Below are 54,910 nucleotides of genomic sequence, written 5' to 3'. Positions count from 1 at the left end.
TTTAAAAATATTTTCTTTTTTGTGTTTTTGTGGTCGCTTTTGGAAAAGTCAGTGACTTTTATAGTAAATAAATCACATTTAGGGAATTTTTGCTGCTTTCAAATGTCAAAATGGGGAATATTTGGCTCACACAGTATGTGAGGTTTCAGATATAGCAAATGCTTTGAGTGCTGCTGCACTGAAACTCTTATTTAGTTTTACCTTGAGAGTCATACTGAATAAATGTATTTCTTTTCATCATGAAAAAAAAATGCTGTTGCTGATGAATCAGGAAGGGTTAATCAAGCCTCGCTCTACTGTCTCAGTGCGTCTCGGCTGGAGAATGGAACAAGCCACAAAAATAAACACATATATTTATAACGAAATAAACACTGGACCCACGGGGTACATTTGTGGGAGTTTTGTTGGCAGCGGTACTGAAAACCACTGCCATTCCTCATTTAAAACAATATTACTCACTTGCATGTTGTGAAAGTTATGGAGACACAGGGTTATTTTTTTTTTTACTGCGATGTCAAAACAAGTAGAAATGGAAAACACTATGGTCTTCTATTTAGGTGACTGTGTAGCCATTTAGCTGCTTCTTCTTCAGGGTGATTTACAATATGTGAGTTCACCGCTGTGTCATTAATTTCTCCAGAGAAATGCATACTATACCCCTACTGAATATATTACCCTGAAGGCCTGGTGAAAAATTTAACCCTTTGTGTCACGAGATGTATTCTGTGTGGTAACCAGGGCATTTATGAGTTTACTAAACAATTAACTAAAGGCTAATGAGAAAGATTAAAGAAATATTTCAGGTAGAGTGCAGACAGGGATTCCACTGGTTTTAGATTTTTTTTAAAAGAAGAAGAAGAAGAGGGAGAAATAGTCAGTAATAATGGTAGTGATGCATCAAAATCCTAATTTGATAGTGCCTAAACATCCTTTACTTAACTAAAAGTAGTAGTGGTGGTTCCAACCATAGACTCTGTGTATGGTTATATATACTTAGACCCGTGACTCACTCACTGTTTGGTGAACTCCTGTTTGGATAGTTTTATTTTAGCCCTTTGGCCACTGCCAGTGTTTAGGAACCAGTGGTGTGTAAAGTTATCAGCTAACTAAGAAGCTTGGTTAACAAGCCGTTTCCATAGACCCTGTGTACAGACAGGGGAGTGTGGTGTGTAAAAGTGTATATTATTACCGAAATAAATCATAAAGCTATTCATCACCTGCTCAAGTGTAGCAGAAGTAAAAACAATGTTTTTTGTCAGCTGAATGGGAATAAATAAAAACACTCAAATCTGTACTTAAGCTACTTTCTGCAGTTCCAGTATTTCACTCTTTTCAAGCACATGCTCAAAAAGCACAAAAACAAAAAACAACAAATGGATCTACTCTGCGGAAACAAGGTGAAAAATATTCCTTAGAAGCCATCACAAACCATGAATGGTCCCGTCCTCCGAGATGGACTTATGTGAATGACTGAGAGTCTGGTGCGAAGTGGCTCTTGAGATGACTGGTTCTGAAAAAACCTCAGCACTGAAAGCAGTAATGCATGACAGAAAAAGACTTAGTTGCCAGTATTTTGATGCTGCGGTAGACAACGCTGGATGTTATATACTCACTTTGGTCAACGTCCCCGTGGAAGATGGCCATATATTTAAAAACAGGAAGGGGTGCAGCTAGAAATCCTTCGATCGTTTATTTCACACTATGACAGTCATCTTGGTCCTGAAACAGTAAATATTTATGACTCTTTTCTTCTTAATTCTGCTTCCCTTTTTTCTCTTCCTCTATCTTTGTAACTATGAGTGAATTTCTGATGGGAAATTGAGTATGCGAGCAGAAAAGGGGAGGTCTGAATCAGACATGAGCTGTTTCACATAAGCAGAAGTGGCTCCAGTGTTTAATTTAATTGTTCTGTGGCTTGTATTGAGCTGGAACTGATTATATCATATTTTCAGCACTTAAAGGGGGACAGGCATCTAAATCAATTAGTGTTTATAGTTTCATAACCACAGATATGCATGGGGCACCACTATTGGAACTACTGGTGCTACTGACTGAGAAAATCATTTCACTCTGTAAACTTTAGCAGGTTTTTTTCTTCTTTTTTGCTTTTTGATGCAGAAAACTAGTTTCCTTAAGCGCTATTAGTATATTGCTGTATGATGTTAATTATGACAATTACCATTTTTCCCCTCCAGTATTGATTCTGAGGTGTTACAGAGAGCAGCTTTTGTTACTTTCTCATGCTGGAAGCCAGTGGAGACATTTTTAGCTTGGCTCTGTATTCTAGCAATTAAAATGCCTCCAGAAATGAGCAGCTAGTCTCTGTTGTTTTTCTCTTCCTATTATAGACAGCAGCTAGTCCTTTCATCATCGCTAAAAGCTATGCTTCTGCAAAGAGACACATTAATTGAGCCCACTCTGTTCCTCATATAAAAGGACATTCTCAAACATACATTATTTATGCAGGATCATCAACCAGTAGGTTAAAGTAGAATTGGCTCTCAGGTTTTAGTCTGAAGAATAATTTGGATTTTTGATCCTTTTGTATTTTTTATGGTTAGAGTTTTAGTAGTTAGTCTTTTTTTTTTTTTTTTTAGGTCCTATGTGTTACACAGACACAGCTGTTCTGTGGGTCAGCTCATACCAGCCTAACAGTAACTATGATGCAGATACTACAACAGGCTTTAAATTTTATGAATGAAAAGATGGTTTAACCTCCGGCAGAACCAGGCTCAGGGAGGGGCGGCCATCTGCCATGACCAGTTGGTATGAGAAAAGGAAGACAGGATACAAGACATGCTGTGGAACAGAGCCAGAGGTTAATAACAGAGAGGTCTATTAACACATGGTGAGTGAGAAAGGTAACTGAAGAAGAAATACTCAGTGCATCATGGGTGTCCCCCAGTAGCCTACGTCTATTGCAGCATAACTAAGGGAGGATTTGGGTCACCTGGTCCAGCCCTAACTATATGCTTTAGCAAAAAGGAAAGTTTGAAGCCTAATCTTGAAAGTAGAGATAGTGTCTGTCTCCCGAATCCAAACTGGAAGCTGGTTCCACAGAAGAGGGGCCTGAAAACTGAAGGCTCTGCCTCCCATTCTACTTTTAAATACTCTAGGAACAACAAGTAAGACTGCAGTGTGAGAGCGAAGTGCTCTAATAGGGAGATATGGTACTAAAAGGTCATTAAGATAAGATGGGGCCTGATTATTTAAGACCTTGTATGTGAGGAGCAGGATTTTGAATTCAACATGATGAAAGCAGGAATCCATTCTGCTTTGTATCAGGGTCACCTTGGTATCGATGTAATGGGTACCTTACAGAACACTAATCATGTCCATTCCTTTTCGGCTCCAGTATACCCATCTTCTCATGGCTTCTTCCAGCAGGGTGTAACTATGAAGATTTACTTATTTTTGTGTATTTTGCCAGGTGTGTTCTTGTGGGTGTTGCTACTTTATGTACCCACTTCCAGTTGAGCTACTGCCTCTCTTGTCCAGGACACAATGGATATCGTTTAATCTCAAGAGTCTTGTTTGTCTGTCTTTATATCTCTTTGTCAGGTTCATCATGCTTCTGTCTGGTTGTTTGTGCTTATTGTCTTCCTGCACAATGACACAAAGACCAAACATATGTTTAAAGAATTTAAACATCTACAGTTCTTAAAACATTTGCCTAGCTATTTATAAAGAGGTATCATTATCTTTCAAAGTAAAATGTATTTCTTATACATTTAGCTCAGCCAGAAAATTTGTTCTTAACATGCTGTTAATATCCTATTTTTCTTTTTATGTGCATTTAAATGGTTTATTTCCAGCCTACAAACCTGTTGCTTGTCTTTGGTACATCCATATATTCACCCAAACTGAATGCATTTTTAAATTTTATTCAGAAGACAGGATGGTTGATTGTTCTTACATGTCTTTCTATTTGAAATACCAGAATAATTCTGTTACTAATTGGCAGTTGTTGGTAAATTATAATTATACTAGTAGACGATGGGGAGTGAATAAAATGTTGGTGAGTGCAACAACCACAACACTACAAAAGGATACTAACTTCTGACCTTGATAAGCTTGACTGAATTGCTGTGCAGCAAAAGTTTTGGTGTGTAACTGTAGCCAGAGCCCGACAACACTACAACCCCAGCTACGCCTGTAATATAAAGTTTACAAGTAGGCTTTCCCTGTATTTAATTCACTGATGGTCAGCTATGGACATTTTCTAGGGAGGAAAGCCACAGCTTCTTGAACATCAACAGTGCCTGGTGCATGTTAACTATATCAAGACTCTATTTTATGAGAAGCTACCACTATAATAATAACTCCTTTTTAAAAATGTTATTTATTTTATTTGCAATGTTTTTCTCGAGAAGTAAAGGTCATAATCTGTAGTTACCAGGCCCCTTAAGCTCTATGACACTGTATTAACAAACAACACAGACGTGGCTGCCAACAAAGTGGAAGAGATAAGCTGATCTCAAAATCTTCACTTTCACTGCACAGTTTACTGCAGCACATTAGCAAAGAAGGAACTAGACCTAAAGCACACATATACATATAGTGGTATTTTATGTTTCTTATTTGATGCACTGCTCTGTAACGAACAGTTGCCCATTGTCCAAGGACAGGACTCTAAAGCCATTGTTGTGCTAATGATTAAATGAACTTTTTGACCTCTTGTCAAATATTTGCATGTGAAGCACATATGGCTGCGATCGGACTTTGACCAGTATCGTATTCTGGCTCCAAGCAGCACTTGGAAAGCCCACTGACTCTCTCAGCTAAAGACCATAGAATGGATCAAAGAATGAGCATCCGTATAGAGCCGAACAGCATGCTTTTAGTCATCACCTTTTTTTTTTCCATCAAAGCTCTTGAAACAAAGTGTCCAAGAGAAATAAGTGAGTAAAAGAATTACTGAGGCCTGTCTTACTGCTTAACGGTCAGATGAACATAGAGTAGGCAAGAAAATTTAATGCATTATTTGTGACTCTTGCAATCTTAGCTCCAGTCTGGACAGCTGAGTGAGACTTCTGGTTTGAGAAAAGCCTCTAAAGTCTCTGGACTAATTTTAATTTTCTGGAGATCAGCCTCACACTGGCTGAGGAAAGCCTGCATAGCTTCACTGAAAACCGCTTCATTCTAACTAGCAGTGGCCTGCTGGAAAGAAAAAAGTAGTAAAGAGAGGGTAGTGAGGCAGGAGGAACTTTTGGCTGTAGCAGAGGTGGTCGTAAACAGTCTGAGGAGGTATCTAAAGCTCTCTCCCATGCAGCTTCCAGTCTCCAGTGCCTTGGCATTTGCATGTTGCTTTGGACACTAGTTCTGAGCTCAGGGGCCCGGCTGCAGGGGCCTCGCTGGATAATGGCACATTTCTTTCAGGCAGCTCAGAGAGAGTCAGAAGGAGAGAGAGCAGAAGCAGCTTATCTGGCTGCTGGCCATCCTCGCCACTACCACCAGTGACCCTGATGAGGGATTTATATATTTAAACACACGCACTGCTTTACTTGCTTTGACCATGGGCTTCATGTCACTCCACCTCAACTCTGCAAGTCATGCAAGACTTTGTAGATTTATGGTTGAGGGGAAAACGTGTCCCACTGTGGAATAGTAGTGACACAGAGAGGTAAACAAACCTTGCCATGTGTGACACGGCCTACGTTGGGAAACAGCCCAAGGTCCTGTTTCAGACTCAAATGATGTCATTGCAAATGGAAGTGCACCGTGTAGTCGAGGCCACATATATTCATCTCTTAGTATTAATGCACAAGAAGGTTAATCCGGAAAGGTGTAGTTCTGTTTCTGTCACATGTTTACACAGGGAAAATGGTATGCGAATATACAGTAACAGACTGTAAAAGACTCTACAGAGACCACCCATCTGATCAGCCAAGAGCCATGAGTCTGTTTTATAGTTTTGTTATGCCGTGCCTGAGTTTCCAGATTTAGATTCCAGAGAGATGTGCACTATCTTTTGGAAACTTAGAGCAGATACAGGCCTCAGTGCACTGTATTTGTGGATTGAACCCCACAGTAAGGCCAAGACATACAGTTCAAACTCTCTAACTCAGCATTTGCACAGTGCAGAGATGGTAATTCACAAGTCTCGTATTTCTTAAATTACACTTTAACAGCGTTTTTTTGGAATGAAAACTAAACGTTCTGACCAGTTGTTAAATCAGTCATGCCGAGTACACAGACAGTCACCCCAATGGGGTTGGAAGGTGTTGTATATCACGCAGAGCTTGTCATTTAATACTGCGACTCTAACTTGGGTTTGTCATGAAGAGCCAAATATGAAATCAACAGCTTTGCAAGATATTTTTTCCCTCTTTCTATTGGATTGTGTTCAAGATTACATGATCTATTCAAACAGCAGGACCAGAAGGAGAAAGCAGAATGAGGATGTACTACATATACACGAGTATTTGACTTCTGACTCTTGAAAAAGATTTCACTCTCGCTATGAATAACATTAAGTCAGTTTTTCCTCTCTGTAGACTGTCAGAAAGATGATCTTTAATCTTTCCAACTGTCTTTTCTCTTCTAGTGTAGCCGCAGTGCACGTAGCTGTAGAACAGAGAAAAGGACCACAAGGGGAAACTGGGGGCTCGGGTCTGCTTAACTATACAAGTTGCCTTCCTGTGCCAGAAATCTGCAGATCAAGAACAAACAGTGAATAAAAGAAGGGAAAATGTTAGTGTAGTTAATGCCAGCCAAGACAGGGAAGGAAAGACTGGTTCATATTCTTAAATTCAACAATCCTCTGAATAAAGGAAAGTGCTGGCAGATATTACTAGAAGGGGTAAAGAAAGAAAGTTGCTTTTGCCTCAGGAAGTAAAACAGATAAAGAAAAACCTACAGTCTGGGCCTGAGACATTAAGGATTATGTTCTTTTAAAGATAGGGTGGGTAAAGTATGTAATACTGGAAGCTTTTTCTTTAAAGTGAGTTTGAAGTGCTGTTTTTCTTTTGTATGAATTAAAAAAATCCTCAATCAGCCCTTATGCTAAAGCATTTAATAACTGTTAAAAAAAATTATCTTTAATGTTTTTGTTTCTTTTCCTGGGAAGTTTTACTGTTGTTTGCATATTTCCATACTATTTACAAAATTCCCAATTTGTGCAGACTTCACACAAAAATTCAAAGAAAAAGACTATGCTTTTTGGTTACTAGTTACTATAATCTGAATTTACTTATTCTGATATGTAAAATGTACAAATAGCTTGCGGTATACAGCATGTAGAAGCCAAAATCCTTTAATGGTTAAAGCTTTCTTCTTATGATTCTTTCTTTATTACAGCTTTTAATTTCAGACCCATTTAGTTTCCACAACCTTCCTAATGCTTAAAAACTCCATCAGCTGCCTGATGGTGAAGCAAACAAGCAGGACAGAGTTCTCCTCCAGCATATCCAATCTATCGCCAGAGGTTTTCAGCACCAACCATGTGAAATTTGACATTTAACACACATTTAATCACAGAAGGTGCCAACAAAGGGTAACTGTTTCAACAACACTAAAATTAAAGTCTTTTTCCTTTTTAGCTTTCTGTATGTTTTGTGGCTCATGTTGACACAGGAACTTTTCCAGGAGGTCACTATTATGCTTTTGAAACATCAAAGTAAAAAACAAGACATAAGTTTGTTTCAAATTCAAAATTAATTGCAGTATGTAGCAACATAAGCAGTTGCAAAAGCAGCCTACATGGCTACAAGTGGTAATTACACAATTTTGGTGCATTAAATTCTGCCGGGGACCAAGTTTAGGCAGTGAAGGTCACTCAAACACATCCTGTCAGTTCCTCTTTCAGCAACCACAAAATCATCATCTTTAGTATATAGTAGTAATTTTAACTTCCACAGCATCAGGCAATTTAATAATATATGAACCTCAAGAAAAAAAAAAGTTTTGTTTTATATTATTTTACTTTGTAAAAAGTCCTTGAAAGAAACTGCCTCCTTCGGGCTGTGCGCAGTGACCGAGATCCTTGGTAGGAGACAACGACTGACCATCTTGGCCCCAGGTCACTCCACACTTGTCATAAATGGGAACTGTGAAAGAGAAGCAGGAGAATTGGTTATTATCATGGATCCTGAAAACAGCTGTGGGAAAAACAATGCAAGCAATTCCCTGCAAAGCTGAAAAAGCCCAGGCTGGGGCAGAACCATTACTGGTCAGTGATCTGTCAGTGCTGTGGTTAGACCTGATCCCAACAAACTAAATGTGGGACCAAGAGTATGTTTGTGTGGAACAGTATGGGAAATGTTGCTAATTCTGTAAGGTGGTCTGAAATTTTGACCAAAAATCTAAACAAACTATGGTTACGGTTCAGCATGTGAAGCACAAATATACAGCATTTTATGTGCAAGTAACTTTTCAGACAAGCATAAAAAGAAGCTGATGGTTGTTCAGTAATCTTCTCACACTCATGAATTTCCTTCTTTTTTGGTTTTTCTTTGTTTGCAATAACTGTTTAAAAAAAATTAAAGGTTATTTGTGCTGTTCAGTCTAGTTGTCACTTTTGCATTTCACTGTGGATGCATCTCCACACACACTTCTGTTTTTGAGGGTTTCTCATGAGAAGCACATAATTTGATGTTATTCTTCTTTCATGTGCAAAACTGAATTGTTAATAGTAATTAAGCCAAAGTACACTGAGAACTAATATCATTTTTTTTTAGTATTTATTGTAGCATTTTCTTTATTTGCAGTAGTTTCCATCATATTCTGTAAAAATCTGCACAGCTTGTAACTTTGTGGTGACTTGCAGTTTTCCCTGTTGAGTATAGAACACACAGCAAAATAAAGGAAGACATGTTAACCTGCACTTGACCCATGATGACAGTCTTCCCAGCCTCCTCCACACGGTTTTCTAAAGCCAGACTTTAGAAAAGTGTCTCCTCTGCAGCGCTGACTTTTCAGTTCTGCAGCCAATCAAAATGCGAGACATCATCTCAGTAGTAAGACAGAAACACAGAGGATCAACATGTCTGTTCCTTATTATCTGGTTCAATTGTTGCAACCTAATTACAAATTAGTTTGAAATTCAGCTTCAGTTTCAAATATGAATGGGCAGCTGCTCAAGAATCCCAAGCTTGTTCTGTAAGACCAGGAGTGGGCAGCATATCCACCAATCAGTGCAGATGGGAGGAGTTTAGTAATCAGGAGATTAAATAATGCTGGGTGTGTTCTGTTCAAAGCATTTTTAGGAGACCGTGCTACCATAGAAGTCAATTTGTTTTAAATGCGTCAGGCAATTTCTATATGTGACTTCTTGTTTATATTGTTTGTGTAGTCTTGATACTATGTGTGTTGTTGTGGAGCTGTTTGATCCCTACCTTAAAAAAGTTTATATAATAAACTCATCTTAAGATTATCCACTACATATGACTATGAGCTGGAATGTTTCCATAAGGTACCAGACATTCAAGTAGAAGATTTCTTACAAAAATAATGGCTTATGAGCTTATACTAGTGTCAACTAACTTTAAAAATCTCAAGAAACCATGATGATAATTAGGCGCTTAGTGCTAACTACAAAATACTCAGATCTCCATCAAGGTGGAATAATAGTTAAAATTGAATTCTCAAATGTACTTTCAGAAAGTACATTTAAGTACAACCAAGTACACCCTTATGTGTTCCATGAGAATTAAGAGAGGAAGTAGCAGCAAGGTGCTTCTAAAGGTCACAGTACCTCAAACACCCTTGATTTTGGCAGTTTGCTGGTCTGGAACAATCAGATGTTTGTTAATACAATGCAAAATTCATCCTGAAGTTCATCCATCCATCCATCAATCCTCCTCCGCTTATCCTTATCAGGGTCACGGGGGGGCTGGAGCCTATCCCTGCTACCATAGGGCGAGAGGCGGGGTACACCATGAACAGGTTGCCAGTCTGTAACACAGAGAAAGAGAGGACCATTTGCACTCACATTCACATCTATGGGCAATTTAGAATTACCAGTTAACTTAACCCCACTAACTACATATCTTTGGATTGCTGGAGGAAGCCAGAGTACCCAGAGAAAACCTATGCAAACTTCACAAAGAAAAGCCCCGGCCTGATGATCGAGTTGACCTTTTCGCTGTGAGGCAACAGTGCTAACCACCATGCCACGGTGCTGCCCCACCCCAAAGTCAGACCACGCACACACACAAAAAAAAGTTAAGAGCTCTGTCTCAGACACTACAGGTCTTAGATAGTATGTTGAATGTTAAACTTCATGACAGTATAATTAAATATGGATTAAACAAGTATTGCATGTTTGGAAGGGTTAACAGGAAAAAGCATCTTCACTCTAAAAAAAAACAAACAAACAGAAAAAATGGCAGCACAGTTTAAGTTTGCAAAGCTGCATCTAAACAAACCACAAGACTTCTGGAACTATGTCCTGTTTGACTGTAATGCACAGCACCACATTTGGAAAAAATCAACCAAAACAGCACAAACAGACCTCATACCATCCACCAAGCAGATCATGGAGCTGTTTGCATCCATCTGATAGCTAAAGCTATGCCAAATTGAAGATTGGCATGGGGTAGCACATGACCCCTTGAAATAATTTTTTCAAACAACTTGGCTGCTGATCACATCTTTCTTCATAGTTGGTTATAAAGCTCTAAAGCTGTGAACTGGGATGTTGTGTTTTTTTCTGTGTTGCAAAGTATACAGCCAAATACTGCTGTAATGCTTAGAATCACTTTTATAAGGGCAAATACTGATTTTAAAACATGTGGGTGTTATCTTATTTCATGTGACTGGCTTACTTCAGTTTGGATTTGTAGCTGCATAACTATTAATAGCTTAAATTTGTCTGTATTTTTAAGTAAAGCTTGTGGTTTGTAAGGGAACAAAACATGTAAGAGAATTTTAAAATCTATACAGCACAAGCTGAGAACATTGATTTGTTTGAGAGCAAATACACTGAAATGATTGTTACAAATACTTTAAAACTGATAATCTCGACTGTAAGCATTTAATATCTAAAAATGTTGATCATTGTTGTATTAATGTAAAAAATGTAATCAATATAATATTGGCTTCCTAGAATTCCTAGAATCACCCCTGGACCATCCAGCTGAAATGCTGTAGCAGGATCTTTGTAGAAAGCCCGCAAACCTCAACAACTGAAGCAATGACATAAAGAAAAATGGGCCAAAATTCTTCCACAATAAGGTTAATCACTTACATTTACAAAAATAAGTGTGAAGCAGCTGGCAGGCAAACATATACCTACACCAGCACACCTCAGTGCGAACTTCTGTTTGGCTCATTCCGGAGTGGAATAACAGTTACAGACAGCACGGGATTCACTATGTAATGGTGACACCGTGTGGTGAAAGTTCTTCACTGCAGTTTGGTACAGGATAATGGCGTCTTGGCACGCGACAGTATTTAGCATCAGTTTCCACTCAATGATGAAGGTTTTCAAGGTCTGAGACGGACAAGCGCAGCGAAACTGGCGATTAGAAACGCCCAGCAGAGCTTCTGATGGGTATGCAGTCTGTCAGCGTGTCTGTGTCCGCCTGGTGAGCTCCTGGATTTGGTGGAAAATGCTGCCCAGCGGGTAACCTTGACCTTACCCCTGGGGGGAAAAGCAGGTTGTACGAGGTCACAGGATTCAAAGTCCGCAGTGCTGCTATTACAAACCCCCAGTGAACATATAAAGCTATATGAGGTATGACACACAGCGTTGACAATGATTTATTCATTTATACCGTCCTGGAATGACACATAAATAAGATACAGTATATAATGTAGCCTATGGTACTGTATATGCCGCTGATTGCATTACTTATATGCAACAGCAGGTGGCAGCATAATGCAATGTGGTAGCTTGTTCGTTGCACGTCTAAGTACAAACTCACAAAACACAGATTAGGAGTTTGATATATTTGTGTTGTTGTTGTTGTTTGTTTGTTTTTTAAAAGAAAAGCTCTATGTTTAATCTTTTATTTAAATGAACCCTGATATCTACAGGACCACAGTTAAGCTGTAACTGTGTGCTTTTTCTTTTAAAAGCTTTTCATGCATAAATGTAAGGTACTCAAATTATTTATTAGTTTTTTTTATTTGATAAGGAGAGTCATGTTGTTATAGACACATTTTAGAGGCAAATTCTATCAACCCAGCAGGATATTTTTTGTAGTTTATGTAATTTTCCTTCCTGTGGGAAAAAAAAGTATAAATATACAAATTATGACCCCATCTGCACTCTCCACTTTCCCAGCACTCAGTTACAGTGGAAACCTGTGGCAGTGGCTGCATACTTCTCACAGGAGAGCATCCCACCGCTGTGTGAGATGAGTGACAGCGCACGCAGAGTGCTGTCAGTAGCATTTGCAAGTCAATGCTCAGATTTAACCTCTCCACTCTCTCCCTCCCTTCCTGCATTCAAAATCAAACTCTGAAAAGATGCTCTTTTCTCACTCGCTCCTTAAAAAAATGAAAAGAAAGAAAAAGAAAATGTGGGAATATGAACCATCACATTGACCTTGTCTCGAAATTTCTCTGGCACGTATGAAGTTATCTTTTTGCAATGGGAGTCTATGAGGAAACCCCTCTAAGACGTTTCCTTGCCTCATCATTAACTCTGAGTACATAATGCCATTTCAGATTTCATGGCCAAATTGTGCAAGCAGCTACACCGCCAGACATTTGGAAAGTCAAAAGGAGATCTTATTCCGCTTCACCGTGATACAAATCACTCCATTGTTCTGTTTTATAAAGAAAAAAAAATGCCAGTGAAAAGGAGAGGAGTGCATTCCATCTTCCCGAGGCTACAACAGGTCATGATGAAAATGGCGTCCTATTTACAAATGGAACAATTTAGCAAATATCAAAGGAAAAGATTGCTCTGTATTGATCTCGTCAGCATTATGGTATGTGGTCCAAAGACTGCGGGAGACTTTTGAGCAGGGAAACAATGTTACGCCGAAACACTGGAATTCCTCAGTTCTAAGATACACATGCCTGTGGGCATAAATGTGTCAGCGCCTGTTTTATGTGCGCATATGTGTGTGTGTGTGTGTGTGTGTGTGTGTGTGTGTGTGTGTCACGCAGGGTATTTATTTGTATCCGCCTGCAACGAGGAGAGAAGGTGTGTTGTGTGTGTGTGTGTGTGTGTGTGTGTGTGTGTGTGTGTGTGTGTGTGTGTGTGTGTGTGTGTGCTCGCGTATGTGAGTGAAGCTGCTGCTGATGTGGGTCATTACCCCCTTCTTTTCCCCAGGGGCTATACAGCAGGAGAGGACAGAAGGGGAGGAGTTGGATTGAGGGTTTGGGGGCAGGGGTGGGGGTGGGGATGGGAAACATGGAGGGTGTTGTGGAGGGGGTGAGGAGGAGGTAGGGGATGAGATTGTGTGTTGGGGAGGAGGGGTCCCAAAGGAGTAGAGACCAATAAATCACAGGGCCGTCTCTGCGCTGACACCCAGCTTGTCTGATGAGGGACAGAAAGAGGGGGTGGGGGGTGGGGGTCAAAGTAAGGCAGCGGGGAGGGGTAAGGGAGAGTTGGGGGGGGGGGGCATTGTGACAACACTGTGGCCTTGTCTTCCTGTCACTCAAGCCAATGCAAGGCAGGAGCCATTCTCTGTACCAAACTAAAGAAACTGATGAAATTAGGGAGAGGTGGTGAGGCTGGGAAACCTAAAGTTTGACCCACGCAGGGCACCTTAATCTAAGATCATCCATCTCCTTTGCTGCTGTGTTGGAGAAAGTTGAGATGAACAAACTCTTCTTATTTGCCTACATTCTTACAAGACAATGGTTTTTATCGAGGGGTTAAAAGCTGCTTTCGGCTACTGCCTGATTCATAAGAGGTCAGAGAGCGGGTAGCTCCACATGTTTGATTTGGCAGATTTTATTGATGCGCTTCCTGACACAACCCCAAAGGGATTTGTGTCTCCACCCAGGATCAAACTGGGGATCTTTTTCTGCTTAGGTGAATGTGTAAACCACTACATTATGGAGACTTGTTTAATGTTTGAATCAAGCAATTTCAGATCTCAGAACAATTAGAAGAAAGTGGCATTTAACTTGTTACACAGCGTCCGTGGTATGGATCGGCCTCAGTAAGTTACACTAATTCATACAATTTGCTCATGAAAACCATAAACAATCATACTGGCGATAAGTTATTGCATTTCAACCTCAGTTTAATTATTCGGTTCACAGCAGTTTAGTGCTTCTGCCACAACTGTTGTGCCCAGCATGACCAAAGAGGACATTAAGCAGATCGGCCTATGCAGGTCAGACTTTGGGAAGTACCCCTCATGAGTCTTTTCAAACTTAAAAAGAGATCGCACCTCAGCTTGTGCATTTAGTTTCAAAGCATGACCTTACTCGAAAACTGCAAAACACATGGGGGATATTGTGAGCTCACAGTCAACTTGCCCTAGTATGTGTGGTGAGTTCACTGATCCTAGGGAAATAGATAGATAGATAGATAGATAGATAGATAGATAGATAGATAGATAGATAGATAGATAGATAGATAGATAGATAGATAGATAGATAGATAGATAGATAGATAGATAGATAGATAGATAGACAGATAGATAGATAGATAGATAGATAGATAGATAGATAGATAGATAGATAGATAGACAGATAGATAGATAGACAGATAGATAGATAGACAGATAGATAGATAGATAGATAGATAGATAGATAGATAGATAGATAGATAGATAGATAGATAGATAGAGTAACAGGATAAACAATAAAAATAGTACAGTCTAATTAAAAAAACATAGTTAAAGTGTCACAAATGCATCGTGAGGGATTTATAGTGTATAGCAAAAATTTTAACCCCAAATGTGGGGGAAAAACAGAAAATACAAAATAAAAATGAGGTTAAGTTATAGACAAGTAAAAAGTAAGTAAGTAAGATGCAAATTGCATTGATAAATAATATTTCACTTCAAATTTAAAGCAAGACTATTGCAACATGTGTTTTTCCATGTTAAACTGCAGTTGCTGCTTTTAAAAAGTGTCCCCATGTAACAGAGACTGTTGTGCTACTCCAAAAAAAATGGTTTTCTGCTTTTCTCTTGTATTTTGAAGGCCTATCTCTAAAACCATCAATGCTTTACATAGTTGGCTATATTTTCTGTAGTAGCATGAGTGCTCTGAAGTGATGTCAGGTCATCTAGACTTTTTCCTTTCATCACTGCTATCCTTTCTTGACTTTCTGAGAACATCTAGCAACTTGCATTTTTATTTCTGGATGCAGTATTACTGTATAATAACACAAATGCTCATGTCTAGGGAGAAAACATCCAGACAAGTGAAGGTTATTGATCCAAACAAAGCAGCAATAACCACTCTCATCACGCTGCCCGCCGGAAACAAAAGATACAACGGTCCATCGTCTCAACAGGATGTCTGTTCGGTAGGCTTTGTCCCTTGTTATTGGGGCATCATTTAGTATGAATATCAGTCACAGTTTGACACTGATATTGCTGCTGGCAACCACAAAGGAATGAAGCTGTCTCTAAAGAAGAGTGAGAAGCGAACTTGTTTTCATCGCCACTCCCTCCTGATGTTTTGCTGCTCAGTGATACTTTATGCATAACCTGCGTCTTGGCCTTCGCTCCTGTTTTCTTTTCTTAGCAAAGCAGCCCTGCTCCCTTGGGAACTTTCCACCGTTTCCCCCCCTGAGACAGGTGTGTGCGGTCATTGTGTGTTTGCTTAGACTCGACACACATGAGTCTGATAGACCTCTCTTAACAACCTCACATAATTGAGGTAAAACCCAAAGGTCCCGTGACGTTGCGACCACGGCTTCCTCTCCTTTTTGTAGAGCTTTTTTTAATGTCTCTTTGCTCTGAGCGGTTGAGTATAAGGGCACTGTGGACGGAGTGTGTTTAATCACTGGAGCTCAGCCAACACACACACACACACACACCTAGAGCGCTCCTTCACCTGATCTGCCAATAGCAATAATATGTGTCCTTCACTTATCATTTTCTATCATCTATATTATTATGCCCCACCAGCACAACATAGCCTCATACATCCCATGAACCCTCCCACCTGCCTTCTTCCCTATGCCCCCAACACACACGCACACACACGTGCACACACAACAAGAAACATCTCCCTGTGCAGCAGCAGACTGCAAAGCACTGCATTCCTCATGACTTTTTTTTCTAATAAATGTGATCCCAGAATCCGGGAGGGAGACCAGTGCTGTGCATTAAAATTCATGGGAAAAAATGGCAATAAAATCTTTCTTTCTCTCTCTCTCTTCCCTTCTTTCTTTCCTTCCCTCTCTACTCTCCCTACTTGCTCCCCTTCGCCCTTCTCTCTTTTTTCATTCCCTTACTTGTCTGCTCAACACATGCACGCACACGCAAAACCCACATGCACAAGCGACACACACACACACTCACTTTTTTTCATCACCCGTGCTCTCCCTCTCTCTCTCTTGTTCAATCTCCTAACCCTCCTACTGGCTCGTCTTTCTCAGCATCCCCCCTGCTGTCCTTCATCCTTTATTCTCTTCCTCCTCCCTCCCTTCCTACCCCCCTCTGCCTTTTTCTCTCTGTCTCTTTCTCACACACATATATATTCTCACACAAACAGACACACGCACACACTCACACACACCCATCTATATTTTCCAGCTCCACCTCTGGCAGGTTGTGATTTCCACTGTCAGAAATTGCTTTTTCAATATCTCTCTCTCTAATTATGAGCCCAGCTAAAGGGGTCGTGCCACCAGAATACCAATTTTTCCACCATTTCTCCCTTCTCCTCCAGAATAATTCTCCTTTTCCAGGTAACAACAAAGTGCACGTCAAACGAATAGCCTTGTGAGTGTTGCACCATTATCACTGTTGCATTTATGTGGTTTTCAGATGCCTTACTTTTAATGTGTTTTGCCAGTTCTCTGTGGTCAAGCTTATTTTTTTCTCATCTACAAACGACTAAGATGATGCAAACATTAGTGCAAAGTCTATTTATTTCCACACTGACGAGGATGAAAGGCGGGGTGAGGGGTGTGTAAGTTTTTTTTTCTCGAATGCATTGCCGAGTTTGTGGGGAGAAAAAGGAAAACCACTGAGTCTTGATACAGCAACCACACAACTCCTCGCCTTCTCAATCACTAGACGAAGCCAGGAAAGAGTTAACCTGACTGAGCGGTTGTAGCCCCGCTTGATTGACGCGTGGAGCATTGTGCTAGCCATCCCATCCAATCGGCAAACGGTCGCCACACCCCACGTGGGTGTTCTCGATACTCATTGGCTCGTTTTACCAGTGTTTACCGTGCCGAGGCCGAGCCCCACGTGGAGATTTCATTCAATCACTGAACAATTCCTCAGAATCCCTTCTTTCTAAATACATTTTGGACGTTTTATAAAATTAAAAAATTCCCAATTGTGCGGATACGTCTTTGTTTCCGACGCTGGATGCGAGTAAAGCTGGTTACGGTGCATCACTAACAAGAGACATGCTAAGGTTTCTTGGCAAATATCATCAGGCTGTTTGAAGAACAGCATTGTGTAAATGCTCTGATTTGCCCTCTATTTATATCCTGCATAGGCTATATGTGCAATATTTCATTCTGTTAAAAGAACAATAGAAAATCTTAAGGCTGATAACTGTGAAGCAAACTGTGTCTTAAGGTCCCCCCAGCCCCCCCTTCCTCAAAGAAAGCTACTCATATGTAATGTCCCATTGAGGATCAGAGCAAGGGGGGAGTGAGAGAAGTGAGGGACTGGGAGTGTTGTGTGTGAAAAGAGTGCAGGCCAACGAGCGAGACAAAAGAGGCTGCGGCTGCATTCAGTGTGCTGGTGGTGTGTCCGTCTCCGAAGCCACAAGCGAACCACATTTCCCCCATTCCTTCTCTGGCGTTTTACGCTACAGACGGCGAATATATATATTTAAATATATATTTATCGAAGAGGAGGGAAACAATTTGCCTCAGCGTAATTGCTGGAAGCGTGAAGTTGAGGACTTGGAGGAGAGCTTCCTTGGACCGGGTGTTTCTCCCTCTCCTCCTCTCCCCGTCCTTACTACTCGTCGAGCGCGGTGCGGTGTGGGGTTGGAGATATAACCCAGAACAAAGGAGTCTTGAAGCGAGGAATGAGCGAGTCGAGGCTAGCTTCACTATTATCTTTGAAATCCGGCCAAATGCCTCTGTGAGCCCAACAATAGTACATCGACTGCTCGTATTTTTCGACGAAGCTTTCGGCACCGAAAAGGGGGGAAAAAGGACAAAAAAATAAACGCAAAGACTCACAAGTCGGCGGCTACAATGTTTCCCCAGAACCGACCACCGGTAAGTAAGCTAGCTACTATGTAACCACGCGCTTATTGAGATAATTGTATCAGACTGAGTAGCAGTTAAATTCAGTGTGATTGAAACATTTTTTTGACCCTTAACGAGAAAGTGCAAGTCAAAATTGCTTGTCTTTTGTCCTCAGTGTGTATTTCCGGGGACTCTCTTGTATGGAAAGTGTGATTCTCCTCAGGCTCTTCTCTAGAACATATATTATTTGCCTTCGTTACTAACGCTGGGTGTAGGCTTTGTCTTGTGAAGGTCAGGAAGATTGTTGTCAGTAAGGCAAAGCCCCACTCACACAACGTCCAACTTTACCCACTGCCTTTGTGTGTAAATCTCGTGTCCTTGGTGGCCACCACCAGAAACGCAGAGCCTCCCATCTCCATACTTGACCCAGATGATGAAGTGTGTGTGTTTGTTTCTGCTTTCCTCGTGAACCATGAGGGGGGGAAGTGAGTCAGCTTGGCATGTCACCTTCCCTTAATGGCCTGCCCTTCTCAAGTGCCACTCATTGTTTTTACAAATTCTGCTTTTGCTTTTTTTTCCCTCCCATCATATCAAGTGATTCATCGCCCTGATTTACTGATGTGATGCTGGAAACTATAAACCCTTTTCAAGAAGATAACCGCTAGTGCCAAACGATCTCAGTAACAGCACGTGGGCTAAAAAAAAATCAAATCAAATAAACGAAAAGAGAAAATGACAAGGTGTTTGTGTTTTGAGATAGATTTCTGCAAGGTTAGGACAGAAAATCTGTGCTGCATGGGTTTAATTTGCTTTAGTGGAGTTTATGTGGAGAGCTTTTGAGCAGGCTGAAATACATAAACACTGGTCCTCCAGCTGTGTGAAGTATCAATTAAGACCTGCTCATTTGCCTAACCCTCCTCTACATCCCTCAGTCATGCTACCCTGCACCCCACCCCTGACAGTGTTTTGACATTCACGTCCCTTGTATTGAAAAGTTCATGGGAATGTGTGTGTACGCCATTGTAATTATCGTTTCACAAATCCAGTCAAGCAGGTGGAGACTAGAAAGACATCGTTGGATTTTTGTGGGTTTGCCATCATGTCTATTTCAACATTTCAACCTATACTTCCTTGTAGGAAAGACTACATTATTGGAGCCCCCGTCCCAAACATACAGCACATGCAGAAAGATTACACACTAGCAGCAGCTGTGCTTGTAGTATAGCTGAGTGCAGGAAGGCAGGGCAGGAGGCAGACTGTGGGTCTGTGGTTTGCGCTGTAAACCCAATCCCTCTCATCCAGCCTCTCCTCACTGTGTTCCTGTGAGAGCTAAGAAACCACATCTTAATGTATGGGCAGGCGTCCCAGGGTGAGAGTAGCAGACTGCGGCGGGTCTGGGTGGGATGTTTAGGGCAGCGGTCCCTTTTGATTTGAACTCTCCACAGAGCTTAACGGTACCATGTGAGGCAGCCGTCATAAGGAAGTCTACGGCCATCAGCGGCTCTTGTTTGCACCTCGGAGTGAAGGGCCACTCAACCCAGCAAACTGTTTAATCTCTGAAATGCTAGGCTGGCAGTAACCTGTCATCACTGGATATTGGTGTGCTCTGAAGGAAGTGACCCATATAATATACAAACACGCAGTCATGTATTCCGACATGTATAGTTGCCAAATGGTGACTGTAAAATGCTGCATGTATTTTCACATTCTAAGAAAGAGACTTTGCGGTTGTATCTGCCAGTCAGCAGGTAAAATAACCTGAATCGTGAGAGCTTCTTACAACAGATCTTCTTTCCCGATTTCCTTCTTTCAAATAAAGAAGTAATCACGAGCTTCAAATATTCTACTAGAAATGACTCTTACCTTTCAAAAAAATATATGCACATACTGTTGTAAAGTGCAAGAGGCAAATCAGAAATTAACTTTTCAATCACACGTCTTGCACATCTTGGAAAATGAACCCTCTGCATGCCAGGGCTGAACTTTTCACCAGCTAATCAAAGTAAAATTATGTGCACAAATTAGATCCCTATGCCAAAATAGCATTAACACCACATGGAAGAATTCAGTGTCTGTTTTCAGATTATTTTAGGGTCCAAGCGGTGCCAAAAACAGAATAGGAAAGAAGTGCATAGGTCATGGCAGGCATGTCTGGCTGTCTTAGGGCATTAGTGTTCTTTCAGATCTGCCACAGCGGCATAAACACGCACAAACACAAAGAAGAAAAACATCAGAAACATAATATTAAAATATATTTAAATAGGAAACTTCCTCATGTTCTGGCCTGTACTGACCCTACCCATCTAATATACATTATTGACATGTAAGATAAATGTGATGATTATTGGATGGCTAATTAGATGTCAGGTATTCCTTGTCCATCTGTTTGGAGAAAACAGGAGTTTTACTGATTCTTTTATTATCAGAGTTTAGGGGCAATAACATAATTACCTACCTGCCATTTTATCCTAAGCAATGTCCTGGTCTAAGGGGAGGAGGGTTGGTTTCTATTAGTTTAAGTCATTATGTCTGATTAAAAATGTCTATTATCCATTTAGTATTGTCTAATGTTAGATGCACTGATAGAAAACTCACCTGAGGTCTCTCCGGAAACCACAGGCATCAGTTAGCAAATCTAACACAACATCCTAGATGGAAATATCTTAGACTTCTGTGAAGGTGACATTATTGCTGATTAATATAAAACATTTCTTTTTCAGCCTAACTCATTACCTCACTGATGACAATTCACCCCAGCACATTTAAGAGCAGGGACAACAGGAATTAGAGTTCTGGATCTCCTTTGGTCTCTCTTTTCACAGTTTGTTGAGTAAAGCTTGAGCCGCTAAGGACATTTGTTTTTTTAGGTCTGGTAGTTAGTCTAGAGTAGCATAACAGACAAACATAATGAAAAAAGATGTGCCTGATGGAAGCCTGGGGTTCAAATCCAGTGTGAGGCCAGAAATCAGCAGAAGTATTTTAGGGCTTATGCCCCAGCTTGTCTGGTAGGAGGGGCTTAGATTATAGATGGGAGAGCTGCAGGAGGAGCGCCATGTGTTTTTAAATTCTGGCTTTTTCATCTCTTGTTGCTTCAATCATAAGGTCTACATCATTTTCGAATCACTGTTTTGCTTTTGAGACCAAAAGGAGGCATGCATTTTCACTCGTATATCTCCTTATTATCCACTAACACCAAGCAAGGAGTATTTCTTACTGAATTAATTTTATCTACAGTGAGAGTAAAATGCAAAAAAAAAAAAAGAAAAGGTCAGAGAGACGAGTCTTCGGCTCTCCTCCCTCGGAGCTAGCATAAAGCAAGACCCACTTCCGTAGTCCTAGCATGCTTTTAGCTCTTTATCACCAGTGTTGTCCTATGGTGAGAGCGTGGCTATCGATCTGCAGCTCGCCTGCTTTGCTCAGCCAGCGATTAGAGAGAGAAAGAAAAGGTAGAGGAAAATGAAGGAAAAGAGGCTGAAGGGATTTCAGGTTTATACAAGCTGTTGTGGCGATGTGTCTCGGCGGAAGGAACAAACGAGCTGAGGGGGTTACCTAATAAAAGAAGGCACCTCCAGCAATTAAGCCAGCTGACAGGCAAACTGTGGCGCTTTGCTAATGTGGGCTGACAGCAGGGAAATTTGAATAACGAGGCTTGCGGGAGGAAGGAGACGGGAATGAGGAGGTGGTTGTGGGGGGGTGCTGGTGGTGGTGGTGGGAGAGAAGAAAACTGAGAAAGAAAGATGTGTGGCACTAATGAAACAGGTGCCTGGCAACCCCTCCCCTGTAAGAAGAGGAATCATTGAGAGATTACCAGCAGGTTTCTCCAGCACCGAGACCTACTCGATGGAAGGTGGCGGGGGGCAGAGGTGTGGGGGCAACTTCTCTTCCACCCTACACGCTGTTTTAACAATGCAAATGACTGTCAAATGTTGACAGTCATGTCTGAATAATTTCATATAAGAGGCTTTAATTTCAAAAGCTTTTTTGAGAGGACAGGATATCGACATGTTTCGTGGCCCTCAGAGATGAGTAGGTGTGGGGGTGGCGACACACAGATACGCATTCGGACATGCTGTTCTGGGTTAGACCTATTGTCATTGCGTCCTTGGTGGTATTCAGATGAGACAGAACAAGAGAGAGCTTGGTGGGTGTTTACTCTGATCGACTCTGTGGGTAAGCGGTGTAATTAGTAGCCTGACTAATGAGCTATATGAGGGGAGGCAGCAGTAAATTATTTTCCCAGTTGTAGGAGACAGACGGAGGGATCGACATTCGATGAAACAATTAAACATATATTTGGCAAGGGTTTTTTTTCAGTCATGCAAGTAGAGTGACTCGAGGGATGAGTCGGTTGGTCCGCCACTTGGTGTCGGTCCAGCCTGAAATGTCTCATTAAGTCCTGGCTGGATGAAAATGAAATTTTGTTGACATTTATGCCTCCCCAGCAGTGAATCCTGCTGACTTTCACTGGTGTTATTATGTTCCTGTCTATATATTTTATTTGTGGAAACAAATTTATTGACTACATTGTTACATTGCTGTTCCCCTCAAGAAGGATTTCAATCATTTTCCTGACCTCCTGACTTTTTTTTTCTAGTGGCATTAAGTCAGAATATTGCCATATGCTCTCTTTCATACTTATAATGTTTCAGTAAGTCTCAGCTATAGCTCGTTTCCAACCCACTACCCAGAAGAGCCTGGATACTATGTAAAATGTAACGAAATACAGATTGAATGTTCAAAATGGGACTTTCTATGAAATATAGCATCTTTTTGAGTTTAAGATTATGGTTTTATTAGGAAGGTGATTCTGTTAAGCTGCTCAAAGAATTTGGATTTAAATCTGAAACCGTATCTGGAATAATCTCTGTATGCAAGGCTGAAGACTGAAAACCAATACTGAATTTCTGTGATTTTTATTCAGACGGCACTGCATTAAAGCATGATTCTGTAACGGAAGTCCACACATGGTCTCAGGGACACTCCTGAAAACATAATTTGGAGCTGCACCCACAGGTTTGGGTAAAAAACAACAACAAAAAAAACCCAAGAAGGAACAGCCTTTTCTATTTCGCCAAGATGATGCCAGATCACGTTTTGCCTCTATTACAACACCGTGGCTCGAAAGTATGAGTCAGAGTGCTAAATTGGTTTACCTGCAGCCCAGATCTGCCACCCACAGAAATCATTTGGCACATTATGAAACGAAAAATATGACAAAAGCTTTAAAAAAAACTAGGCCACGCACCACCTTGCACAAACTTGCCACATTTTAAACTTTTTTGAAACGTTTTCTGGCATTAAATTTTCAAATCAGCACATAATATTCAATTATGATAAAATGGTGACGTTTTAAAGAAAATGCTGTGTTATTGATTTACAAATCCACTCTTTCTGTTTTGTTTACATCTACAGCATCATTTCTTGTGCAAACAGAGTTGTACTTTTGATTGGAAAATGTAATCAGGCTAACACACAATGAAGGTGGACATGGTAAAGATATCCGCTAACTGCCGACACTGTCGTGCAGACAATGTCTCACCTAACTGCTAGGGTCATTCAAGACTCTTCATCTTGTTTTACTGTGAGCAGGCTTATTTTTAAGTTGAACATGTTTTGCTGCAGTGTAAATATTGGCGTTGGTTGCATTCTTTTGCAAAGGCACTATTCAGGATTTGCAGTGTGGAAGTCAAATCTTTTATTTTTTCTTTCTTGGATTGTGCATATGGAAAAACACATTTTTTAGTGGTGAAGACTACAGTTAAAAAAAAAAAAGTTATTGTTTTTGTCCATGGGAAATCTCTTCCTTCCCTAATTACCTGCATCCTTATAAAGAAGACCCTGAAAAGCATTCCTCAGAGTGGACACGAGCACCTCATGACAGCGACGGCACTATTTCCGCTCCGTTTGTGAATTTTGCATCACTGTAGGTCAGCGTGAGTAGCGAGGACGGAGACACATCTTGCAGGTTTCCGCTGATACTGACGTTGGAGCTGCAGTCATGTGTGAATGCAATGAAGTGCATATGTGCTTGTAAATACTTGTGGAAAACTTAATGTTTATAATGGTCATGTGTGGGTGTGTTGTCTCATCTGTGAGTCTGATTGCACATGTTTGCTTGAGAGCGTGGGGGTTCGTGCAAGGATGTGAGGTCATAGCGGTTTGCTGCTCGTGGTGCAATTTGAGGTAACTCAAATAAAAACAGGAATGATATAATTCAGAAAACACCACACTGGTAACGGTCCCTTTACATCAGATTTTTAATGGGAGCTTAATTTGTGTTATTCTCCTTTATTCATACGTTTATAATTTTGCTTGTCTTTGCATTGTCGGGCTACATTGTTGGATTGTCTTTAGGGATGGCTGTGCCCTCTTCCAGGAAACATCTTGTTTAAATCCGTGAAACTGAACTAGGCTTTTCAGTACTGACAAAGATTAGTGACGAATATGTGTTTGCATATACATTTAATCTGATGGGGTCGCAAGTTGGGGTCCTGGACCTCTAACTTTAACTTTTCTCTCTACACAAGAATGTTAGCAGACTCCTAATGATTTAACTGAACAGTTGAGTAATCAGATGATCTCTGATCATAACAGAGATAAGCTTTCCTTCCTTGTTCCTTGCCATCCAACCTCCCGCAATCCCTGCCCAGTATTACAGAACCTGACTTCACAATTGTATCACACGCAAAAAGATCGAGCCTGTAATTGTGTAACAGTGATTTTCAGCCTATGTAAGCTTTGTTCAAGGGCAGACGGCATGTCTCTTGTTTGCCTTCGAGCCTGGGACACGGCAGAGGAGGGAGGGAATAACCGACCGTGGGATTATCAGGTGAGGCTCCCCGCCTAGATCTATTCCCAGAGGTTACCAGGTCAGCTTAATGGTCTGACCTCTCACTTTTAAGCCTGCTCAGCTGTTTGCCAGATCAGGGGTTTGGACAGACTAAGAGCACTGGTTCGTGGGAGAGGAGTTAGGACGTTATGCTATGCTGTGATAGGATGGATGCTTTAGTGTTTCACAGGCAACATCTGGATGTGCATCAGTGTAAAAAAACAAAACAAACAAAAAAAAAACAACAGACTGGAATTTTACATAAGAGGGGAATGGTAGATTCCTTATTTTGGGAGGGGGAAAAGCCTCTCTTTTTGAAGAAGGCACAGTGTCTCCTCTCACCTGTCCTCTGAAGACATGAATATGAGGTAAAATGGGTGATTTTTTTTTTAAAGTCCAGAAAATGTTGACGGGAAGTAGAGGAGGAAGGAGAGCGATAAAAAGGATAGTCCCCTCTTTCTTACACCTTCCACTGTCCTATAAAATGGCCATGGCCTTGGTGTTCTTTTTTCCTCTTGTGAAGAGTAATTGCTCTCAGTGTGTGTGCGCATGTGTCTGTGTGCGCGCGTGAGAATGAGCGGAGTGTGTGCGTTTAATCAGAGGAGTGTGGGGAGTGTGTATGTGTGACCGACAAAATGTGTGTGTTTTGTGGGGGTGAGTGTTTGTAATACTGGGTTTGAGTGTGTAAGGGGAAAACGGAGTGTGCGCACACACGTGTTTGTGTGGCTTTCTGTGCTCTAGGAGGGGGATCTGGCCGACAGATTGAGAGCAGCTTGTTAGAAAGAAAGAGGAACAATGAGGCCACAGCCCCTCTTCTATCAGCCATTTTTCTTTTCCTTCCATTTCTTCTCTTTTCTCCTTTTCCTTGTTCCATTTCTCCTCCCTTTCTCTTCTCCATTTAAATCTCCTTTTAGAAAATTCTTCCTCCTTCACCTCTTCTCTGTGTATCTCCAAAAATAGTCTCATCCATCTTATCTGTCCATTTTTACTTTTCATCAGTCTTACCTTTTTCCCCCCCCTTTAAATTCTCCTCCCAATTTCATCTCTATTCTCTGTCCTTGCACTCCCCGTATTTAATTTCCTTTCCTCAGATAATGTTTCACCTGCTGGCAAACCTCCCTTGGTGTGTCTTTCTTTCATGCGTCTGCACACATGTGGACACGCACGTTTTTATTTAACATCTTTTACACACTGTTTCGCTGCATTGTAGCTGAGCGATGTTGTAATTAAGCCTTTAATTATACATCATTAATGCATCACAGACACTGCTGATTTGTACAACATCAGGATTTGTGGGGTAATTTTTTGAAACCAAATTAAAAATTGTCACAATCCTACACTCAGTGAAATAACCTTGTAGGTTATTTGATGACAAGGTGGGCAGCTTATTATTTTTGGACACACTGTGATGTCCTAATTGGCATGGTGTAATTAAACTACATCGCATAAGTGGAACTGGCTAAGGATATCTAGATTTTGTTTATTTTTTTTATCTAGTCACTTTATCCCTTCAGTGTGGTTTTATTTGTTGTTTCATATAAATTCAAAACTTTCAGAAATGGAGAAATTCCAGCCGGATGGCTTGGAAGACAGGATAGCATATATAATGTAATCTGGAAGGTATATCGTTAAAAGTGGAATCAAGCAAAAATGTTTAACCCTGCATGTGTTTAACTTAAACACACAGTCTGCTATATGCATGGGTTTGACAGAATGCAGGTGTGAGCACAGCTTTCTCCCTTTGCATTCAGCATATATATTCCACATTGCACAGGGAACTTGAGTACTTCCTTGCAAATCCCCAGGCAGCGAGACAAAACGTAGCAAAGCTACATGACTACCAGTTAAGAATGCATATAAGAGAAAAATGAGTTGCACTCTTCTACTACCCTCAAAGGAGAAAATAATGCCGCAGGGTAAACACAATGTGTGTGGCACTAGTAGACAAGTCGTATCTGCCTGGGTTGGAATTGTAACACTGCCCAAACTTTTGGTTTATTCTTTTCAAGAGAGAAGAAATCTGCATTTATATCATGAAAAAGCTTAAAAAATTCAACATTCCAAGTCTGTCTGTACAACCCCTGATTTTAAAAACGGCAAAATATCGTCAGCTGTTTCAGATTTTAAATGTATCTATTAAGCAGCGCTATGTAGAGTAAAATCTGTGGCCTACCAAATATAAGTTTTAGTACTACGCTTTAGTTGGATATAATTTTTTAAGTGCTAAAACCTAAAAATTTACATCTTAGATGACAGTCAAGAAGCTTGTGAACCGGCTGTCTGCTTCTTCCCTCTGTTATTTTGTGTTATTTTGAGAGAGAGCCAAACAGACAGACAAATGGACTGACAGCCCCGACCACCCTCCTAGGCCTGCTCTTAGCCCCCTTTTGTCTGCCTGTCCTGCAGCATTACCCCTATGGTTGTAGTCTCCTAATTGCTCTGGATCCCGCAGAGAGGAGAGACTATACACAGGGGTTGGAAGGGGTCTTTGGCCACGATGGGGTCCTTTTCCTCCCCTGTTCTGCACCCCCACTGCTCTATTTTGCCCTTTATTTCTTTTTTCTTCTACCCAGACTTGCAATTAAACAAAGTGTGCTCATTTGGCTGAGAAGCTCTTGTGTCTCTCCACCCTATTCTGCTGACCCGCTCACATCTGGCAATAACAGTATTTCTATATTCAGCAGCTCCTCACAGACGTGAGGATAGATACGGTGCTCACGATTATTCCTTCCTTTGCTTCTTTGATAACATTCACTGTAGCAAATTCCTCAAGGACACCGGGAATGATGCGATTTTGACATTTAATTCCAACAATCTTTTTAATAAATATTTCTTGTATTTTCAGGCACCTCTACAGGCACCCCCGGGATCCTCTGCGTCAGTGGTGGCAGCTGCGGCGGCGGCGGCGGCTGCAGCTTCGGGGACGCCCCAGTCACTGAAACTGACCTACCCAGAAACCTTGGACCGCATCAAGGAGGAGTTTCAGTTCCTTCAGACCCAGTACCACAGGTGGGTGTGGAGCAGTTTTCAGTATTGTTTGCAGTCTGTTTGTGCTTTTTTAGGGCATAATGCCGTTCGCTTCCAGTGCCCTGGGCATTCACGGCGAAAATTAAATGATCATGTGAAAGCTTCATGTCTGATCACTTCTCTGTAAATTTCACATTGGAATGGACAACAGCTGCATGACATTTTAACACTGGTCCCAGCTGCATAAAGTCTGCAACATTTTCTATCAAAGAACAGTTTAAATATAGCCTGCATAATAACAAAACTTAAATATACCTTCCCAATATTTGCTGCTTGTTTGAAAATCACCTTAAAGTGGCTCATGTCTCACTGAGGAAATGCAGTTTACCAGAAAACAGGTTGTTTCAGATATTAGTCAAAAATGATGGAGTAAGGTGACGCAAAGGTGTTGTTTTGGTGTTAAATATATGAGTTTAAAGCTTATCAGTCACTAAAAGACTGCGGTGATTTATTTTACTGGAGGAACTACAACTCTGGATCACAGCAGCATCCATGCTGTTATCTGTGTGAAAAGCAGAGGGCTAAATAGTAGAATTAGCATCTTCAGTGCTGCCACATGACTGTGCAGTAAAGTGTCGTGTCAGAAGTTGAGGCAGGCTCAGCTTTATTCCCAGGCGACACACTGGAATTGTTTCTCTCGCCCATGCCATACACATGCAAACACACTTGATCTGCCTGAAATAATGCAAGATAATGCTATGTGATGTTTTGACATCTAGCCTTTTTGCCTGACTGTATGGTGTGCTTGATGCGCAGGAATGTGCCCAGAATGCCTTTGAATGTGGGATTTGGGCTGGCTGTGCAGTCCCAGCCTTCTCCCTCTTTTCTCTCTCCCTCTCTCTGTTCTCTTGGCACACCTTCACAGGGTCATTCCCGCCTCCCAACTCTTCTCCTCTCATCCTGCTTTGATATAGCTGGCCAGAATCTCCTCTCCCTCCCTTTCTGTCCCACTTCAAACTTCTTTTGTACACCCATCCCTCCCCGTCCACAGCCCCTCTAACCCCTGCGGCTACTGTTACCCCTGTTCACACCACTGCCTGCATGTGTGTCTGTTCTTATTTCACTGTCCGTTTTGTTCACTGCAAGCTCGAAAGTATAAATCTAGAGAAAAAAAACACACACACAAATTTCAATACTTTCAAGTGGATTGCTTCCGAATATACAGCTAATTTTTGTATTGACTATGAAGTTTGTATAGAGATGCATAAGAGTCACATTGATAAAGATAAATGTAAAATCGGTAATTAGCGTGGCCAGTTAAAGAGGCTTAGCAATGCCTGTTTGGTTTCTCTCATTTCTGGTTTGTGCAGCATTTTTTTTTTAGTCATGAGACTTTTATTATGAATACCAACTGGAGTAAACGATGTATAAATATAACTTGGTCACATGGATCAGAATGTCTTAACTACAGCTGGGCAAAGTAGTCAGGTTGGGCTAAAGGAAGCAGTGAGAAGAAGGCAGCATGTGCTGTTTGTTTTAACCTCAAACCAGTAAAAACATATATCTTTACTCCAGTTGTCCAGTCTTGTCACATATGCACACTCATTCAGTGCAATGCTAGAGGTATGATGCTGGCCACGTCCAAGCCTTATGGTATGTTTTTGATGTGTTTGTTTGCATGGATGACGCAGTTTATCTCCTTGTCATCACTGTCAGCAACAAGCCCCCCTCCCTCGTTATTTGCATTGTCCCTGCGACAGATCCAGTCATTCACTGAACACGAGTTACCTCTGAATCTCATGGTGATGAACTCCTCTGGAGGGAGCTTAGCATAACACCTCATGTTACAAAACACCTGGAGCATCGCCCTCTTGCAAGTGCTGGTACTGAGAACTGCTGAGCAGGATCAGCAATAAATTAATGATGTGATTAAGAACACGACCGAGAGCGGGATTGGGATTCTATCTGCGTCGTCCAGTTTCGATAAGTCGGCGTGCTGTTTTAGCGGGTTCAGTTCAGGTTTCCAGGAAAGATTGTTTAACCACCCTGCAAGGTTTCTCCCAACAGCCCTGCGGGATGTTTAGAGCACAAAGAATCAGAGCAGATTAATTCACTGCATATGACTACAACCGAAAACTAATACTGTAACCACGGCTTGGAACAATAGCAACAGTTTCTGCAAGTGGAACAGCTTGTGTTATCAGACATCTTCTCACGTATCTGTCGGGTGCATGTTTAATCTGGCAGGTGGGGATGAATCTGTTAATTGGAATGACTGGTTTGGCTCGCTCATAATTGGCGTACAAACAACAATAAACTTGAGCTGCTCCTCGTGTTGTGTTTAAGGAACAAAAACAACTATACCGCTTATTTATCTTATAGGAGTAAACCTTTTATTTTAAATGAATTATTCAGTGAAGAGTCAATCAAATTTAACCATAAAGCCAAGATCACAATTATCTAATTGGTGTTTAACTTGTTTAACCAAATTTTATATTTTAACATATGTAAAGCAAAACAATGCATTGCTTTCTGATTTTATTACACTAAAGATGAACTTGGGCTAATCTCAGTAGGCAGTTATTAGGTGCACCAAGCTAAATCTAATGCAGTCTTATACAACAGACCTTTAAAATAATCCTGCCACCTTGAATGTGTAGTTATGTTGGAAATAGGGTTAGTGTGCACAAAAATCACCAAGTAACCAAAATATGCAGGCCAGCCTCGCTTGAGCCATCTGCCACTGTGAGGTCATAAAACCACTGTCGTGCAGTAAAATTAGAAGTAATACTTTACCATTCCAAGTGGTGCAATAAAGCCACTTGCCCCTCTCACAATTGAGTAACTCTTGGAAGCTTTTTGGTTCGGTTACCCCCCCAGTTTGGCAGCAGTTTTTGAAAGGAGCACACATACATACAGTGGCAATCAGTATGATTAGCAGTGGCCTTGTTTAGTCCAACAGCAGACAGGTTGCACCACAGAACCACTTCTGATTGCAGGCTACACCTTCATGTAATCAGATCCACTTGTACGCTATTCACCCTGCAGGGAAAACATGACCTGAACGCCCACGGAGACAGACACAAACACACTGACCCATTCAGACAGACTCCCAATCTGATGCATATGCTTAACACGCTTAGACACATGTACGGGCCTCCCCAATTATCTTCACACACAAATAGATGTTGTCTGGAAATAGCTAGGCTTAGTTGTGTATTTTGGCCACAGGGAAAGTGGCCAAATTCTGATAGATGCCGGATTAGATGGCAGGAAAGAGATGGTGGGAAGGGATTTGGGCTGATGAGCTGAAACTGTGCATTGTGTGTGCAGGCGGGCGGATAGATGGATGGGTGGGTGGTAAGGGCGCGTTTCTAAATTTATGTGTCCCTTTTTTTTTTTTTAGGTGCTGCACGTGGTTGGTAAGATCGAGTGAGAAAGATTTCTAAGCAACCTAAAGAAAGAGAAGAGTTAATTAATTAGAGGGTCATTGCTGGGTCAGCTCGCGCGCGTGTGTGTGTGTGTGTGTGTGTGTGTGTGTGTGTACGTGCACGCACGTGTGTGTGTGTGTGCTAACTATCTAAACAGGCTGTAATCAGCAGGCTGAAGGGAGACGGGAGGAGCTGCTGACACAGAGCTCTCATTACTGTAATTTTCTTTCTGTACAAACGCACACACACGTTGTTCTCGGTGACTGCAGACGTGCTTGCATTGTAACTCTGTGTGCGTGTGTGGTCTGCAGAGTAAGATAGACTCTCCACTCACCACTAATATGCTGCCACTCATCACTAAAGAGCCCCTCCACTCATCTCTGCCCAAATACGACATAGCGGCACTGACGCACATACAGTCAGTGCTGCATGCGTGTAATAATTTCACAATCAACCGATCGTTTGATTATTGAGCCTTATACAAAAATAACGTTTTCTAGTTTTGCCTCCGTACACGACCACACAGGATTTTAAAACCGACCAATCACGAGACACGTGCGGACTTTCAGCTTTAATTTTGAGGGGTTTTACATCATTTTGCATAAACTGTTGGAGAATTGTGGTCATTTTTATACACAGGCTCAAAAGCAATTGGACAATTGACTGACGAGCTGTTTCATAGCCATGTGAGGTTTGTTTACTTGTTATTTCATAATCAGAATGATGGGAACACTAAAAAATATGGAGAAGAAGACAAACAACTCATGATCGGAGACATCACACATGGCACAGGCAGTGTTATGGCATGGAAACGGGTCACTAGTGTTTATTGATGATGTGACTGCTGATAGAAGTAGCAGGATGCATTCTGAAGTGCACAGGAATATACTCTCTGCTCAGATTCAGCCAAATGCTGCAAAAACTGATCAGACAACGCTTCACAGTGCAAACGAATTTCTCAAGGAAAAGAAACAGAATATTCTTCAATATCAAATAGCAAAGTCAGTCGCCTGATCTCAACCTCACAGAGCAGCTTTTCACTTATTAAATAAAAAAACTGAATGCAGAGAGACCCACAAACAAGCAGCATCAGAGCATCTCAAAGGATTCTTCTTAGCCCCTTGAACTAAAGCTGAAAATCTGCACTTCAATCACATATTGATTGTTTGATTTAAAATCCAGTGAGGTGGAGCAGGAAGGTAAAAATTCAAAAATCGTCCAACAAATTATCTCTGGGTTATGAATTGTTGTTTGGACAATAATTCATAACCCAGAGATAAGACATATGGAGACAGTCCTCAGACTGAAATCTTTTCACTGTTTCATTTATGTTAATAGGCACAAATGATAAGTTTAAAAAAATTAATTAGCGCTAATTAAGCAACTCTGTCATTTGCATACCTCTGTTAGGCAATATATTATACAGTGCTGCATGAACACCGAATAAAGCATATTTAATTTCTTTAGAAGCTTTTGCTGTACCTCTTTGTACTCAAACACAAGAGAGTAACTACGCCTGTTGGCTCTTTACTAGAAGGTTGAGATGCACAAATATGGTGACGCGTGATGCGTTCACTGGCATCAGTCAATCTGCAAATACGATGACATTTAGCAATGGCAGTGGCCAGTGTTTACTTTTGTGCTGCATTGGTTTTCAGCTTGGTAGATTTTCAAAGATGAGCCATAATCTTTTAATTTTTATTTGTATTTATTTATTTGTTTGTTTTTGTTTGGTTCACTGGCACAAAAGGCAGAACAAATAACAAAACAAAAAACGCCGTAGATGTTGGTATCGGCCAATAATGTCAGAATTGCTGCATCTGTACCGAATACTGTAAGGCTCAGTCGACTTACATATACTGTCACCACCACGTGTGGGCCTGAATTGAATACGTCTTCACAGCGCATGTAAATAGATAGGTTGTGTTTGTGCGTGTTTACAGTTATAATTGGATAAAACGGGTATCCTGTGTTTAACTGTCATTCACCAAATGATAAAATTATATTTGCTTTAGGGCAGGCTGAGGGTTTGTGGTTTCTTAATGTGATTCTTTTTTTTCTTTTTTTTTGTGGGTTGGTTTGTGTGATGCAACCTCTCCCTTTTTAATTCAGTGTGTGGTTGTGTGTGTGCATTTGTTAGAAACAGTTATAAAAGAGCCTTTACAGTAAGCCTAGCAGCATAGAGGGTAACAGTTGGCCTCTTATTGTGTGACAAGTTCCTGGCTTGTGTATCTGCGTGTGTGTGTGTCTGTGTGTGTGTGTGCTCTTGTACTTGCCCTTGAGAGATGATGAAAGAGTACACTGGCAAGTTGGGTGGGTCCCTGGTATGTATGTTTGTGCGTTTCAGAGACAGTGTGTGTATTTGAAGACAGAGAGTGGGACGGAGGCTGGAGGTTTTTGTGGCGGAGCAGAGAGGGAAGGTTGATCAATAGTTAATGAGATGTAAAGTGAACAGTCACATACCTGGAGGCTGGCAGGCTAAATGGTCCTGACACTGTAAAGGCACTACACTGGTGCAGTTGCTCCCATCTGTGTGTGTGTGTTTGTGTGTGCGCGCATGTGTGCATATGCGTGAATATTTAAAGCTGGGATTACTAGTTAATATTCTGTATTTCTGCAGCACTTTGTAATCTGAATTGATGGTTCTTTCTTTGTTTCATATCACTCTGAACTTGGTGTTTACCCTGTGATTTGCAAGAGGAAATAATTGAGACAAAAATTTAAAGTAACAGACAAAAGTTCTCTGCCAGCTTTTGGCACTTGACACCTTTGACAATAAGTTTTTGTTACAATCAGTTCGCACATCATTTTTTCTCAGCTGGTCTTTGAAATATTCAAAAGTGCTCAAAACCCAAATGTTTTTTTTGGGGGGGGGGGCATCCCTAAAATATTTGCTTATATTAACTACTAAATTAATTAAACATCTGTGAACCTGGCACCAGCTAATGTTTGCAATTTTTCAAAAAATATAACAATTAAATAACTCCTCAGTCTTTACGCTTTTCTGAATGTAAATGGATTTAAATGTTATATATACAATGTGATAAAAGCTTTATAATGTAAATCTACTCCTGCCTCATTTCACACGTTCCTGTCTTCTCCTCTGGGGAGAAAATTTTTCGACCACACCTATAACTGGCTTGTGGAAGGAGAAAATTAATATTTTGTCAAGATTTTGATGGTCTTTAACGCGACACTTGCCCAATGTGTGCAGAAAAAAATATCTGTTATCACAGGAAAAGAAAAAATAATTTGACAATTACTGTTTCATCATTTACCATCATTCATCAACTAGCTTACAGAGCAAATCTGATCACTCATAAGAAAAATAGAATGCTCCTCTTGTTCCCTTAGCTGAAAAGAAATATCCTCAAGTAACCAGGAGCAATGGACAAGCGTGTTATTGAGGGAAAATATGAAAATACCTTTGTTCCTTTAACATAAAAAAATCAATGAAGGAAAAGTAAAAGTATTGTTCAGAAAAACAAATGCTAGAGAGGAAAGCGTTGACATTTTTGCAATACCCACAAGCCCAATTTTAAAACACGGTGACTTAAAAGGCAGTCGGCGCATTTCTACTCCAAGTGCAGAATTAGATGCTTTACTGTCTGTAGGCTCTCATTAGAGTGTGTGTGTTCCTCGCTGTGTTTATTTAGCAGCTACGTGTGCATGTGTGTGGGTGTATGTACAGTCTGTGCTCACGTGTACGTTATGTTTCCGTGCGCCTGCATACATGCAGTGGATTCGGTTAATATGCTGGTTTAGTGTGTTCTCACACACATCCCCATTTTCTCCCATGCTTTATGTGGTTAGTTTGCGTGTTTCCCTGTGTGTGCGTAAAGAGCATTTGTGTGTGTGTGTGTGTGTGTGTGTGTGTGTGTGTGTGTGTGTGTGTGTGTGTGTGTGTGCTCAGTAGCAGAGCAGCACTGACAGAGCTGTCTGAAGGCTGGCAGGCTGCAGATTTGTAGCGCATTCGGCTGATCATCTTATCTCCTGTCACCGCCAGTGAAAAATCGGAGGAACCAAGCCCACCATGCCACACAGGCACACACGTGTGTGTGCGCGCACACACACACACACACACACACACACACACACCCCATTTCTTTTTTCTTCTTGCTTCTTTCTCTTGTTCGCTCGCTCAATCTTGGTTTCTCTGCGTGTCGCTGTGCCTTTCTCTCCATCCTCGGAAACCTTCTCTCCCTCCCTCGCAGTAAATGGTGCTGAGCCAAAGACTAATTATTACAGGCAATCATTTCGACATGAAATGTCTACTTCCTGCTCACCGCTCTCCTCCCCTCTCTCTCTCATTTTCTTCTCCCCCTCCAACTCTTTTATGCTCCCACAGTCCCATCATGACAACACACACTCGCGCAGTAATTCCAATCCTTGAAGTCCATTTTCTGGGGAATGGTTATTGCTTTCTGAGTACGACCTTGGGGTCTTTCTTGTAAGCACAAGAGCTGTCCATCTGCACACTGTTTGGGTGTAGGCGTGTATATGTGCATACGTTTGTTTTTGGCACAACACTCCAAAAATTGCTCAGCAGCATTGCAAGACTTTGTGGCTACATGGATATTTGTTTTTCTTTTATTATTTTGTAGATCGGGGATATGGAGGTGGTTGGACTTTAGTGGTTTATAGGATGACTAACTGTTGCTCATTTGCTGATTTAGTGATCGTCTTTTAGTTGTTGGTTGTGAATTCTCTAAAATAAGTAAGGAGGCACTCGTTCTGATGGACGTTATCAGTTTGTGTAACTTTATTAAACGAAGCAAAAGAAAGTGGAAAACAATATGTAACAATGTGTTGACGATAATTGGTTAAGAAGTGAGTCATTTTTTATTATCATTATTTCATCATCATTTTTTTTTTTCGTTTTGTACTTTTCAGAAGAAACACTCAGGAGAAATGGGTAACTGCGCAGGGGAAATGCAAATCAGACCACTCATAAATGATTTCACGTGGCATTCCCTCTTTTAGTTTTTCTTTCATGACTTTGGAAAATTGTGATTGTGTTCATTTTTTTGAAAATCGTGAAATTGTTGCATTATGGCCGTTGTTTCATGGGTATGATTGTGTTGTATTTCAACTTATATAGACAAATATTGCACTTTAAGGATTAATAGATAATCGCTGGATTCACCCTTTAGCTCTGAGCCAGTGGACAGTTTCTGTGTGTGTTTGTGGTCACAGCTATTCTGTAAGCATATCCCCAGTTTGTCATGATTAACACACTGGAAGCCATGCAAACACACACACACACAGACACACACGTACTTGCAGAGAGTTGCATTAGTTCCCAGCCCAGCTGTGAGTGACTTCTGCCGAGAGGCAATTCCAGTGTAATAAAATCTATAGGGTGGCAGTGGCGGGGTGGGGGTGGTGAGGTTAATCCTCACTGCCCTCCCTCCTCCTCCTCCACCACCACCTTCCTCTCTCACTCTGCGTCCTGCTTCTCTCCATCTCCTCCCTCGTCCCTCTTCTCCTCAACTGACTGGCAATGATAAATGAGTCAATTATGTGTGTGTGTGCACGCTGCACTGGAGAAAGGGAGCGGATGGGGCTGTTATTACCTGTTGCGGCTGGGGGTAATGTTGCGGTATTAATCATATTCTAATTTTCCTCCACCAAACGACCCCCCCCCCATCACCACCAACACCACCTCCGCACACTCTTTCCTGCAGCACCCACCTTTAATGTCCCACCTCACCGCAACCCCCCCAATCAATCTATCTGCTGCCCGCAAACAAGTTGGCGTAAACTGCCTCAGGCCCAAAATGTACTAGCTCTCTTTGGAGGGAGGGGGGTGGGTGTGGGTGTTGGGGGTGGGGGTTGAGGTCAGTATATTTCTGTGTGCGGGAGATGAAGAGAGTGCTGCAGAGGTAACAAGAAAGGTGTTTGTTTGCTCAGACCTGAGCGCATTTAGAAATGGTGTGTGTGTGTGTGTGTGTGTGTGTGTGTGTGTGTGTGTGTGTGTGTGTGTGTGTGTGTGTGTGTGTGTTTGCAAGTCTAGCAACTGACATCATCCAAATTTAGGAGACATCGGGGACCAGTTTGGGTGTGAGGAGAGATGAGCAGACGAAGAGGACAGACAGAAATATAGGACACATGGGAGCTGTGTTTGGCTGCTATCACCTCAGATACATTTTTGTGTTTGATTGCATTAGACTCCACGCCAGGCCTCGCAGTAACCAGCATCCCGAAACGCTCACAGACAGACACAGGTCACGTCCCGAACATACGCACAGACAAGTGAAACAAAACTGCCACACTTGACCCACTTGAAACAGAAACTTCAACTTCAGTCAAACTTGGCAAAGTTTGCAGTTCAAAGTGAAGCAGGGGACGGTCAGATCCAAAGACAGACAGGCTGGCTGGTAAATGGGAAAGCAACAAAATGAGGATGAATGGATGGCACATGGATAGACTGAAAAGGAGAAAAGAAGAAGAGAAAGAGGGAGAGACACCTCGGATGTGCCTTCCTACCTGCAGTCTTGGCTGAATTTCAGGCCCCGAGCGTGACTTTGTCTATTTCTGCTCTGCTCTGAGGTGATAATGGGCTGTCAGCACCCCGGTCACCCTGCTCCCTCCTCCCCAGTGAATGATGGAAACAGGAGGGGTGGGGGGCAGAGACTGAGTAGGGAATAATTTGTTGTCATGTTGCTAATTACACTGTGTATTTTCTATTTTGGAGTGTGATACAAATCAAAACGGCCAACCTATATTGTTTCCATTCTTCTCTGTGTTGCAGTTTGAAACTGGAGTGTGAGAAACTGGCTACAGAGAAGACTGAAATCCAGAGACACTATGTTATGGTGAGACACACAGACACACACACACACATCTTTCCACATTTACTCACAACAAGTGCAGTGCCAAGTCCCCTGAATCCCTTTCATCTGCTAACAGCTGCCAAACAACACCCAGCAAAAACCACACACAAGACCACACATGCACACACAAACACATATTAGCGAACTACAAAATAAATCCAAATTTTAACAGTTTTTTTTTTCGATGGGAAAGTACTGGTACGTTTGTGTTTAGAGAAAAACGAAAATGTGGTTTATTTTCTCCAATAAGAAAACTCTTTATTAGAAATACTTTATATTCCTCGAAGGAGGAAACAGATTGGCAGAAGTGATGAATGTCTAAAAATTGTCTTGAATGTGAATTTAAGGTGGTTTATTTCAACTCTGTCGGGATCTTTTTTATTCATTGATTGGAGCTGAAAATGATCGCCAAAACTGGCGTTACTCTGAACCTTAGACGTCTCACCAGCACTGCTCTGATTGATCACTTTGTCTGTTCTGGTGCTGTTGCGTAATGTGCCCAGTCATTGCAGATATTCCACTAAGTCTGAAACATTTGCATCTCATCACAGAAATGAGAGCAAGTTATAGAAGCTGATGCATGGCTGTGATTTGAATAGCAGAAAATATCTGTAAATCTGGGCATGAAAACAAGAGTAACAAAGCGTAAAAGCGGTCCCTCTACTGCTGTGCTACTTAGAGCTACGACTGATTGTGAAGGATACATGATCAGCAGATCTTTTTCCAGATAAAGGGAAGGCCAAAACTCTTTGTCTTCTTCTTTTTTTTTGCTGTTTTTTTAGTCTGCAAACCTCCAGCCTTGATTTACCTGTGATCAGAGCCATAAACAACCACAGCTTACAGAGTGTATGCTGCCCAGAACCCGCTGTGCCAAAAAAGAGCTATGTGGCAATCTTGGCACAGAGCGGGGGGCTTGAAGCAGGGAGGGGGATTGAAGTTTTAGCAATGGGGAGGAGGGGGTAGCTGGCATCAAGCACAGGCCAGGTCTCTTTGCTGGCTGATGATTTGGGGGAGTTTGGATGTTGCTTAGCAACAGACGAAACTTGGCAAAGCAATTGCCAAGCAGAGCTGCCAGCTGCCAGGAAAGGCGTCTTTTATGGAGGCTTACAGGCAAACACACACACACACAGAGGAACGTGCACACGCGCCTTGAAAACACACACTCACAGCAAAGCATGCACACAAAGCACATAGATACACACGCCTACACACTTTGAGACTTGTGCTAAAAAACACATACACCTGCACAGACACACACACACAAACACACACATGTGCGCTAACTGCCAGGAAAGATGTCTGGAGAGAGAGGACCCCTGCCATCTCCTCTCCCATCCTGCCAGCCTGTTCTGGCTGTCCAACTGCCAATCTCATCTCTCCACAACCAGCCACGCTGAAAAGCAAATGTCAGCCTGCCACTTTTCAAGGCATCTGACTTTAAAATGTTCTCCCTTTCGGTCCATCTCTGTAAGAGGAGAGGGGGGACTGAGTGAAAGAGAGAGATCCTTACCTGTCTTTCTCTCTCGCTCTCTCTGGCATTCAACACCTCGTGCATTCCTCGCAGCTCCTTGTACTTTCGGGTAAAAGCCAGGGTCAAATAGCTCATATTAGACATGATTATTGCAATCGTCTGCCACCTTCCTCTGCCCGGCGACAATTTCCCTCCCCCGCTTTGGGTTTCTGGCTTCCGAAACACGCCTCAGGGTCGTTTTATTGCCATTGACTTTCAGCAGATTCAAGGTGAAATTAGTGGTGATGAGCTTTTAGGGACATGCGGGCACTTCAGAGTGCTCACACTTGGCCTAACGTCGGGAAACTGGGAGCAATGGAAAAGGTTGCGAGTGGTCTGGGAGTGTTGATTTGTCTCAATTCTTTTGTGTGAGAAAATAAAAATAGGTATTCTTCTTGGGTACACACTTCTAGAGAATATTTGTGTTTTTCAGGTGAGACAGAAATATACTTTTTATGTGTTATTGAATTAGGCTTAAAGTTTGTCTATTGATCCTGCGAAAATGCCAAGACTTACAATACTTTGGACTTTGCAGCCTAGTTTGCAGCAGTGCATTTGTTGGGCTGTTTGATCACAGCCTGATTGGTTTAAAGCTTTTAATGAGAGTTGCCGGAAAATATAAACTGGGTTTATTTTATGTTAATGTCTGTGTTTTATCTTTCAGCAGATGACTTATTTCCTACAGTATATCCATGGGAAATGATTTCATTGTACATATAAAGAAAACATCCTGGGTTAACCTTGTGTTCCACAGTCTCTTATTCTCTATGTACATTCATGTCTATTAACTGATATTCTCCTTTGTTTCAGTATTACGAAATGTCCTACGGCCTTAACATTGAAATGCACAAACAGGTGAGTCAGGATTCTCTCTTTCTCCACCCCCCACCACCCCCCTCCATCTCGAAGCTTTGCATTTTCCTCTTGTATTATCGCTTCTTCCTTCCTTTGCCCTCAATCAGCTCGAAAACTGTGAGAATTATTTTTTAAGGAAAATCTCCCGTCTCTGCTCCTGCTATGTCAATCCTCTCTGTGATGGACTCGTAGAGCGGTGTTATGCTGTGGAGGTGTTAATAGGATCCACAAACAGAATTCATTTCTCCACCACAGACAGATGAGAATACTCTGCCCTTCCCTCTTGCCCATCATAAATCCCCGTCTGTTATTCCCTCCCTCTGTCCTTTCAATTCTCTCACTGTCGCCCTACTTCTCCATCCCATCTTCCTTTTTTTTATCCTTTCCCTTCAATTTATGTCTTACTGTATCTTTTTAATGCTCCCCGCGCTTAATCTCCATTTCTTCACCATCTCTGTCGCTCTTCCTTTGATTGATTTCTCTTTCTCTTTATCTCCCTATTTTCCGTGCACCCTGTCTCCACCTCTGTCTCCTTCTAGACATACAGTCCATGCTGAATTTCACTTTAAATCAGGTCACTGCCTTCCTGCTGTCTGCTCTCTTTCCTTCTCTTCGTTCATTTCGCCATCTCAATCGCTTTGCTTTTGACATGCTGCTGCCCCCCACCCCACTCCCACCTCACCCCACCCCCACCTCACATACACACACATGCACACGACACCACCACCACTTCCCAATCTCGATTTTCCTCCTCCGCCTTCCTTCTGTTCTTCTTTCTATTTCTCTTCTCCCTCCTACATCCTTCGTTCATTGGCTGTCATTTCCTCAACCCAATCTGCCCTTTTCCTCCTCCTCCTCCTCCTCCTCTCTTTCCTCTGCCTCCTCTTTTTATTTCCCCTCTCTCATTTTGTCCTCCCCTCTTTATCCTCTTTCTCTCGATTGCTCGTGTTCTCTCCTTCTCTCCCTTTCTCTCTCTCTCCCTCCTGAAGATGTCATTTAGTAGTTGGAGCTCTCTAACAAGAAATCATTGTGTCTCCCTTGGGGTGGGGGGTGATGGATTCAGAGGATGGAGGGGAGAAGGGCAGGAGTAGAGGGGGGCACTCTGGCTGGCTGACAAATGGAGAGTAGAGGGAGGGAGAGATGTGGGCAAGCAAGAGGAATGAGAGAAAGAGCATGAGAGAGGAAGAGCAAGAAAAAGGAAGGGTGGAAGTTCAGTCCAGCATCAATAAATCACTTAAGAGAGAGAATGGGGTGGGGTGAGTGTGGCTATGCACACAAACACACTCACATGGATTCTCACACATGCGAGCACACATCCACACAGAACAGGGTCTAGCTGTCAACAAGATAAACAGCCTGTGGCCATAATGATGTTGTCATGATCTCTGCATGCATATCATTACTGGCCCTAACGGCCTTGTTGGGCCTGCCGCTAAACATGATTTTGCGTGCGTGCGTGCACACGCGTGTGTGCGTTAGACATTACATGGTGGGGCTTGTAACACTGATTACTGTGCTAATACAAGGGAGGGAGGAATGAAACGAGGGATAGATGGATGGAAAGAGGGATAAATGGAGTGGGATGGAAGGAAAAAGGGAAAGAGAAATGGCGGTGGGGTGCGGTGGAGTGGGGTGGGGGTTGGTGGTGGTGAGGGGGGTGGGGGGGTGGAGGAAGAGTTTGCTGTTGGCTGTGTAGTAGAGCAGATCGAGACAGACACACACCCACAGCAAGAATCACTGACCCCCAGCAGGAAACACACACACACACACTCAAGCATGCAAAATGCAAACACACACACAGACAAACAGACATGCAAGGACACACCAGAAACACATGCACACACACAAGATGGTGAATTGGGTATGCATGCACAGAGACACACACACGCACACGATGTGTGGGCTGGCTGTGGCCACAGCAGATGCTGTCCATGAATATTTTAGCCAAACTCTCTGGCAGAGTTTCCATTTGCATGGACCAGATGTAAGCAGCTGAAATATTTACCACACTGGCCCTGGGAGAAACAGGCCACAGCCACACTGTGTGCGTGCGCCTGTGTGTGTAACCTTCATGAGGGTGTGCGTGTTCTTTGTGTTCATGCTGAATCTTGGCTGTGCGAGTGTTTGTGTGTGTGTTTATTCATCAAAGTGACAGTACCTTTTTTTCTCTTTTAGACGGAGATTGCCAAGCGGTTGAACGTGATCTGTGCTCAGCTCATCCCCTTCCTGTCACAGGAGGTGGGACACACACATACACACACACACACGATGTGTCACATTCAGTCCTCTTTCTTTTTTCTCCTGCGTGAGATCGACGCACACAGGAGGTGTGCACATACATACACATTTATCACTGTCACACACAGAGCTGCAGATGGACAAAACTTCAGAGCACATTCGTTTTCTTCAGCCACTAAAAGTCAAACGACAAATGCTATAAATTATACTTGTTATGAGTTGTTGGGGGAAAACAGACTAATTATCCATCTACCTGCCCTTACTGACATCTTGGTTTGTTCCACAGCACCAACAACAGGTGGTCCAGGCCATGGAACGCGCCAAACAGGTGACCATGGGGGAGCTAAATGCTTCGATAGGGGTACGTGGGCTCCCCCCTCTGCCTCATAGCGTGTGTACCTTATACTCCCACATTTTTATTTTTCTTTCTGTTCTTTTCCTTTTAGTAAGAATATTCATTGGCCAGCTCTAAAATATGTTGATTTTTTATTTTTGTTTTGTAAAAAAAGACTATTTTTGACTTTTTATGGTGTCTGACAACCACCTAAAAAAGGCCCAAAAGTCAGAAATTTAAACTATGTCCCAGTCAGTTTGTTTGGAATTCAGATGCAAATTAAATTCATGGAAAATTTGGCCTTGCTTTAAAATTTAGTTCCCATCCCTTTCAATTTGACTGCAAAGCCCCCCATATTAAAGAGCCACTCCCTTGACCTTAACATGCCTCCTCTCGTGCACATCGCAGCAATTAGTTCCCTTCCTTCTTTCCTTCTCTCTTCCTCTCGATCAATTCCTGTGAAGTAAGCTTGTGCTTGTAAGTCACCCAGATATTTCTGTCTCCTCTTTTTCTGTTTCTTTGTATTTCTCGTTATAGCAGCAGCTTCAAGCTCAGCACCTTTCCCAGCACGCCCAGGGTTTGCCAGTGGGCCCACACCCATCAGGACTGCCCCACCCCAGCCTGGCCCTCAGCAGCGGGTCCGGCCTCCTGGCCTTGTCTGGCGCTTTGGGTGCCCAGCTCGCTGCCAAGGATGAGAGAGCTCACCTCGAGGCAGCCGCTGCCGCCGCCGCCGCTGCCGAGCATCACCGAGGTACAGCAGCAGCGCACTTCTTGTTTCAATTTGTTCAAAGAAAAACACGTGAAAGTCCAGATGAGTTCGTGACCGAGAGACGAGCTGGGTTACATTTTTCGTAGATGAAAACATCTCGCTGGGTTAGCAGCAGAGCAAACATCAGAATGCGCTCTATGAACTCCAATGATTGCCGTTTGCTTTGGAATTTTGGCAGGGCACCGGAGCGCTGCTGATCGCAACACCCCTGGGATATTTTCCCACTGAGTCATCAGCTGTAGCGTGATGTATAGTGATGGCATGTAGTCTGACGTTTGTGTATCTTTATGTGTGTGTCTGTCCGTCCTGCTGTCCTCTGACTGGATGTGCTTCTGCATGGAATGAACAGATCGTGAAGCAGGACCAGTGAGTACCATTTACTACGCAGTCACTTATATATTATTTGTTGATGTTATAATGGATGTTTTTTCTTTATTTAACCTGTGTACAATTTCTATTACTGTTGCACATTATGTGTTCAATTATTTGCCTGCAGACACATTTTCCTGTATGACGACATAAGTAAATATTTCCTTCTTGCGTGAGCACAAAGGCGACATGTTTATATAGCTCTTCTCGTTCTCATTTAACAACAATAACGTAGCTTTTAACACAGACTTACTGTTGGCTATAGAGGAACCACTATGATAACAATTTTTATGCCAGCGCTATAAAATATTTATCTGGCTGGGTTAAAAAAAAATGGTATCAGTGCCAAATCATGCTTTGACCACTCGGCACTCTTTTCTGCTGCCTTCAAGAAAACTTGAAAGATTCTTTCTTCTCCTCACTGAGCCGGCCAATCGATGCAGCCTGATATTCTTTCACATTCATCTCTGCAGCTTATGAGCCTGACATGATTTATGCAGTCCCTCTCACCTCATTATCACCCTCTTCCTTCGCGCCCTCACGCATATTTCTCCACTCCTCTGTCCTTCTTACCTTCATCTCCTCCTCTTCTTCGCACCTCCCCGCACACACCTCCCCCTCGCTCCCTGCCTCTCTGTCTCAATTCCATCCTCTCTGCCCTCTCTCCCTCCTCTCCGCAGAGCTCTCTGTCCAATGGGGATAAGGGTCGCCCAGCAGACTACCTCAGCAACGGCAAGAAGAGGAAAGCTGATGAGAAGGAGTTCATGACAGACTATGTGAGGATGTTTTCATAACGCTCTTAAATGTTTGAGCAACTGTAAGAAAGTTCCATCCAACTCTGCCGGGCCTCGTCAGATAAGACTGGTGGTGTCTGCGTAACGGCAGGCCAGCAGACTTTTAAAAGCTACTCTTTCTTCCAAAGTAATTGAAATAGTTTCACTTTCTGCTGTGCTTACTTTGCTGCCGGAGTAATTGTGAGAGATCAGATATATCAGACCTTGAGAGGATTTGTTTTAGTGAGAGATAAATGCCTCCTTTTATCCCCAAGTTCAGAATTATCAACATGTTCAAGACCTAAAATAAAAACACAAGCCTGTTCCTGAGAGGATTTCACATGTCCGAGTTAAGAATCTCAAATTAATTACATTTCTATCGTTTATTGTCCACGTTTACTGAACTCAGCACCTTCACTGGGTATTAATCAAAAATTTTCCAAATGCAATAAACTACACACAGAGAAACTTGTTTGCGTGTGACTTTGTGTGTTGTATATTTCTACATGTAATCTGCATACATCAGACCGCAGAGCGGGAGTGTCTCATCTCACCTTCTTTCTCTTTCAGGGCAGCGATGCGGATAAGAGTGATGATAATTTGGTAGTAGATGAGGTTAGTAGGCGGCCGCTGGCCTCTGTTTGCCTCACTTGACCGCTTTCATCTGCATACATCATGTAAACATACCCAGCAGGAACACATGAATAGTAATTATACTAATCACTCTCCACCGTCCTTCACCTCCACCTGTCCTCATTTAGCAGCACAGAGCTATAAAATACATAGGTACACAAACGCCACTGTAGTTCAAGCTGTCCTCATTTTAAAAAGCCTCTTGGTTAGAGTTTTTTTTTTCAAGTTATGAAAAAGTGGAATAAAATAATTTATTTACAGCAAAGATTAACAAAAAACAGTCAGCACATTTATTCTTTATCTTAAAATTATGCAAATAAAAGAATAAGCATCAAAGCAAGGCGATGAGCTTATATCTGCTTTTAAAAATGTTGTGTTGAGCTGTGTTAGTTTAAAATAAATTATAACAATAGCAGCAGAAGTAGATCTCCTAAGTTTATGTAAGCAATTAGTTTCCACTAAAAATAACACAGATAAAATCTGTGCATCTATCATGTTAGGTCATATATCTTACACATGTTACAGACAAGACTTCTGCTGCCACAGTTGTTTTATGAGACAGTCACTTCAAATATCTAGCAGTGAGGATTTTCCCAGGCTTAATTGGGTTACGAGGCCATTGCAATGGCCAGCTCCGACTGTTCAGTGTAGGACCACCTTTTTTTTTTTTTTCAAAGCCTCCTCTCAGAAAAAATTAGTCCAACTTTGTTTTATTGATTTCAACGATGACATACAAAGTTAGTAGCAGCAAAGTCGATCTTGATTTCAAAACAGTTGTATGTCCATTATGTAGGACCACCATTGGCCAAAGATATCACAGCGATTTTTCACCTTGCAGGTTGTCTTTTATCTGCAAAAGCCCAAAATAAATTCTTTGTTTCGCAAGGTGTGAATCCAAATCCGCAATTTAATGCAAAAGACGCGTCTTTACCGATTTGACTTTACCTACTTAATGGGGCAAAGGATGAGGACGTCATTTACACTGGAAAGCATGTCAGCCAAACATTTTTCACCTTATGAACTGGCAGAAGAATTACAGCAAGAGAAATTGGTTTCATTGTTTTGTTTCCTGGCTTTTTTGGAAAACAGAGAAATGTGAGCCTCTGAACTTGGGAAAGAAAAGACTTCTAACTTCTGTGTTTTTAAACTCAGGATCCATCGTCACCCCGCAGTGTGCAGTCCTACTCTTCCCGGGAAAATGGTTTGGACAAAATCCCACCGTCCCGTAAGGAAGGTCCCCCGCAGGCCAGCCCCACCTCCCTGGCCTCATCCAGCAGTGCCACCTCCCCATCCCGTGGCAAAGAGCCCCCACAGGTAGACAGACACAATGTTTTATCTCAAATGGAGACAAGGTGAAGCAAGAAACCCCATTAGGATATTAATTTAATGTAGGGTGCATTTTATTTAGCTTTTCTCTTCATGATTGATAGTTTGTCTCTATGTTATTTTGTTGGATGCTCCCAAACACACTGTGACATCCCACAATGGTCCCATCCACTCTTGGTCTTTCTTAATGTCATCTTGTGTTTTATTTCCCATTCTTCTTCCTCCCTCTCGCTTCCCTTCTGTCCTTTATTACTAAGTCCTCCCAGATTTAAAACATTCTTTTTTCTGTTCCACTCTCCCCCAGAGAGAGAAATCCAGCACTCCAGGTATGAAGCCAGGGACCCCGATGTCTCAGGAGTCCAATACCCCAGGACCAAGCGGACCCCCGCAGTTCAGACCTGTCCCCGGCAAGCCTGGCGTCGACCCCCTCGGTGAGAACGTCCTTAGCTTTCTTTAATTCCCCTAAAGGGCGTATAGTCTGTGCTTTATTGCTAAAATCCTCCACTGGACTTCAGGGAGACTGTAGATAAAGTGTGAGGCGGACAGCCGAGGACACCACGGACGAGCAGTTCTTGTTGTACTACTTCCTAATCCTCTTGGAGTGCGCATACATGCTGCTCAGAGGATCCATTAAACATATGAATCTGCAGAGCCGAGCGTTTAGCTCTGTTACATTGGCTTTGTTACACGAAATGTTTCTAGCAACATCGGGCTGCAGTAGTTGGTATGGGTGTCAGCCAGCTCCCCACCACCGACCACCATCTGGACTTAATAAGCAGCTGTGGGCAAAAATATTCTGTGCGCCTCACTTTTTAAATGGAAAGATTAGGGGAGGTGATGGACTGTGACTGTGAGCTGCTTCATAATGAGCCTCCATCTATTCCAGTGTATCATCTCTTTTCTCTTTTCTCATGTCACCTGTTAGCCTCTGCTCCGTTTTCTCTCCGCACACACATCTACACTATTATCTATGCATGCGTACGCCGTCGTAGGTGCACCTACACGTGCAGATGGAGGGATGTAGAGGATGCTAATTTGAAGGCACGGAGATGTACATGCCGTCTCCCTGCAGGATGGTAAGCTGGCCAGCAGGGGTCAGTAGTGGTCTAGTGCTGACATCATCCAGCCTTTTGTTGCAGCTTATTCACAGCCTGTCAGTCACATCTGTCTCTTGCTTTAAAAGACTCTGCAGAGGGAGTCACCTTAATAAAATGTTATGTATGTTATTCCAACCTATGTAAAAAAAAAAAAAAAAAAAAATTACATATGAAGCTCAGGTCTCATTCAGTAATTTTGCCACCTGGCTGATCCAAAACAAATGGTCTATCTTTTCTTTTCTGCCCTTTCTTTTACGTTCAGCTCTTGGTCTGAGAAACCCCCTGGCGGTGCAGGGAGCGTACCCACCGGGGGCTTTTGGCCTACCCCCTCCAGGGGTGAATGGGGACCTGCCCGGGGCTGCGGGCTATGGCGCTGGTCTCCACTTGGTCTCCCCCCAAATGAATGGAGCTGCAGCAGCGGCGGCAGCAGCTGCCGCAGGCTATGGACGGTCCCCCGTGGTGAGCTCGACGCTCTGCACATAATTTGTCTTTGCAGTGTCACTGTCATATGTCATACCTCAGCATATAAACCAGTCAGAGGGCAGAAAGAGGGATATATATGGAAAAGACGAGAGCAGCTGCATTGTCATTTTAAAAATCTACGGGCTCTGCTCTTCAGAAGTCTTTTATGTCATCTCGTTTTATTTCGATCTTTCAGATTTACGCTGCCTCTGTATGACCAATTTTAACAAATTAACTGTGATCTCTTCTCTCTTCTACTATGAACCATCTATTTTATTTCATAGTTTTCAGTATTATTTTCTTCCCTATGTTGACTTATCTCTGACTCTTCCAGGTGGGCTATGAGTCTCCACACCCACACATGAGGGTCCCTGGGCTGCCTGCCAGCTTGCAGTCTGCTGCCTCCGGGAAACCGTGAGTTTCCTCTTCCTTGGTTGCCATCATGCAGATCTTCTCCTGTTCACTATTAACGGCACTCAGAAGCTCAGTTTGTCCTCAGAGTTCAGTTACAAAGCTTTAAGAAAACAAAAGATGAAAAATAAGAGATTTTGAAGCCTTTTGAGATTTTAAACCTTCATTAGGCCAAAACATAAAGCACCAAGGCATTTTTTTTAAATTAGAAAAGTGGTGTTCATGCATTAAGAGCTTGTAAGTGAGTTTGAAAAATGTCCTTAAAAGTGTTAGCAGTGTGCCTCATTTCACTTTCTTGTGTCTAATATTTCTTACTTTAGAGGATGAATAGTCAGTGTTCTGTGATTTTTTAATTTAACACAGAGATATTACTCTATGACCAAAGTACAAGAGCTTCATATGTGCTTCTTTAAACTACATACATGGAACGGTGCCCGTCGCAATAACTTGTCCTGATGTGTGGTTACTGCAGCACTGAATCTGTTCTCCATCTCTTCCTGTGTCCTCAGCGCCTACTCCTTCCATGTGAGCGCTGACGGTCAGATGCAGCCCGTGCCCTTTCCCCCTGACGCCCTGCTCGGACCGGGCATTCCTCGTCACGCCCGTCAGATCCACACCCTGAGCCACGGGGAGGTGGTGTGCGCCGTCACCATCAGCACCTCGACGCGTCACGTGTACACCGGAGGGAAGGGCTGCGTCAAGGTGTGGGACATCAGCCAACCAGGAAGCAAGAGCCCCATGGCCCAGCTGGACTGTCTGGTGAGAAATGAAGGAGGACAGATAGATGGGTGCTTTGCAGATCGGTTTTAAAGCCTGCTGCCCATCTCGTGTCTAGTAATGTTATTTTACTGCTGAAATTGATGTGCTTGCTTTTCACACTTTGAATGATGAATCACCTTTTCAAGATAAATCCTCCAGCATCTTTATACTTTTCTGTAACCACATGCTTTAATTTATATCGCATTGTTGAACTACCCAGAATATATATGTCTGTATAATTTTATAGTGATGCATTTATCGTTTTATGATGCTCAATCAGAACAGGGATAACTACATCCGATCCTGCAAGCTGCTCTCTGACGGTCGAACCTTGATTGTCGGAGGAGAGGCCAGCACGCTGTCAATCTGGGATCTGGCCACTCCTACTCCTCGCATCAAGGCGGAGCTGACGTCATCTGCTCCCGCCTGCTACGCCCTGGCCATCTCGCCCGACAACAAGGTCTGCTTTTCCTGCTGCAGCGACGGCAACATCGTCGTCTGGGACCTTCACAACCAGACGCTGGTTAGGTAAGGGGAGAAGGAAGTGGCTGATTCATCGTCCTCGCCGGTTTCCTGCAGTCAGATGAGGAGAGCAGATGGGAGTGGGAAATAGCCAGATTATTTTCAGGTTGGGAGAGGAGAGACTGATGGAAAAGGTATGGAGTGGGATGTTGAGAAGAGAGGGAGAATAGTATAAGGAATTGGTGTAATTTTACAATCTGCGCTGTCAGTCATGAAATAGACATAGCGCCAGGAAAAACTGCACTTGGGGCACCAAAGCAACGAGTTTTTTGTAAGTTTTGAGCACAGGCTGTGCATTTATCTTCTAGCCAGAATGACGACGTACAGTCTTTCTTCCTATCTGTCTTTAAATGGGTTTTACTGGTGGTTTTCCACATTCACGTATGCCACATTCTGCTTTTGACAGTTTTTATTTAAATAAAATCTTCAGATGTTATGTTTAATTCTAAGTTTGGGGCTTTGCAGTTCTCTTCCCTCAATACCTAAATAGTGCTACATTTATACTCTAAGCTGCAATTTACATACAGCGTAGGTCCCTCATTTTTTTATGATTAACTCTTCTTATTAGTGTATTTTTTTACTGTGATACCTGTGCAGACACTTGCCTGCACTTATGGAAGTTTTAGATAAGTTTGTGCTTTTGATGCTAAATGTAACTTAATTTTGCTAAATAAACATTAATAAAATCTCTGTAGCCTTGAATTCTCTCATGTCTATTTGTGGTGTGAAATTCTGTATAATGCAGACAAAAATTGCTCACTTCAACAAATTGTAAAGATTAAATATTAAATGTACTTAAATGAAATGCAGTCAGTGCTGTGTACCTTAAGGAATGTCTCTCTGGTTGTAGTTGTCTAGCTGTGTTGACTACCTTGTGTCTATCCTGCAGGCAGTTCCAGGGCCACACGGATGGAGCGAGCTGCATCGATATCTCCAACGACGGCACCAAGCTGTGGACAGGAGGGCTGGACAACACAGTCCGCTGCTGGGACCTCCGAGAGGGACGCCAGCTTCAGCAGCATGACTTCACCTCGCAGGTGCGCACACAAGTCTAATACACATAAACCTCATTTCCAGTTCCAGATTTAAAGAGGCTGCTGGTGACCAATAAGACTTTACATCTGTCATCATCGCATTTCCTCTGTCTCCAGATCTTCTCTCTGGGCTACTGTCCGACAGGCGAGTGGCTGGCTGTGGGAATGGAGAGCAGTAATGTGGAAGTTCTGCATGTCTCCAAACCTGACAAGTACCAGCTGCACCTTCACGAAAGCTGCGTTCTCTCCCTCAAGTTTGCCTACTGTGGTACGCACACACACACAGACGACACGTACACACCGATTAGATTGATGGTTTGGTTACATCACACTACCTGAGGGTATCTAATCAGAGGGAAGCAGAACAAATCTTTTGCTTCTCTCATTAGAACACAGAAGCAGTCCTTTCCCTTTCGCCTCTTCTCCCTGCTTTTGCTTTGCAGCCTCTCAGGCTTCTCCATATCTCTCCTCCCCTGAGGCTTTATCTGCTGATGGCCATGTGTGTTTTTTCCTGTAGGTAAATGGTTCGTGAGCACAGGCAAAGATAACCTCCTGAATGCATGGAGGACACCTTATGGATCCAGCATATTCCAGGTAAAACCCCGGAGTTTAATGCAAGACACGCAGCGTGATCTGATGAGAAATTTTGATCTTTGGTCTGGAAACAATTGAGCTGTCAAAGCTTTAAAAATAATACAAGCTTTTTCATTTCCCTGCTCATCTTCTTCAAATATCAGAGGGTTATTTGGGGACACAAAAGTACCCTAAATAACAGCTGTGAATTTCTGCATTTTGATTCGCTGATGATGTCCTCTCTGTCTTTTTGCTTAGTCTAAGGAGTCGTCGTCGGTTCTCAGCTGCGACATTTCCCCCGACGACCAGTTCATCGTCACTGGCTCCGGGGACAAGAAAGCCACAGTCTACGAAGTTATGTACTGAACTCTGATTGGCTCCAAAAAAGCAAACTAATAATCAGGGGGCGGGGCCAAGGCTCCCTCCTGCAGCATTGACTGTACAGAGCGTTGGTGGCATGGAAAGCAAGAGACACTCAACTTGTACTTTTGTTGTTTTGGTTATGTTTGTGAAAGAAAAGAAAGCGAAGCAAAAAGACACAAAGTCACATCTCTGGAAAAAAGAAAAAAACTGATTTTAATGCTCTGAGAATGCTGGTTAGTCTATAGCTGCGCAACTGTGGGATTCCTCCAAAGAACTTTTTTGTTTTTGTTTCCTTTTTTGTCCCTTTTTTAAAAAACAAACAAAATGAAACCTCTGTAGTGAACAAGAAATTAGGAAAAAAATATTTTTTTAGCCTTTGAATTTTACGCAAGCAGTCGGATGGCATTGAGTGGAGGAACAAAAGACAAAGGTGTGGGACTGAGAACACGTGGGGGAGGGTTCAGAAAACCCTTAATGGAAAAATACAGTCCATATTCTGTGCTGTGTACAAAGTCCAAGCCTGAGTCAGCTTGGCCTCGTTCGGCCCGGTCCGGTCCAGCTCTGTCCACCGCACGAAGCCACTCCTCGGGGCAGCAGATGCATGGCAGATGGCGAGACGATGTGGCGTGAGGTTCCAGCTATTTTCTTTTCCTCCTGGTTAAGTTTAAGCAGCAACACGATTGTATCATCTCTAGTGCATACATGACAAGAACAAGGCTCGGTCCTCTGAGGTGTCCTGAGACTCACATTGTCTTTGTTGTTTTACTGTTTTTTTTCCTCCTGTTTCTTTCCAAAAGAACAAAGACAAACGTGTTCTGAAGATGTTTGATAGAAACCAAAATCAGACGGAAGACAAAGCTCAAACAAGTACTCTCCAATATCGGGACATGGCCTCGGCATCATCGACACTCAAACACTCAGCATTAAGTGTGGTTTTTTTTTTAATTTTTTTTATTTTAAATGTATTTGTTAGGGCACATAAAGACAGACAGACAGGTAGTTTCACAGCTGCATCATGAACTTGAACCTTGCTATATATGGACATGTAAATAAAGTTCTCTAAAGGCAAACAAAGATGTAATCTGTGACTGTGAATTTTCTTGGAGTGTGTGTGTGTGTGTGTGTGTGTCTGTGTGTGTGCGTGTGTGTGTGTGTGTTGGCTGGTTTGGTTTTTTTAACCGCAAACCCAAGTCAGGCTCTCGGCAAGTCTGGCTTGGACATTTAAAATGAACCATTTGTTGAATATTTGTTTAAACCCTAACAGCCAGAAAAGCGTGCTCTCAGCGTGGTGCCAGAAAGCGTCTTAGAAATATTTAGATGAAAAAAAATGAGGGATCTGAATGAGGGCACACACACTCTGTTCTAAGGGAACACAGTGTTTCTCCAGTCTGCATCTTCAGACATGTGAGAAAGCGTCTTGGGATCCAAACCCACAGCATGAGCGAGCTCTGATTCACAGCTCCTTTGTGACTGCGCTCTCAGTAAATAATGCCGTCTTACAGTTGTGTGGGGTTTTTTTCTTTCTTTTTTTGTGCAGAGCGAGCTTGTAGTGTGATGAGACAAAGGTGAGCTGCAGTACAATAAACTGTGGGATGGGTTATTATTGCAATAATGCCCAAGAGGGAGTTCTTCAGTGATTATGGGTGTCGTGGTGACTGTTCTGCCAAGACAAAGCTTTAACTGCGTGAGAAGAGAACCTGAGGAAAGAAAAACAAAACAAGTGAAGCATTTATCTCCTGTCTGGAGTGGAGGGTTGTTGGCATACTTATGTAAGTGATGCATTTAATTCAGTTTAATTTCAGTTTGTGCAGGATTGAAATGCAGGTTTTAACCCTTCAGTACCTGCGATCGCAGCACTGATTTGCCACAAAGTTATGGCTTTTGTACGGTGTGGCAGCAAGCTAGAGCAGAAGGGAAAGTGTACAGGGAAAATGGATTTCTCACCTGCTCTGGGCTTTAGTCGCATCGCTCAGCTGACACTGCCAGACTGAATAGAGATAAATGAGAATGCGGACTGCCAATTAAACACAGCTTTGGAAGGCATTTGTTTGGTTTTGTACTTCAAATTTAGGCCCAAAGTACTGGGATCTTTTTAAACGTCTACACATATGGAAATGTGTGCAAATGAGACTGGGTATCTGCTTTATTTGATGCATGCAAATTATTTGGAATCCAAAGAACCTCCAACACATCAAATGGGGTCAGCGGGTGCCCGGTTTTTAATGATTTTTTCTTGTGTATTGTCCGTGTTATGCAAAACATTGTGGCATCAATTTGTCTTTGTACTGTCATGAGCCAAACGTCATGTTTAGTGTGCAAGCGCAAAACGTTTTTCAGAAGCGCAGAAAATGAATGAAGGGATGAAGAGAGAGGTTTGTCGTCAAATCAGACAAAACTGAGGCTGAGGGAATGAATTCACCCCCGTTAATCAGATTTTTCTCTCAGCATCCAAACATCAAGACTAAATGTCTGCCACCATGGTTGCAACTATAGTGATTTTACATTTGAATCATTTTACATTAAAGGGTGGGATTGTTGTAGAAGAGAGTGGACATACTCTTCCACA

The 54,910-nt window shown here is 42.3% G+C and overlaps 1 protein-coding gene across 6 annotated transcripts; it reads left to right on the top strand.

The window, feature by feature from the left end:
- The first annotated feature begins 17,725 nt into the window (after positions 1-17,725).
- tle2a (TLE family member 2, transcriptional corepressor a) lies at positions 17,726-53,437 on the top strand. 6 transcript variants are annotated; one of them, XM_039606216.1, is made up of 20 exons: positions 17,726-18,283; positions 27,928-28,091; positions 38,235-38,298; positions 40,637-40,681; positions 42,857-42,919; positions 43,206-43,310; positions 43,794-44,004; positions 44,372-44,388; positions 45,072-45,167; positions 45,735-45,779; positions 46,950-47,111; positions 47,428-47,554; positions 48,483-48,679; positions 49,017-49,096; positions 49,603-49,852; positions 50,133-50,380; positions 51,264-51,411; positions 51,526-51,676; positions 51,926-52,002; positions 52,240-53,437. In XM_039606216.1, the coding sequence occupies exons 1-20, from the start codon at positions 18,260-18,262 to the stop codon at positions 52,345-52,347; spliced, it is 2,382 nt and encodes a 793-aa protein (XP_039462150.1). In that variant the 5' UTR covers positions 17,726-18,259; the 3' UTR covers positions 52,348-53,437. The 6 variants fall into 6 exon arrangements, with proteins under 6 accessions (XP_039462150.1, XP_039462154.1, XP_039462153.1 ...); XM_039606220.1 differs by having other exon boundaries at positions 17,727-18,283; positions 43,206-43,247; XM_039606219.1 differs by having other exon boundaries at positions 17,727-18,283; positions 43,206-43,247; positions 43,791-44,004.
- Positions 53,438-54,910: the final 1,473 nt, after the last annotated feature.

This window comes from Oreochromis aureus, linkage group 23 (assembly GCF_013358895.1).
Source record: "Oreochromis aureus strain Israel breed Guangdong linkage group 23, ZZ_aureus, whole genome shotgun sequence".
NCBI classification, from domain to species: domain Eukaryota; kingdom Metazoa; phylum Chordata; class Actinopteri; order Cichliformes; family Cichlidae; genus Oreochromis; species Oreochromis aureus.
The sequence above is the reverse complement of the archived record's forward strand: the minus strand, read 5'-3'. Positions and strand labels throughout refer to the sequence as shown.

What these genes read in the sequence shown, in the direction of transcription:
- tle2a (XM_031736045.2), top strand. Translation starts at nt 18,260, where the DNA reads ATGTTTCCCCAGAACCGACCACCG. An exon ending in CACAACCAGACGCTGGTTAG is followed by an intron (nt 50,381 to 51,263) that starts GTAAGGGGAGAA and finishes TCTATCCTGCAG; the next exon opens with GCAGTTCCAGGGCCACACGG. An exon ending in ATGGATCCAGCATATTCCAG is followed by an intron (nt 52,003 to 52,239) that starts GTAAAACCCCGG and finishes CTTTTTGCTTAG; the next exon opens with TCTAAGGAGTCGTCGTCGGT.